Source organism: Patella vulgata, chromosome 5, assembly GCF_932274485.2.
Source record: "Patella vulgata chromosome 5, xgPatVulg1.2, whole genome shotgun sequence".
NCBI lineage: Eukaryota > Metazoa > Mollusca > Gastropoda > Patellidae > Patella > Patella vulgata.
The window spans coordinates 16,532,881-16,593,828 of record NC_065883.2 but is presented as its reverse complement, the minus strand read 5'-3'; the positions used below and the strand labels follow the sequence as shown (position 1 = coordinate 16,593,828).

Genomic DNA, 60,948 nt, shown 5'->3' with positions numbered 1-60,948 from the left:
CTTTAAAAAAAAGTAGGACTGTTTATAGATACCATCTATTTTAAGGCTTTATTTTAATAAATTTTAAAAATATAACTTAAAAATATGAAATTGCAACTTTAATTTCAAACAATAATGATAGGCTAATTGATGCTTTAGTCAATTTCGAAATGTCAGTGTTGAAATTTGTCTGCAAGTGCAACACCATAAAAACGGCCGGGTATCCTGAAACACAGGTATTTTTATTTGCCTAACGTATCGTTCTCTCACAAAGTATTGTGTAGTCTAATATTTTCAAAAAGTATCAATATCGTACGATCAATAAATACCCGGAATGAAATTAAATTGAACATATTGTTTTTTTATACTGACTGATATAATACAAATGTGCACATCTCAATTATTCATCCTATAATGGCCTTTCGTCGTGCATCATTGAAAAATTCCCGAGATATTTTCACGGCCAACACCGGGAACGGGACCCGGATCTCCTGGTTAGTGAATCAGCATATATAGACAGCATCTGGTTCACTCCTTTCGACTACGTCCTATTACTATAAACACCCCATTTCGACTACAAATTGTATTACCCTCAAAATCCTGACCCCCAACTAATCAACTGGAGAGGGTAAGTAGGGATAATAAAACCACCAAAACATATAAACAACACTTAACTGTGGTGTGTGCAGCACCGTCGTTGAGAGCTCACTAATAGCATATAACGGTAGTACATAGTAATCACGTTTAGCACTAGCAGAGCTACGGTATAATGTCGGGTTATAACCATTAAATAATAGGCCACTGTGGTTTTGTTTTCGTTTTGCAAAATGTCACGTAAAGATAACGTTCATTTGAAACAGTGGTGGTCACATTATCAGTATTTTTGAGTGACGACAATGGGATTACGCATTCTGTTATTTACAAAAACAACCACTATCTGTGAACATGTATTATCAATACCATTGATACAATCAACTTTCTTTATATGTCCGTGTTTCCCATATATGGTATCCCCGTACGTACAGCAGCATCCAATCAAACATCTCGCACTTACCGTTAGTAGATAGTGATTGGTTGTAATCGGGATCAAGTCCACGACATACCTCTTACCAAAATATCACACAAATGTGTATCACTCCACATTTGTTTGGCGAACTGCATAAGAATTTTTTTTATATTTTTGAGAATCCTTGTAGCATTAAATTAAATAAATAGTCAAATACTTTGAGGATTAAACCCTTATAGCAGCAATTTTAGGACTTTACCCATACGGACTATTTTCTGCGTGCTGCCTAATATGGGATGTGGTTAGGTGATCATTGCCGTTTATGGCGACTGTGAGAATAAGGTAGTGAGTGTTGTGTAAATTATTCCTTAGGCGAAACACGATGCAGAATTCGTCAATTATCGATATAACATCTAACAACAATGGCAGTCAGCTCATTGGAACTGAAAATCTGAATGGCAACCGACTGAATGACCGCAGTGGCTTTATTTCATCAAGCGGACCAAATGGAAATAAATTTATTTTGGAACATTTTGATGAATCTCAACTTGCAGATGAAGATTCCGATTCAGACGATGGAGTACAGGGAATGGGCATGGGAATGCCTTACGGAAAACTGCCCGGTGCCGGTAGTGCAAATTGTGCGAAGCCTGGAAAAAAGACCAAAGGACGAGTTAAAATAAAAATGGAATTTATAGAAAATAAGTTGAGAAGATACACAACTTTCAGCAAGAGAAAAACAGGAATCATGAAAAAGGTAGACTAATAAACCTCTTTAAAAACATGATCAGGTGCCAATAGGTTTCATGACGAGTGAGAATTATCTTGCAATCAAAATAGACTAATGCCATCCTTGACATTGTAGAGCTAGCATTAGCATTAATAAATCTACTGAAAGTGAAAAGTTATTCAATGCAATTAGATCTATGCCTACCCATTGGCATTGCAAGTTCAATATGAAACTATACCAGCTAGTCTTATTGCCCACTGCCCAGGCCTATTTTATTTGATAAATATGGTTTATTAAATTCTGGACTGTAAGATTATGAGTGACTAATGATCAAGGCCTAGTGTCACGGTCTGTATGACTTGTAAACATTTAGCCTTTTTTAGTGTAGAAATCCAATACAGACTTTAAAAATGGGGCAACATACTCTGGTATTTTGTCATGGATCAACATTGCATGACTGTCATAATACATTTTGAGAAAAGCTACATGTACATTTTCCTGTATAATGCTCTAAATAACTTTATAATTTCAGGCTTATGAATTGTCCACATTGACTGGGACCCAAGTTATGTTATTGGTAGCAAGCGAAACTGGACATGTGTACACTTTTGCAACAAGAAAATTACAGCCTATGATTACATCAGAGAGTGGAAAAGCATTAATTCAAACCTGTTTAAATTCTCCAGAAGCACCCCCTGGCTCTCAAATGTCAATGGAACAACGAATGAACCCATCTGGTTTTGAAGAGACAGAATTAACATATGCTGCTGGTGAAGAAGAAGGAAAGGTGAGTGCATGACCACATTTTTAAAGGTTATATGCATGTGTTTATTTAGAATTATCATTAAGCTTATTCAATAGTACACATCAATCTGATTAAACTACAGATTTATATTTCGTTTCGTGTCAGACATTTGATTAACAAATCAGCGTTGATGTTTCTAGTGGGATACCTACAGTTCCGTGCACCACAGGCCAAGAACTTGCCGCAACAAACTGTTTTATTGGCTAATCCCTCAAATCAACCAAAATGTGGGTTATACGTCAGCTCTTTCAGATCCTAGTGTAGTAAAGACCAGTAAAATGAAATTTTGAAGTATAAAAACCGAAACTAAATAGGATTTGTGTTTTAATCAGATTGTAGTATTCATGTAGTACAAATACCTACTACTAGTTGCCCTAGACTACATGTACTAGCCTACCAAGTCTAAGATGTACAGAGAAATGTCCTACTTTTCACTCTGAAAAATAAGTGGTTCAAACTTTTCCACATTTTATTGGTATTTTTTTTAACGTAGCCTTGTTAGTGATTGCGCTGATGATTCAAGCAGCAAAAGCTTTGGAAATTAATTTGCAGTATCTGTAAAAACAGTGAAGTGGATCACTTATGCTAGAAACTTCTCGGAACGTTTAGATTGTAGGGCTTACTCTAGTGTTACATGTATTTGAATAATTCACAATTTGCCACTTTTGTTTAGACAGTTTCCCCATTCATGCCATTGCAGCCACATGATACATGTAAGTCATTCTGCCATAAGATTCTTAATTTGTCAACAACATGTTTTGTTAAGTGAAAATAAAATGGTAATAATCAATTTATGACTTTGCAATTGAAATATTTTGTAATTGGATACATGATGCATCCATTCAACAAATAATTCATTACTTTACAGGGCACATCTTTTATTACAGTGCAATCTATGTACGGTGTAGTAATTGGTAATGTCCATGAATCTTTAATCTTTATTAATTGATAATTACATGTATGACAGTTAAACTTTATAACTGATATGACAATGAAGCACTATAATACATGTAATTTGTTATGACAATGAAGCACTATAACTCTTAATGACATTGTCAAAACATTAAATTTTGCAATTTGGCACAATTCTGTTTGTTAAGAATACTTAAAAAAACAATTGTGATATTGCAAATGCAATGAGACAATATTGTATATTGATACATGTATTATTGGTATTGGTTATTCTAATAGATTCAGATAAACCAATACACAATGTGCATGTAATTTGTGATATTTTTGGTTTAATTACATAAACTCTACTGATATTTTTTGTATGAAATAAGTTAATCTTGCAAAGTTGAATTTGTTACATCTTTACTAGAAACACATCATGTAAGCATAATTGATATCTATGACAAAATTTAAGAAACAGGTATTTTCGTTATTGTAACATTGCATAGATCAAAGATTAGTGATATGGTCTGTTAGGGGGAGGGGGAGCAAATGGTTTGTAACATGTGCATTAGGTCTAAAAGTCTGTCATTGCGTCAAGTGGCTTGCTTTCGATTCCCTGCTTGTACATGGCAAGGACTCAGTGTCATCTGGCTAACCTTGTGGGTTTTCTCTGGTTTTCCCCACAGCTAAAGATCACTAATTAATATCTCTCTCTGTCTTCTGTCTCTCTCTAGATGTTGTCTGTTACAGTACTTAACCCTTTCTTGCATAGAACAATATTTTTGTTGCTAGAAATGTCAAATTCTAACCAGACATGTATTTTCACATTATTAGACATATCCAATACACTTTTTTCAATTATGGTTCCTAAATTGGGAGGTTAGGGGGTGTGACATATGTTGCCACCATGCAGCTCTGGGTGGCAGTAGGCACACACAATTGATGCCACTATGCACGAATAGAAGGAAATGAAGACAAAAGGAGATGTCTAAAAATGCAAAATACTTATCGTTTCCAGATGTAACATTGACATTCTGTCAACTCTATCAACAATTTTATCAACTTTCAATATTGTGTGGATATTTGGCCAATCCAAACAGAAGACGTTGCACTAACATAACCAATGACTGATTGTCTGAACTTGAAGAGAAACTACAACAAAGACATTTTCTCAGTCCCACAAGCAATGCATATACCAGGCCAGCAGTAGGCTCTACCTATCTTATCCCTATGCTTATGAAAGTCATAGTAGAGCAGCTGGATGTCCCATCGCAACAGAGGAAGACCTTGCATTTGACACATCTTGTTCTACAACACCTGGAAGAACATGTTTTGAGCTTGCATCTTGGTGCATTTTTTGACTGCATTACAGCAGGGAGATGCCCAACATTATCATACCTTATAGCATACCGGCAACATATGTCGCATGTATAAGGTCACTACTGTATCATAGTGGCCACTTACATGTATGTGGCCAGTCTATAAAATACCCCCTAGTTTATTTTTTATTCTTTGAAAAATACTAACTACTATTTCTACATGTTCTGAAACAAACATTTTACTAAACTGATATAGATTTTCACTTAATATCCTCTCCATGGGGACATTATTGCACTTTGCCAGTCGGAAAGTCAAACTCACCTACTTCCACTGGGGGCTGACATGTTGATTCTGCACCAGGCTATCACAGGGCCATCTATCCGCGATAAAATAAACTAAAGATGGCACCGTTTGTGGCCAGCATGCAGTTAGAAGTGAAAGTGTATGTTTTCCCCCCACTTAACACCCCTAAACACTGGCCACATATGTGACCGGGATGCAGGAAAGGGTTAACTGATTTTTGTCAAATTATTAGGAATATTTGGTATTGGATTTAGTTAAGATACATGTAGTTACAAAGTTATTTGTCCCTGACTGGATCGACTGGGGGAATCACGATGGCTAAGTGGGTAAGACGCTGGCTCGCTAGCCTGGAGGTCGAGTGTTCGATCCCTGCATTTGCCAAGACCGTTCATCCTGATTTTCCTCCGTGGTTTCCCCTTGTCAGTGATGCAGGACGGAGGGTCTGACAAGGACAGCTGTCTAGTTGTTTGGATGGGACGAAAAACCGAGGTCCCGTGTACACATTGGCGTGCCCGGGCAAAATTTCCCTCATAGCACATTGTATGGTGTATGCCCGTCTTCATTAGCCCAGATCGGAGCAGAACAGTAGGACGTTAAACCCCCATTTCATTTCAGATCGACTGTTTGGTGATACATGTACATGTAAATGTGCATCACCAGATGTACATGCATCCCACTTGTATTAACTGTACAGAGTTGAATTGTTTCAAGTTCTTGACAAAAATTCATTAAAATTTAAGCAATTGTTAATATTAGCTGAAAAGTGGTCTTTATTTATTTTGAGCACTTTTGTAAATATAGTTCAGAGTTATGCCCCAGATATACGTTATTGTTTATTAAGGATACATTATGGGAGATTCGATAACGAGTTGGCAGTTCTCACTATAATTATAATAGTTAAAAACTAGATAATACATGTATAAAGGCAATTTGCTGAAAATTTCATTCAAATTGATCCACTATGAACCGAGAACTAAGCGATTGAAATTTCCGCCTAGCCTCGATCATCATTACTAAAGTCAGAACGATAAACAGCATAGTCTCGATTATCCATTTAATCTTTAAATCGTGAAGGAAAGTTATGCAGTAAATCTGCTCATTACCCACTAAAGATCGCAGGTCTGGATAGGTTAATTAATGACTAATTAATAATTTAGATAACATTTCAGGCCTATAGAAAGACCTGCAATAGACAAATTTAGCTCTTGCATAATGTATGTTTAATGTACTTTCATGTACATCTACTCAGGAGTAGTCAGTATTGAGTTGATGTTTCCTAGCAATTTTGTTGGTTTTTACAATAGAGTTATTGCTTATGAGCCATAATGGTTGATTAAAGGATAAGAGTTGTAAGACCCAACAGATTCGTTCTCAATCATTTTTCACTTGAAACTTGTAAATATATATATGTACACCACACCTCAGTCTTTTGTTCCTTAACCAGACCTCTGCCATATAGCATCACTGACCAGGAGAACCATGCTGGAAAATCCTGTGGAAGTTTCTTGGTCAATACCAGGACCGAACCTGTGATTTCTGGGTTAGTGGGTCAGCAGTTTACTCATTGAGCTACTGTGGCTCTGTATCTTTTATCATAATATGAACTGTTGGTAAAGTTACAAGTGTAAACAATTTAAAAAAAAAATTATAAAGAATTTAATATTAAAGATACATTATGGGAGATTAGATAAAGAGCTGGAAACTCTCACTATAATAGTTAAAAACTAGATAATGTAAAGGGAATTTGCTGAAAATTTCAGTTACATCTAAATTGAACAACTCTGAACCAAGATTATAGTGATTGAATTTTTGGCCTAGCCTCGATCATCATTACTAAAGTCGGTACGATAAAAAACATAGTCTCGATTATCCATTTCATGATTAAATCATGAAAATTGAGCAGAAAATCTGATCGTAATCCAGTAAATATCGCAGGCTAGTGTTGACATCGAGAGTTGATTATGGCCTAGATGAGTTACTTAATGTCTAATTAATAATTTAGATAACATTTCGGGCCTAAAGAAAGACCTGCAATGGGCAGATTTAGCTCTTGCATAATGTATGTTTAATCTTTGAGAGGAATTTTCTTTTAATATATAAGTTTATTTGTTGTGAATGTGGCTAGTTTATGAACATCTTAGTTTTCTTATTGGGCCTAAATCTAGTAGTAGTTCATTGTTTGTACACATGTAGAGTAAAAGTGTGTCAATGAAATGTTGGGATTTAAGCCAAGATCTACATCTACCATAGGATGAGTAAAGCAAACATTAAGGTTGCCAGCTAAGATACATATGGTCTTCTTCGCCTTATAAGGATTGGCTGTTAGCCCGACCTACAAAGTAATAAGATCCATATTTATCTGCCCCTTAATTGGTGCATCTGCTATATATGTTAGCTAGATGTATGTAGGTTATACCTGGATAAAGGATATAAATAGCTCACTAAGAACCTGGTCTAAAGCTGGATGTACACTACATCATAAGAAACACAGAAACATTTTCATACTGTAATAACAGGCGAATTTTGCTATTTGGTTTTGCTAGTGTAATCTTTGTAGAACAGTCTTCATAGGACCAGTATAGTTGCACTAAAGATTAAAACCACCCCAGTACATATAAACATGTTTATTTTATTTATTTACTTAGAAGCAGAATAAACTACATGTAGACCATTCACAAAAATCTCAATTGTGACTTACATTACGTAGTATACTAGTATTAAAAAGTAGTGTATTATTTTCCATGTAAAGTCAATGAAGACTGTTCTTAATATTTTTACATACATGTAGTTAAACATAACCAAGTACACGTATAACAGAATATTCATCAAGAATGTGCTGACTAACTAGTACAAAAGAAATAGAATTATAATTACTTTATTTGTTTAAGAGAGATAACATGTAAAGATAGTAGTGTGATATCAATAGAAACCAATGACTGTAAACTTGAATCAGCCACAATTTAAATTAGAATTAATCTATTTTAATGGTTTTTGGACCAGGATCTCTTGAAATAGAAGTAATTTTACATGTTTATCGTAAATTTTGTCTTTATTTAACTTTTAATTCTTGCATGATGTGATTTTCAGCTTAATCTTTTGTCATAAATTAATTAATGTATCCAAAAACGGTGCTCAGAGGCAGTTAAACAGTTTTTAAAAAATCTTTAAAAAGCTGTTTTGCGATTAGTTTTCAATATTAAACGTTGTCCGCTTTCATTTTATTTTTAAGCCTAGTACTAACATAGTCTTCAAGTATTGTGTAGGCGTTAAATGACTTGACAGGAATTTGCTATAATAAATTCCTTGAAATGCATAAATTTCGAAATAAAAGCATTTAAGACAAGTTGCTGCCAAGAATGTAATGGCAGAAAATAATTAGTAGCAGATTGTTTGCAATCATGTGCCATCTGTTTCCTCATGAGTTGGCTAGTTAAATGTTCAAGACAGCTAAGTTTGGTAGCTAAAGGTAGCAAGCTGTGAAGTGGCTTTATTTCCTTTTGGTACTTTGATGATGTGTTATAAATTAGTAGCATATGGAAGTCATCTAGATACTGTAAATCTCTATCTATACCCCCATGGGCCCATCTTCATTATTCATTATTTTTATGGTAATCTTACAATTTGAAAATTAATTTTCACTAACAGTTATATGTAGAAAAGAAATATGTTACAAAAATTAAACAGGGTGGATTCTCCATTAATATTGGTTTTATTGAAACAACAAAATCCTAAATACATGTACATGTAGGTTAAAAGGAGTGGATTTTCCATGAACACTGGTTTAGGTATTTAAGACCACAAGATCTTAAATTAAAAATCATATTTTTCCCCTATGTGGTAATAACTTACATGTTAACAAAAGGAGAATGGGAATTAAATAAACCAAATTTTTAAAGCATGTCTGATTTTGATGGGAATGTTCAATAGTTTTTGCTCCACCACTAATACAGTTTTCTATATTTTCAGCCAGTTGTCTTGGAGCAAAGTCCCAGCATGTTTCCTGGAATGTCACTACCTACAACAGAAAATAATCATGCAGCTTCCCAGAAAACCACTTCACCTTCCTCTCAATCATTACATATTACACAGAGTACAACATCAACTCCGGTAACATCATATACAAGTTTACCACAAGCCACATTAGGCAGTAGTTTTTCTGTCAGTTCGTCATCACCACCAAAATCAAGTATATCAATGCAGCTTCCAACCAATTTCATTCTCCCAGGTAGATTTCATGTCAGTATTTATCACATTGTTTACTACACTGATTTCAATAGTGCACAAAGCATAAAATTTGTGAAGTGATAGTTGTAGATTAAGTTTATAAACTAAAAACAGAGGCTTGTGGGGCAATTTTATTCCTCCAAACTCGAACATCACCCCATACCACAAATCCAAAGCATTTGTCACCAAAATCCACATATGTTTTCGTCAAAATCAAACATGTTTATCTTCAAAAACGGTTTCTTGTGACATTTGTAACCGGTACATGTAAATTTACATGATAATTGTCGTTTGATGCACTCACTGTATCAGCTATTCTTAGCATTCTTGAAAATAATTTGTAGCTCCCAGTATGGGTACCGACAACTGGAAAAATATCATGAGAAGACTGTACATAAGAAAACAAATATAGAGTGGGGAATCTTCGCGACTACATCTTATCGTTAACGCTATTTGAATTCATAGGCTTTCCTCGTGGCATCATTATTGCCATTATCTGGATCAGTCTTAAAGATACCTTCCTGCATACAAACTGGGTGATTTGGTGCTATATTTGGACTAAAAACTAATTAATCCATCAAAAATTTGCTACAAAACACTCTAAACCATATTATAACTTAATTGATGGAGGGCCCATTTTCAGAATGAATTTGTTGTTATTTAGTGTCCATTTGCCATATATATTGTAGCCTAAGTAAATTCTTGTATTATCTTCTGCCCACCTTTTTTCCCCCGCCGTTTAATTGCAGCGTATGTTGTACGCTTAAACCCCTCAATGTTCTCAAAACCGCCTAACCATTCAATCACGAAATAACAAGCGCTCCCTAAATCAAGCTGGCAGATAATAAGCCGTCAGGTTGGCAGTCAGTGATACCCTGGCATTTTTTCCCAGTGCTTGCCTTATGGGTGTTTTTCAGGGAATCAGGTATTTTTATAGTAGGATTGGGTGTCCATTTGTACCAAATTTGCCATACTTTTATTGGAAATAGCTACCCTATAAATACTTCCATGAGAATGTATCTTTAAAAACTCAATTATTTTGATCATAAGATTTCTACTGGTGTGTCCTCTTAGGTTAAAATGTAGATTGTACATGTACCTAGTTTTTGTGTTTTAGAGACTAAGCTCCCTCCCTAACCAAAACCTGACTATACCACTAATTGTTTCTTCTGATGAATATTGTTCCCCAAAAAATGTTTGTATTGTTGTTAAATATTTATTTATACTTTATAAAATATCACTTTATATTTCTGTAACTGCACAAACAAGAACAAAAGGTCTCTTCTAAAAAGTTTTAATAAAGGCTATGATAATAATAATTGATAAATATGATTTTTCAGGTACAAATATTACAATTCCTATACCTGGTGGGCAGCATGTGGGTACAACAACATCTTCTGCACCTCAAACATTATATAGGCTACCACAGTCAAATCAAGTTATATCACTCAATAGTAGTAAGTATATTTAACATACATGTATATTATGAAATGAGGTGTAACATTATGCAGTGTACTAAATAGTAAGTGCAGGGGGACTGCACCACACACAAACAATTACACAAAACAAATTTACGGACAGGACACAATATGCAGAAATCATAAACAAACGTACATATCGGATTAAGTGCATGGATCCGGGGCTACCCGTAAGCGTCCACTGCGCTGTACAATCCCAGATTTGTAGTGATACAGACTTTACCCAAAAATGAATATTTCCCCAAAATTTGATTAATACTAGAGAGAATTGAATTCCAGCTGCCAAGGGTTAGTTTAGGTGCATGCCAATGTGTACACATGACTGTATCACTGAAAAGAGGGAACCAGTCTGGAAAATCCTGAGGAATTTTCTGGACAAACACTGGGATTGAACCCAAGATGTCACGGTTCGTGGAGAGAGAGAAATGGGGTTTAACGTCCACTCGACACAAACTAGGTCATTTCGGGACTAACATATGGTTTAATTTTATTTCAATAATTCGCTTGCACTTCGGGGTATTTAGCAGTGGGAGGAAACGGGAGGACCCGGAGAAAACCCACGAGGCTGGACAGGCGACCCTACTCCTTGTCACGTACAACCGGGGATTCGAAACCACGCTGTTGACTCAATGACAGGTCTTATGATACAGCACGCACGTGCTAACCATTCGGCCATCCAACCCCCCTTCACGGTTCGTAAGTTGGCTTGTACTCAATGAGTCACTGTTGCTCACATTTACATTATGTGTGTATGATCGTTAAGTTTGCATTGGGGATCAGTGTATCTGTGGTATATGTAGTCATTCTCTAAGCGTTGGGTATAGATTTCTGAAAAAATGTTCACACCAGTATTATACTATAGAATTAATCTATGTTACAAGTTGCTAAACAGTTGGTGTATGTGAATGTAAATACTTCAGGTAAATATTAGGATTCTGAATCTGAGTTGTATGTACAACAAGTAAGAAAACAAAATTTTTGTGTTTATTACAGTGCATTCTTCAGCGTCAGAATCAAGTACAGCTACAGTTCAGTCAGTTTCTCTTGCCACACCTTCAGCCTTAGGTTTGTTATAGAATGTATTTATGAAAGCAGATATTATACTAAAATAAATTTATGAAAACCAATATACTAAAGAAATTACTCCTTATCCTACAATTCAAATTATTACATATTGTGCAGCTATATAAAAAAGGAATTGGGTGAAGCAAAATAGATATTCTCTATGATTGTATGGAAAAAATAAGGGGAGAATTTTACTCAATAGCAGCAGCATTTTTATACTCTTCAAATGTCAGTGTTGTTCTAGATATATTTTCTTTGTCAACCACACCCAAAAAAAGACTTGGGTGTTGGGTGGGGGGGGGGAATATCTTTGCCTCGCCCAGATTTAATTTTGAAACATTAATGTCCTAATCTCTCGACACCAGCAGCCCTTAGAGTTCAAATAAAGATATATTTTCTTTGTCAACCACACCCAAAAAAAGACTTGGGTGTTGGGTGGGGGGGGAATATCTTTGCCTAGCCCAGATTTAATTTTGAAACATTAATGTCCTAATCTCTCGACACCAGCAGCCCTTAGAGTTCAAATAAAGATAAAATATGAACCATATTTTGATATGTTTGTTTGTTTTTGTAGGTTCTAGTACAAACAGTGGAGGTACAGCTGCAACACCTAGTATATTGATGTATCAGACACCACAGGGTGTTGTATATGCTACCCCGACTGCTGCTCTTAATGATCGAACAATCTTTAACTTTCAACAACCTGCCACAGCTATATCCGTACCACAATCAGATCAAGCAGCAAGTTAGTATCTTTCATTGAAATGAAATCAAATGGGGTTTAATGTCCTACGGTTATGTAACGACTCCACTAATGAAGAAGGACACAGCACTATGGCCTAACCTTCTTTAGAATTCTAACAGCCAAGCGATTTCTAGTGATCTAATTCTGGCCTAAAAATATCTGTTGAGCAAAATTTGAAACACCATTCCCAGTTCCAACAAATATGCCAGTGCATTGCTTTTGATATAAAGGACATCAAAATTCAAATAATACAGTTAAAGATACATTGTGTTAGATTTAGATAAAGAGCTAGCTATTCTTGCTATAATAGTTCGAAAATAGATAATGTAAAATCAGTAATTTGAAAATTTCATTCAAATTACTCTATTGCGAGCAGAGATATTAGCCTTTGAAGGTTTGACAAGACATGTGCAATAATTTCAACCTCTGTACTGGTTGTTCGAAGCTAAGTCTCGCTCCTCCATTTTTTAGCTCAAATCAAAATATGGCTGAACTGTTCTAATCTATTAAATATCTGAGAAATTCGATGCCATCGAGAGTTGATTATGGCCAGGATAAGTTAATTAATATCTAATTAATAATTTAGAAAACATTTCAGGCCTAAAGAAAGACCTGAAATAGTTCTTGCATAATGTATGTTTAATATGACGAAGGAATATATATTTATAAAGAATGAATATTTATATTTCAGTGACTGGTGGTCAAATTATAACTATACCTGTTCCAGTTTCTTTAGCTAATTCAACACAGGTAAAAATATTTGGATTATCTCCCTTATATCACATACCGGTACTGTTTACAAAATCGTCTTGTTAGGCCACACAAAATAAATGTCTTGTTTCTCGGGCAACTGACAGCTGAAACTGTAGGGAGGGAGGGCGGTTTCTTTTTTTTTTTTACTCATTGATGGTGCAAAATAAAATTTGGCTATTGCTGAAAATTGTTGGGGCGGGAGGGCGGTCTTTCTTTTTTTTTTTTTTTAAATGAGAAAGTCATTAGTTGTTTACGTTTTTGCTTTCCGTTATATTCAACTTTATTGTACATACTTAAAACATAAACCCAAAATCAAGTCTACTAAAACACTGAGACTGAACACTGACTGAAAGGAAAATAATTTTCCATATTTAATTCACATAATTGAAATTGGTTTAAAATAAAATTCCATACGACTATGTAATAGCCCTCCATAAAGACAACAATATTTTTAAAAACTAAGCCTCTTTCACCAGGTGTATCAAAAATAATAATCATGGTAAACAGTATTTAAAACTAAATCTAGTATCGCCGGTTTATTTATAATTATTTACCGAATTCCAACCAATGCATGTCACACCGTGTCATCGGTATTGGAGATTGCCGGAAATACTGTTTCTTGGGATATTCGGTGTGTTTCTCAGGATATTCGGTGTTCTATCCGGTGTTTATATTGAATGACTATTTAAATCTAACTAACAACTGGTCAGTAAAACCATCAAATCGGTAATCCAATTATTATTTTCCGGATTATCGAAACTACCGTAAATGTGCTAATAGTGACCCAGATTCTAAGGTATGCATTATGACGACTATCGTCATCGTATCGTATTCTTAGCTATAATTAATTAACCTGTTCTACGGTTCATTATTTTATCAATAGGATTTTCCAAACAAGGACCGACTGAAGCCGGCAATAATGAGCCGATTACGATCGAATGATTGAAATATTGTCGCCAATGACTTTTAACACGAATCAAATTCTAGTTTATCAGGGGAGGTAATTAATATCACGTGATACAAAATGGAGGTTCTTTCGATATCAATAAAAAAGGCAAATCTGCCAAACTTCGCCATTGTTCGGATAAAAAAGACAGCATGTTCATCTGAATCAGTTTTAATACATTTGAATAGATATACATGTATGGCGGATGTAGGTACATGCGGGATATTTTTTTTACGACTTGCTTGTCGATGTGCGGGCGGGCGTTACATATTTATTTTTTTTCATCAAGACTAATAAATAGACTGCACGCGCAACCAATTTTGCGTGCGGGCGGTGCCCGAGAAACAAGTTATTTTATTTGTGTTGCCTTATAGGTGGTTTGACAGAGTTTTTTATGTCCAATATAAAGAGTTGGCCATATTATTATGAACTGATTTTAGTTAATTTCAATTTTTATTAACAACAGTAGTTAGAAGATAGATTTTATAACTATATGGCTAAATTGTGTATAGAATAGACTTAAGTCTATTCTATACACAATTCTCATTTGCCAAAAAAAAGTATTTGAAAATACTTTTTTTTAGGCAAATTAGGTTTCAGGTTTGCTCCCGTTGTTGGCCAAGGTAATCTGTGAAGATTTTCCCGGCACAGTATCCCCTTGTCAGTTGTGCAGGACTGAGCGTCTGGAAACACAGTTTCTAGTCGTTATGATGGTGTGAAAAACTGAAGCCTGATGTACACATTAGTGTGCACATAAAAAAAACCCTTGACAGTTGGAATTCAAAATAAGAGTAGGCTGTAGAGCAGTTGTCCAGGCAAAGTGTCCCCCATAGCATACTGTATGGCGTTAACCTGTATTCATTAGCCCAGTTAGTGCAGAAAAGTAGAACGTTAAACTCGATTTCATTTCCTTTTGCTAATGATTAAATTGTATTTAATTTTAGATGATTCAGTTATCCGCTCCCCCACAAGCAACACAGCAGACACATCCCATGGAAGCTGGTGAAATACCACATCAACCACCAAGTAAAAAATCCAGAAAATAGCATAAGCTGAATACTTTCACCAATGAGATAGATTAGAGCTTTGAACAGCTAGTTCAAATTTTATAAAAAATGGACCAGTTCGAAGAAACAATTCTTGTTATATTATTGAGAACAGTCAATTTTGTGAAGCCATCAAGTAAAAGACAACAGAGAGTCATCATTGGAAATTATATTGACAGATTTTAGAAAACACACCTGAGTATTTTAGCATTTTATGTTACAATATAAACCAATGTATGAAATTTTCATGAGAATACTGGTACAGTCTTTATTACATTCTTTAAAAGGAATTGTTTAATCGATTATATCTGAGAGTTATTTTACCTGTCTGGTATAATGTTTTGTTTCATATTAGAATGATTTAATAAATGCTTCAATTTTATTTTACAAAAATGTGTAAACATGTGGTTGTGACCAGTTTAAATTGCCTTTTATTTGTTGTTAACATGGTAACTGTTTTTAAAGCATAATGCTATATAATATTGTTTTGTACAAAGAAAATACATGCGCTTTATTATTGTGTTTGCTTGTTAGAAATTTAAGAATTGACTTATTGTACATTGTAATTCATAGATATTCAAATATACTATGAAATATGGTTTAAACTGCCACTCTTACCTGTCGTAAATTTCATTGATAGTGATCATGCTTTTAGTGCCTATAAAATTCTATTAAATATTTTATTATAAGAACAGTATAATATTTGTATATATTTTGTAAATATGTATATGATAAATTGTAATATATTGTAAATAGTTAATTTAATTCTGTTGCCAAATAAATGTTGTTAGTGATGGATTTTCTTTTTGTTTTAAAATCTTAATCATTCTGTCCTTATGTGTTCTTTTTATTTATTGCCTTGATTTTTTATTTGCATCTTGTCGAAATTTTTGAGACTTGAATTGTGTACAAAATGATATAGATTATTACACAAAATTTAACAAATCTTTGTTTTAACCAGATGATTTTGTTCATTGATACAAATTTGAAATGTATCAAAATGTAATCTTAAGAGTGTCTGATCATCATTTGAGGGCTTTGTAATCATTGTTACCATTCTGTATCCTTTACAGGCGATATAAATGAAATATTGTCAAAACAAACCAACTTGCCTACATTGTTCTCTCAAATCTTTTTGATGGGCCTCTTTTTTAAAAATACCATTGATGTCAACTGTTGACAGGTTTTCAATTCATGATATATTTGTAAATATTCTTTGGGCTGATATTCATTAAGGTGATCAACTTCACAGTATTGTAGTTTGCAATGAATTCCTCAAACCCTCAAATGACATCAAAAAATCAGATATTGTGAAAAATGCAAATGACCATCAGTGGTTTTAAGTTTCGTTATTAATTATTAATCCATTTAGCACAATTCAAAAAAGAAACATTTGTTGAAACCTACTTTCTTGATTGACCATAAATGAAATTTCACTTCATGATTTAATTTGAATAGATACTTAGTTCTTCTCATTTATTCCATGCCGTTATTGGAAATTGCATGGTCTTTGTAAACAAATAGTTTTATGTTATACAAATTACAGAAAATGTTAATAGTGCTAGATAAATCTTCCTGTTAATGTAGATTTGTTCCATCATGCTCATAGCTATAATTCTATTAATTATCTTAGGTGATTAGAACTTAAATTGTCTCTTATTCTTTTGTCAATGAGCTCATATTACAAGTTTACTGGTAGTTGTTATGCTCAGATGTTTTTAATTTTATAATTTGTCTCTCAAATAGTTGTTTATGTTAAGCACTCTCAATAATATACACATATAGTTATGGTTCATATTTATTTTATATTCAACTGAGACGTAGAATTTATACATATACTCACCCTTGTTACTTTATTAGAATTATTTGTTTTGACATTAAAGCTAACCAATTTTATTTAACAAATATTAATTCTTGTAAATAAATATTTTTCTACAAGTTATTTGCAAACCAATATACCAGCCTAATGCAGACTCAAAGAGAACCAATGTTCGGACACAACCACAAGAAAAAGTTATTCACAAACCTATGAAATAGACTGTAATACCAGTCTAATGAAGGAACTAAGAGAACTAAATTTAATGTTCGGAAAAAACCACAAGAAAAAAGAAATGTCATAAGTTCATATTACATTATATTGTACATATCAATTTCACCATGGTGCTTTATAAACAATGTGTGTTATAAAACAACTGATACCAGTGAGTTTAATGGTACTCTAACGGTAGTAAATGCCTATTTTTTTACATTAAGTTAATTGGCAATAAACAACATGAAATTCATACTGTTTTTTTTATTTTAACTTGTTTATCTTTTATTTGAAGACGTGGTGGTTCTGTGCGTAAGCCACCCATTCTGTGTTTTAATCCAATTGCTGGCTAAGAAAGTTCCACAGGATTTTGCAGCATGGTGGCCCCTTTCCAGTGATGCCAGACAGATAGATGAACTGTGTAGTCATTTGGATAGGACATAAACCTTGCCAGATGCAATTCGATATAAGAGGAGGCTGCTGTCCAGGAAAAAGTTTCCTCATAGTGTATGCTCGTCTTCATTAGCCCAGTTGATGCAGACAAGTAGGATGTTACACCCTATTTCATTTCTCATTTTTGGAGGCCATGGTGGCTCAGGAAGATCCAGGGTTTTGATCAAGAAAAGCTGAGAAAGGTCCCCCCCCCCCCCTGTGTACCTTGCAGTGTATTTTACCCTCGAGATTAAAATGTTAGGGACTTAAAGGGAGGCTGTGAGCTGTTTGATCTAAGATGTTGACGTGCAGGGCACACATTTGTCTTACGAATATTTTGACTATAATCCTGTGATTGTACAAGGGGTGGCAGGGCTTCTTCAAATAATTCACCAAGTTTCACCACCCGTGCACTAGCTCAATTAGGATCAAAACTATGGACCATTTGTGTTCCAAAGTATCGATCCATCAAATTGCTGATCACTCTTGACCTTCGAAAGGTTGGTTACAATAAACAAAGAAATCCCATCATGTCAAGATGACCCCGTTTTAATGTTTAAAAACATTAACCAAAATGTCAGTACATTCTGATAACCATTGATGGCATATCTCAATGGAGCACAGCACACACAAAATCTCTCTTCATATTCTGGGGGTCACGGTGGCTAAGTGGGTAAGACTCTGGCTCGCTAGCCTGAAGTTCGGGTGTTCGATACCTGCATTGGCTGAGAAAGTTCATCCAGATTTTCCGGCATGTTTCCCCTTGTCAAGGACAGATGTCTAGTCATTCGGATGGTACAAAAAACTGAGGTCCCGTGTACTCATTGGCGTGCGCGTTAAAGATCCCTTGGCAGTTAGAATTCGATATAAGACTGTATGGCGTATGCCGTCTTCATTAGCCCAGTTCGGAGCAGAACAGTAGGAAGTTAAACCCCATTTCATTTCATTTCTCTCTTTATATTCTCAACTAAAATATAAAATACACAATTTTTAGAAAAAATAGTAACAACTTTATTTTATATAATCTCTCTTCCATATATTTATGCATGATATATTTCGAATGTACAACAATACTTGCAATGAACAGTGCTCTATCAGATTCAAATATAATCCATTTAATTTTGATTGACATAAACATTTCTTTTGATATGTACATTTGATTGACATAAACATTTCTTTTGATATGTACATTGGCAATAATAAGTATCTATTTCTATTATTTGATATGCAGGTGTATATATTCAGTTGGTACGGTAAGTATCTTTATCTGGTTTCCGGCTGTAAGTACATTACATATAATATAATACTATCTTTTGAACTGGTTGCAACAAAAAGTTTTTTACCCAAATATTTGCACTGTTACTAACAACAATGAAATACAAAATAAATAAGCTGAGAAAAAAAAATGCAACCATGCTTCTTAATTACTAATATTAAAAATAAAAACATTAAATTGAATAAGGGCTATTTCATTCAAAGGGTGGAAGTGTTACTTTTTAAAATGATCTGGTGGTTAAGGTGATCTTTTTAACTGGATTCAATTAGTAGAAGGGAGTCTTGGAAAAAAAGCTTTGCATGCAATTTCTTCTTTTTTTTTTACTGGTTGAGGGCTTACCAAATATACACATATATTCTATTCTCTCCCGTCCAGATAATTTTAAATGAAAGAGCCCCAATTCTTGGATCATGCAATAATTGGTAGTTTTTTTAAATCCATAGCCATTACAGAAAGACCTTATCCACTGAGTAATTTATAATATTAAATATGATGATCATTTCATATTTCAAATAATTAATACTAAAAACATATAACAATGTCACCAAAAACATTAAAATATCCCAATCAAATGCTTTCATCATAATATATAATCACCATAACCATCTCCTAATACTTTTTTTCATCAGATTTCATTTAGTGTGATAAAAGAAACATGCTTGGGGGTCCAAATGGAAAGGATTTACGGTAGAAGCCATTCAATGATGAAACCATTGCATGATATAGTAGTTATCAGCAGGACTCCCAACAGCATTATTGTGGCAGCCTTGTGAAGAGATCTCACTATAAAGCAGTTGTACTCAATAGCAGACTCCAGCCTTGCTATAAAAATAATTTGTCTGTCGTACCTTATGGATACGGACGATGAAAATAATGATATTCAGACACAGGATCCCAATAAGGTGGTTCAGTGAACTCCTAGTATCCACAGGAATTAGAAGGAAAAGTGATTGGAATGAATGTAATCCATCATGAATAACAATCTGGATTAAAAGTTGCCTTTAACCTTCTGTGATCCTTTTAATAAGGGCCAATAAAATGTGACAAAACAAATAAAAGAATATATATTTTAACCAAAACCAAAGAATATTGCAGATTGAATGGATTTGTTAGCTTACCAAAAGCTGTATTACTAAACATTTTTATAATTCCTCATTTCTGAAGTTAAATTGAAATAAAGATTAAAAATACAGGCAAGAATACCATATCAACAGGTACATTATTTACATTTGAAGAAATATTTTAATCTATGATACAAAATCTTACATGCATAGCACTATTAAGTAATAATATTTTGGCCCACAATTTGAATTCTGGAAGAATAGCAAATTCATAAAAAATAGCTTATATATGGAAATTTAATGAAACGTAAGATTCTGTTAATATCTTGTTTTGTTGTCAAGCAGAACCAGTCACAAACAATAAACCAAGTGTATTGGTCCCAAATAGATATTTACATTTATACATACAATGATTATTTATATAATACATGTAGTAGTACAATGCTGATATATGATAAACATTTAATGTGAGATTCAAAATAATGATTTGATAAGATTAACCCCTTACCATTATGTATATAGAATAATAGCATACACATAAATATCCTATTTATGGGGAATTAATAGACCCAGGGTCCTACTAGCAAATTTAAACCAATAAATGATTTAAAAAAGCAAAATTGATTTCATCTGGAAATTAAATTGAATAGTTTTTTCTATCGTTTTTCAAATTTTAAATGTAGCACATTTCTCTTAATCAACCACCTGGCAGGTTTCAAATATAACGATAGATTGTAAAAGAAATGGACTTTATTGCATTTAATTTAACATGATAATGTCCTATGTAATACACCATCACCAAGTTAGAACATGTTAGCTCAATTAGAAACAGAGTTATTGTGTCCCAAAAAATGTGACAGACAGATCCATTTTGATTTCCTCCTGGGTTCTTTGAAAGGTGGTGGGATAAATTATAAGCACATAATATAATAATATATATCTATATATACATGTATAGGAAAGAAACACAGTATTATGGAGAGCTAGCACTTTCAGTTCCATCACATTCTCCATTAATCATTACACAATAATGATTAATGGAGAATGTTAACAGTCTGACGATGTTTCGATGGAATTAAAAGCTCTAACCGCATAATACTGTGTTTCTTTATTCAACATTTTAATTTTTACATATACAAGCTAAGAGGAGACCATTAATTAGAATTTGTATATATACATGTATATACACACTATCCCCAAGGTATACACAGGGAGGGTTTGGGGATAAATTACCATCAATTACATACCTGAAACCCCATAAACAAAGGTAAACTTCTCAAAAAGAACCAAATTTTAAAATTAAAAATATTCTTATCAGGTGCTACATGGCCTCTTTTAAAGAGTTTATCTCCGCTTTAGATGGGTCACTCAAAGATGCATTATGTGAGATTTAGATAAAGAGCTGGCCGACCTTGCTATAATTCATATATTGAAAAATTTTCATTCAAATTACTTTAATCTGAGCGACATTACCACTGTTTGAAGTTTAGACTTTGATTGTTGATTATCACTTCTCCATTTTAAAATTAAATTATTAAATGGTGATTGTATTTTAATCCGTTTACACGTGTGCCATCTGTGAGTTGATTATAGGCTTGTCGTGTGAATAAATGTCTAAATAATAATCTATATTTCATTTGAAGCCAAAATAAAACTATGTAATAGGCAGATTTTGCTCTAACATAATGCATCTTCAGGCAATAAAGACATAAATTTGGATTTCAATCTTACAGTTCCGTACAAGACCAAACAAGCCAACAGTGAGGCTGATGTCCCCCGCCGAAATTCCAAAATAAAAAGATGACACATATTAATTAATCGCACATTTATTTTTTTCAAAAGTATCGAGCAATCAAACCATACACTCAGTTTCACCAATCTCTATCAGATAGAATCAAGATTATCTTGTCCCAAACCATCGACAAATGAAATCGATTAGCTCTGCTTATCGTCAGCTCGAAATGTTAATCATTGAACTCTGTCAAGACATTCACCTAATGAACATCTACATCAAGTTTAAACATTCACCTAATGAACATCTACATGAAGTTTAAACATTCACCTAATAGACACCTACACCAAGTTTGAACATTCTACCTCAATTAGAAGGAGAGTTATTGTGTTCCAAAGTCTCAACCAATCAAATTGCTTATCACTCTGATTACCCTCAGCAAAAAATTCTCATTATCGAACTTAGTCAAGGTATTGATGTAATAAAACTATACACCAAGTTTCATCACTCTCACTTAATTAGAACTAAAGTTATCATGTCCCAAAGCATCAACCAATCAAACTACTTATCTCTGCTTACCATAAGCAGAAAATTCTCATCTTCGAACTCCATCAACGCATTCACCTAATAGACACCTACGCCAAGTGTGAACATTCTAACTCGATTAGAATGAGACTTATTGTGTTCCAAAGTCTCGACCAATCAAATTGCTTATCGCTCAAATTGATGTAATGAAACTATACACCAAGTTTCATCACACTCACTTAATTAGAACTAAAGTTATCGTGTCCCAAAGCATTAACAGACACACGGACGAACCCATTTTAATAGTCCCCTGCTTTCTTCGAAAGGCGGGGGACAAAAAATAATCAAATAAAACAATTAAAATCTTATTTCATAAGTAACAAACAAATTATTCTAATTGTAGGTCAGAATGTTTGACCTACTTTCTTCGACAGGCATTCTTGGTGGCATCAAGGCGTAAGTATGTGGCAACGAAAACACGAAATATTCTGTTAAAATTGTCAATAGATGTAAAATCAAGGGCAGCTTTGTTGTCACTTTCTTTATGCCAGACGCTGGGAAAAGGCACAGAGATGAGATGAAGTATATTAACTCCTGAAATAAGAAACCAAGATAATTTTAGAATTTCTCACTGAGTCGAATGTCGTGGTATAGATTACCCGCTTGTATGTAGGGCCATATGTCTAATCTCTGGGTCCTCCGGTTCCCTCCCAAGACCCCTACACACAAGCTAATTATTGAAATAAAATTGAATCATATTTTAATCCTGAAATGAACTAAACCCCACTTCTCTCTCAATATTACAACTAAGTTTTCTTTTTCTAGCCTGTTACATTGTTGTCACATAAAAACATTTTTATATTACCAAATGCCATCATTGGTTATCAGATCTGCTGTTTAGAGAGAGAGAGAAATGGGGTTTAACGTCCACTCGACACAAACTAGGTCATTTCGGGACCAACATATGGTTTAATTTTGTTTCAATAATTCACTTGCGCATAGGGGTCTTTAGCAGTGGGAGGAAACCGGGGGACCTGGAGAAAAAACACGAGGTTGGACAGGCGTCTTGTCACGTACCACCGGGGATTCGAAACCACGCCAATCGACTCAATGACAGACTTTATGATACAGCGCGCGCACGCTAACCATTTGGCCATAACACTCCCCCCCCCCCCCTGCTGTTTAGAGAATCCATCTAAAATCAAAACACATTATTTAGAAGTTCAGGTAAGTGTTACCTTTATTGAGAAATGGTATATGATCATCTTGGATTCCCATTTGTTGTGGTGGAAGGTTTGCAAAAAAAGGGCGATAATAACTATTGGCAGCAACTGATAAAAAACCATTATTCTGTAATTTTTGTTCTGTAAAAAAAAAAGTGTCACAAATAAAAAATATTTTCTGAGTGGCCTTACTACAAAATAAACTGTATATGTAATCTAATAAATACATTTAAAACACAAAAAAATATGCCGTCTATGGTACAACATTGAAGTGTTAACTCTGAACCTCTGCAAAAAACACATTTGATATTTGATAACAAATTCATAAAGAAGGCAATGATTTACATCTGTCACAGTTTGTCAGCTATTTTACTATGTATTATATATAGGTATATGATAAACAATGACTTGCATTCTGTTCGTCAGATGTATGTTTTTCATGTAATATACTTCTCCATTGATGACTATGTTTGTTTGTCCCAAAACATAATTTATAAAGCACCTTGGTATAAAAGCACTGAACCGATTTATTTTATTTAAATTTTAAACAAAGTTTGACAGGTAATGAAACATGCCCACCAGCAACTACCTCATTCATACAGATATGAGCTAAACAACTCAAAGAAATTTAAAAAAAGATCAGATCATAATTCAATCATAATGTCTGAGGGGCTAACAAGATTTTTCAAAAAAGGTGAATAACTCTGGAATTATTATCAATAACCAATAACATTTTTACTTTCAATAGGACAGACGACCAATAAAAATTTCATAATTGTCGACCATAAAGCAGTAACATGATCTATTTCAATTTACTTGTCTGCGATATCACCTCGTGGAAGCAGACGTAAAATACAACTAACAAACATATTTCAATTTAGAAAAAGATATATTGGTAACTGTAGCATTTATTGTGCTAATTAGAAATGTGATATACAGACGAACAAACTGATAAGAGAGGGGTAATGACAATATATCTAACCACATTTTAAAAGGCTTCTTCATATCGACGAGATACACAACCCATATTGATTTCCCAAAGACAGACAGGGGTGATGGCAACATACATGTACAAACTACATTAAAATGTGGATGTATAAAATTATTAGAAAAAGAGCGTAATTAATTTGAGCAAATATTGAAAGAAATAATTAAATAATTTAAATGGCTAAACATTATATTTACCTATACTATATAATTTTTCATATAATTGGGAAGTTTCACTAAACATATTTTTAAAAGAGACATCACTTGTACCAATTAAATCCAATAAAACAAAATCAGTCTGAAAAAAAAAAGACAATTAATTAATTGTTACTGGTAAGCAGGTGCTGCCTAGTACCGTAATGAGGTCACAGTTAAATCAATAACTCCTAAGTTAATTTCGTCAAGCATGTACATTAACATAACTTTTTATAACACTGTTTAGCAAAAACGTTATCTTGTAAATGAACCAGAAGGAGTATAATCATAAAATCAATAAAAATAAAGAACATTGTCAATAACTTCAGAGGTAAATTTTTGAAGCACATTAATATGAATATTAAATTTATGAAATCATCAAAATGAGAGAGAGGAATGGGTATTAACGTCCAATCAACTCAAACTATGTCTAATTATGGTTAAATTTTATTTCAATAATTAGCTTGCGCCATGGACCTTATATGTATTATAAGGTTTGTGCTTGCACGTTAATGAAAATAAAGAATGCTGTTGTATACATAAGTGTATTTAACGTACGTTGATATTTTCCGGGATCCGATGACTCTGTTTGGTCATTCAGAGTTTGGAAATGCATTTTATGTTATTTATAGAAGGCAAAACAAATGATGAAATGGTTAAAAGTGGAAATAGAAATGTAAATGTTGGTTGTTAAAATAATTACATACATCTACTTTGGGAAAATGCTACATTATAAGTAAAAATTTATACCATTTTAATGCCCCAAGGACAATGTCTTTCAAATACTTAAATATTTGTGTTGTATGTCAGTGTAGTTTCTGGTTGATTCACATGGTACAATCTTTGTAAATCAAATTCATTAAAATTAATTCTGATCATTGACAAAAGTATATGAATTTTTCTTTATCATTAACTTACAATTGTCTGCAACATAGTTTTAGAATTATCATGGGGATCTGGAGTGGTATGCCATAATTGTGCAAGATGTCTAGCACCGTAAGTAGAGTCTCTATCTGACCAACTTACAAATGCTTCCTCTCCATCCAAAAATACAAGTTGTACAGTAGTTTGTGGTATTACCTAAAAAATAAAAAAAAAAATAAATAATAATCTGCACGTTATCCACTCATTCTTTACTTGATCGGCTAAATTAATTTGCTGTATGTGTGCATTAGGTTAGAATGTCCAACAACTTAAAAAAAAGGAGAGAAATGGCAATATACTTGTAAGATTGGGCAGCTGATTTTTCTTGTGATCAGCCGAAATCTATTGACAAATCGTCAATAGACAGTAAAACCAATCTGTTGAAGATTTGATACAATAATTCATGAAGAATGTGAGATGATTCAAGAACTACATATGTATATAATATGGTAATACAAATTTATCAATCATTTTTATACTTTTTATTAGTCCTTTGACTTAACTTGTGACTTCTGTCATACATATTCCTGAAGCAATGTTAACAAGCAATATCAGTATAGTAACCACTGATAAACTGAATAGAAATCAAAGACGACTGTTTTCATAGGCTTACCGAAGTATCAAAATAGTTTATGGATACAAGTACATGTAGTCCCTCCCAATCCCCCAACCTCTTGCAGCAAAGCTGGGGATGATGACGGATGTTAACGACTACTGTCTGTGTAAGCAAGGCTTATGACAGTGTCAAATATATTATACACCTTAGCTGGGAGGGGGGGGGGGGGGGGCTCCTACATGTAGATCTTGAGGCCCTAGGTTTCAGTCTGCCAATACCTATAGGTAAATACAGCACTGGTTATACTGTACATGTCAATCAATCAATGAAGACAGAATAATTTGTATAGCACAAACAATATTTCAGATAAAGTTCCCTATACCCTTTAATTATAAGTGGATTCTCGTTAAATAGATGTGTCTTCAAAGGTGACTTGAAGATGTCTCAAGTATCTTTATTCTAGATGTCTTAGGGTAGAGAATTCAAGAGATCTTAGCCATAGATCTGAATGTTAATAGAACCAGTCCCCTATGTATCAGTAATCTAAAGACATTAATTTGAAAATAAGAAATAAATAGTCTAGCTCGAACATTTGAAACTTACAGTTGCAGATGATTTTCGTAAAAGACAATTTAGATTAGTGGCTAAATCTATTAACATGGCACATGGTACAGCTGAATCTGTTGCTGCCACAAACGTCTTTCCATGCATTAATTTAGAATCAAAGTGACAAGCTAAAACCAGGCGATTTGGAGCTCTAGGATCAAAGGTTGCTATAATATTTGTAAATGGCTTCTGTCCTAATGGTGTAATGTCCATAAATCTATCTTTTGTAATATTCCATCCTAAAGCACTCATCCGAGCTTCAATAAACTACAAAATATAACAAAAATACATAAACATAGTACAAACTACAAAATAAATACATGTACATGTATCTTCTTTGATTGGCATGTACATGTACATGTAGTATAAACTGTAAAATATACATATACATGCAGTATAAATAACAAAGTATAAGTTTATATATAAATGTAATATAAACAAAGGTACCGGTAGTAATTGCAGAATATTATCGACAGGAAATTGAAGATTATATATGAATTCAATATGGAAAATAATGAGGTGCATCAGGAGAATTCTGATGAATTTGAAAAAAATAGGTTGCCAGGCAATTAAATCGTCTGAGCAGTCGACAAGGGTTGTCACATATTTATGCTTTTGTTGGTAACAATAGCATTTACAAGACAATGAAATCAATTTCATACAGATCGAATGTTCACAAGATTCAACAAAGTGAAACAAGGGTCATAACTGTAGAAGTTATTAATGTACGGAGGTGACGGCAGAATACGACTGCATTTCCATGTGGATGTATAAAAAAAAAAACTAGAGCAATTACAAGAAAATTGGACTGGCCAACATGCGACAATGTCAGCTACATGTACATGTATTCACAAACCATGTCATTCGGGACTAACACAGGGTACAACTTTATTTCAATAATTCACTTGAGAGTTGGGGTCTTTTGCATAGTAGGAAACCAGAAAAAAAAACCCCACAAGATTATTGTCTTGGCCACACAGAACCTCCTAGTCTTCAACATACGGAGGGTCTGAGACCGTTGCTAATATTTGACAAAAAGTTCCATTGCCCATGCGTAACTGGAAGTTTTTTTTTTTTATGTGGTTGATTATCCAGTATCTTTAGCCAAGTCAAGTAAGAGTTGCACCCCTTCCCGCAATAAATCCCATAATTCTTGCATTAGTATAAACAAATATGAACCGTGATGACGAATTAGGATTAATGAAAAAAAAAGATAGGTTGCCAGGCAACGAAACATACGCCCACAGCAGCTATATAGTCCGGGCAGTCAACAAGAGTTGTCGCATATTTTTACTTTTTTCGGTAATGAAACATTTATAATACATTAAAATCTGATTAAGAGTAACAACTCATTAAGTAATTATCAGAAAACCATTAGAATTTGTTCAGTTTTTATAAAGTTCTGCGCCATGCTAACGTTTACTGTAGCATACGAAACTTTTAACATCATGGATTTAGCTGTTCAAGTCATAAAGATTCATTGAAAATCAACATACTTGTTCGTCTCAAGACCTTAAACACTATGTATAAATTTAAAGTCAATCGGATATTAACTTTGACCTCTAGAGCTTCCACATAATTTTTTGAAATGATCAAGGGCCATAACTCTGGCAGTAACTATCGAAAATTGTTGAAGATCAATAGGCTTCTTCGTCTCATGGCCTTAAACACTGTGTATAAATTTAAAGTCGATCGGATATTAACTTTGACCTTTAGAGCGTCCACAAGATTTTTCAAAGTGATCAAGGGCCATAACTCTGGAAGTAATTATCGAAAAATCGCTGAAAATGATTAGACTTCTTCGTCTCATGACCTTAAAAACTGTGTATAAATTTAAAGTCAATCGGATATTAACTTTACCCTCTAGAGTGTCCACAAGATTTTTTGAAGTGATCAAGGGCCATAACTCTGGCAGTAATTATCAGAAATCGCTGAAAATCAATAGGCTTTTTCATCTCATGACCTTAAACACTGTGTATAAATTTAAAGTCAATTGGATATTAACTGTAGCCTCTAGAGCGTCCACAAGATTTTTTGAAGTGATCAAGGGCCATAACTCTCGAAGTTATTATCGGAAATCGCTGAAAATCAATAGGCTTCTTCGCCTCATGACCTTAAACACTGTGTATAAATTTAAAGTCAACTGGATATTAACTTTAGCCTCTAGAGCGTCCACAAGATTTTTTGAAGTGATCAAGGGCCATAACTCTGGCAGTAATTATCGAAAATCGCTGAAAATCAATAGGCTTCTTCGTCTCAAGGCCTTAAACACTGTATATAAATTTAAAGTCAATCGGATATTAACTTTAGCCTCTAGAGCGTCCACAAGCAATTGTGGATGCCGGACGGACGGACGGGGGCGACGACGACAATATACGACCACATTTCAACGTGGGCGTATAAAAACCATAGATATGGCCCATGATGAGAGAAATTTTACAATAAAAAAAATTAATAGTGTTGGATATTGAATTGGCAATGCAATCAAATGGTTTTTCTGAAATGGCCTTCTTAAATTAATTCCATAGGCATCAACATCTTGTTTTATGACTAGTCACATGTACCTTCCTTAGACTTTGTTTTTGATAATGTAAAAGACCGGATAATCTAGCCAATGCCCTTCTATTCTCATCCAGACTAATATGCAGAGAATAATTTTCTGGTTGATAGAGACTAACAAGATTATAAAGGTGACTTTACTTATTGTCACTTACAAGCTGTGAATCAAAAACCACACCATTTGACTCAATTACAGACCTTATGACAGGCCACCCAACCCACCTTTAACCCCGAGTGAACATATCTCTAAACATTAGACGTTAAATAACCCTGCAGTCACATACCTCTTGAACAGCTACATTGCCTGGGGTACCAGGTATTCTTTCAACAAGAAATGGATCCAATGATTCTTCAAATTGATTTCTGTTCGAGTAGTCCACAGACAAAACTTCCAGAACTTTCTTGGTGTAGCTAGCCATAGATCTTTTCCTTCTCTATAAAAAATAAAATAAAATACAAACATTAAAAATAAATATCAGTGCTGTAAGTTAAGTACAGGATATCTGGCTGGTATAATCCTTGAGTGGCATCTAGTGATTGTTAAACATACATTATGCAAGATCTAAATCTGGCAATTGCAGGTCTTTCTTTAGGCCTGAAATGTTATCTAAATTATTAATTAGACATTAACTAACTTATCCAGACCATAACCAACTCTCGATGGCATCGCTAGCCTGTGATATTTACTGGATAAGAACCTGGTCTGCTGCTTCTGATTAAATCAGAAAATGGATAATCGAGACTATGTCTTTTATCGTCACCGACTTTAGTAATTATGATCGAGGCTAGGCCCACGATTCAATCTCTAAATACTTGGTTCAGGGTGGATCAATTTGACTGAAATTTTCAGCAAATTCCCTCTACATCATCTAGTTATTAACTATTATGTGAGAACTACCAGCTCTTTATCTAATCTCCCATAATGTATCTTTAACGATAAGAGTATGTACTTGTCAAAATGTTGTATTACATGTATGTGTACAAACCAGTGATTGTTTTCCATATAAATTGTTTTGTGTTTTATCTATGCACCTAGATGTACAGCAAATTTGACTCCCTGACACTAAAATCAACAGAAAAACCTTAATTAAAGACAATTAATCATCCTAGAGTGTGTTGACAAAAATTTCCAGAATTTATCAAGGGTCACTGAATTAAATTATTGAAAGGGGAACCCAACTCTTGCCCCTCAGATAATATACCAACATTTCAGTGAGATTGAAAAATAAGGGTAGTCAACGGAGCTGTAAGAATTTTCAAGAAGTTATTGGGGAAATTAATAGGCCGGTATTTTTTACTACTACAGTTAACATTACAATAATGTAAATTTTATAAGAGCCTGAATAACAATTATGTAAATTTCATAAAGCCTGCATAACAAACATATAACATCACAAAAAGTCAATACTATCATCTAAACAAAAGACACATGGCGAATTATCAATTTTACAATAAATTACACTGTATGAACCAGAAGATCCTGGGATCGATACAGGTGTTGATACCGTATATAAAATTACTATATCTTGCAGCTATACAGGGTTAAAACTGGTTAGAAACACATTAAAATGTATGTAATATTAAATTACAAAGATAAAGCTTTATATTATATACTAGATGTACAGTACAAACGTTGCGAAGGTTTGACGAAACACGATTATCGTGTTGTTTTTTGTTGAAAATTGCCACGACAACGCCATGATAAAAAACTCGGTGTAGCTGTCGCTATCGTATGCCACAACAGCTCAGTGAGCAAGACACTTGTACTGGATTCAATCAGGGGTTGGCCGGCATGAAGTATGCATGGAGTATGCCCTTCTTCATTAGGCTGAATGGTACAGAAAACGTTAAATTCCACTTCATTTCATGAAATTACACTATGTACAATTGCAATGTATGAAAGCTACATGTACAAACTTGTTGTTACATGATATTGTCAGACACTCACTAATTAAGGGCGATGTCACCTTTAGGTTCTTGAAAATGCTGACTGGATATTGTGACAGGTTACAGCTACATGTACCACCACCCTTACATCAGCTTTTGCTCAGTAGGACTGGCGTGGAACGTCTGAACGTCAAATATTGTTCTACACTCAGAAAGCAGGCATACATTTACATGTAGATTCACCAGTATTTTCAATGTATTCATTCATTTAAATTTTTTTAACAATATTCAAACGGAATTGAAACCAGTCGAATAGCAACAATTTATTTCAATCAAGAATCAACTCATGGTATTTTTTCATAGCTGATAATTTTAAACCTGACATTTAATAAACTATGACTATCAATTTTTTTTTATGGCCTTAAAACAGGCCAGTTTTCTATCTCTTCTTATCTCATTTAAAAGGTCAAGACAATGTTCTTTCTAATTTCATGTTTCAATGAAAAACCACCCGGGAGCTTTATCTATTGTACATTAAAGTTCAGATATCTTATAGGCGCCAATCATCTTTAATACAAAGCCTTGTAATCTTAATGATGCATTAATTCTAAGAGCTAAATCTCCATATTGTAGGTCTTCATGTTGGCTTCAAACGTTTTATATATTACTAGCAGGATACCCGGCTTCGCTCGGGGGTCATAACTCCAAAACCGGAAGTGGTAGACTAACGCCACCTGGCCTATGTTACTCCCCGGTCCGAGCTACCCCTATACCCCAAATTTCAGACTCGGGGCAGATGTAGCCGCCAACCCGAACAGACTTCGCTCGGGGGTCATAACTCTGAAACCGGAAGTGGTAGACTAACGCCACCTGGACTATGTTACTCCCCGGTCGGAGCTACCCCTATACCCCAAATTTCAGACTCGGGGCAGACCTAGTGTAGCCGCCAACCCCGAACAGACAGACTTCGCTCGGGGGTCATAACTCCGAAACCAGAAGTGGTAGACTAACGCCACCTGGCCTATGTTACTCCGCAGTCCGAGCTACCCCTATACCCCAAATTTGAGAGTCGGGGCAGACCTAGTGTAGTTGCCAACCCCGAACAGACAGACAGACAGACAGAAAGACAGACAAACGACAGTCACAAATATATATATAGATTATATTATTAATTATTCACATGACAAGCTCATAATCTACTCTCTTGACCATAGGATTGAAATTCGCCATTTAATAAATTCAACCAGCGGCTGCAAGGCAGGATACGCCCACATTTTGCAAGAGATGGATAGAGAACAAGCTAAACAAAAAGAGATATTTTGTAAAATCAAGGGCCATAATTCAGGAAGTAACAATCCGATATGCACGAATAAAGGCAGGAACCAAGATCTTTGAGTTATAAACCTATATTTGAAGTTTCATCCAAATCGGATCAACATTGTGACTTCTAGAGGGTCCACAACATTGATATACATGTACTATATATTTACACTATTTGCGTACGAGGGGTGGCCATTTTGTCCAGCAGTTTTGGTTTAATATCCGATTTCCACGAAATTCTAACTCAAGACGTCATCAGGGTGTAACTGTCAAATATTCAAACGTTTATTTCAATCTGATAAAAATTGTGACCTCTAGAGGGACCACAGGCTAAACCGCGATTTTTACCTGGGTAAAACATTGAATAATAAGAATCATACACGAAAGACATAATATTTGACACCTTTTAAAGATGCATTATTCAGGAACTAAATCTGCCTATTGCAGTTTTTTATTTTGGCTTCAAATGATATCTCAATTATTATTTAGACATTTATTCACAGGACAAGCCTATGATTAACTCTCTAGATCATCGGATGGCAGAGATTTAAACCGGTTGAAATGCGATTGTCATTCAATAATTTAATTTTAAAATTTAGAAGCGAGACTTGAGTCTCGAATAACAAATAACATTTGTAAAGTAATAAACAATATTTGCCACACCTTGTCAAAACTTCAAACAGTGATAATTAGACTTTGAATAAAGTAATTTGAATGAAATTTTCAATATACATGTATTAATTTTGAATTATCTATTTTGCAAACAATATAGCAAAAAAGGGATCATCTCTTCAACCCAATATGGGTAATGGCCACTGTGTTCTAATCTACTTAAAATTGGAGCCACCCAATGACCAAGAGAGCTGATTATGAGCTTGTCATGTTAATAAATGTTGAAATAATAAATCATATAATTTTTGAAGACAGAAAAAGGACCTGAAATAAGTAGATTTAACGCTTACTTACATAATGCATCTCTAACTAAATTACTCACAGTAATATTTACATCTGTACTATCTGTACAATACAAACCTGATTTCTCTGACCTTATTCTAAATCTGTCACATAGTTCATAGGAAATAGTAGAAAATATAATAAGCTTAGAATCCATAATGAATGAGCTATATGGCTGGTAATTACATGGTGGGAATGTTTAATGTGTTCACTTCTGGTCAGGCTAATTTTGATGGTCCGAAAAGACTAAAATCCACATTTTTAACCTCACCTTATATTCAAGCTATTTTCTTAATAACTATTTTACTACAATAAATCAATACTAACTGTAGTAGCTGACAAAATATATCATGTATTTCTCTTAACAAGTGTGAGGAGGACAACTGTGAATGCAGACAAATCATCAGGAATAAAAAAAATAGATGAAATGAGGTTTAATGTCCCACTGTTCAGCTCCGGCTGGGCTAATCAAAACATACAAGAATATGCCATACAGTGTGCCAGAAAGGAAATTTTGCTTGGACAGCAACGCTATGGCCTACTCTTATATCAAATTCCAACATCCAAGGGATCTTTTACGTGCATGCCAATGTGTACACAGGTCCTCAGTTTACATACCATCCGAATGACTATAAGTTGTCCCTTGCCAGGCCCTTGGTCCTGGCACCACTTACAAGGAGGAACGAGGCCGGAAAATCCCAATGAACTTTCTCGGCCAAAGCAGGGATTGAACACTGTCCTTCAGGGTAGCGAGGTAACATCTTACTCACTTTGCCACCCTAAGTATCAAATGTTTTGTAGTTTAGTTTGTCTCATTGACATCCCTGCATTCCTCATGAACTGTCTGCTTTCACTTTCACTTACATTTATTTACGTAATAAATGTCTCTTGAGCGTAGAAACATTCAGATGTTGTGATCCTTTCTTCTCTGTGTATATAACTAGGACTGCTCCTTTAGCTGATTATTAAGGTCCATAAAAAAAACAACCCCGAAGCAACACACTTTAACAAGACTGTTAAGAAAGGGCTACTTCCCAGTTTTGTTAAGTTTGTAGCTTGGGAACCATTCTTGAAGTATTTTTGGAGGACTGCTTCCATCCTGTCCCAATGAACGGTATCACTGAGTCCCACACTTCCACGTACTTCACTTGTTTTTATTATGGTGTTAACAGGTGGGGTACAGCATGCTTCCCAACTCAAGCCCTTGTCATTCACTTTTTTTTTTGAATTGTTTGTTTATTTGTGGTTTCTTAGTATGATGTCTTGTCCATGTATTTGTTTTTATGTAAATTATGTGTGGTGCAGTCCCCCTGCACTTACTAATAGAGTAATTACTACAGAAAAGGATGTAAGTTGTGATTTTCTCAACTGAAGGCAAGGGCCCCATTAAAATGAACACTGAACCAACATATTCCCAACTCAAGCCCTTGTCATTCACTTTTTTTTTTAAATTGTTTGTTTATTTGTGGTTTCTTAGTATGATGTCTTGTCCATGTATTTATTTTTATGTAAATTATGTGTGGTGCAGTCCCCCTGCACTTATTAATAGAGTAATTACTATAGAAAAGGATGTAAGTTGTGATTTTCTCATTTGAAGGCAAGGGCCCCATTAAAATGAACACTGAACCAACATATTATTAGCGCCATTGCGGGGGATAATACAATTTATTAATAACCTAATAATATTGCCTCTACTCTATTCACACTACAAGTACTTGAACAATAAGGATTCCTGTAAGTCTACATTTGATGCAGACAGATCCTGATTGTGAAATGTGTCTGGTCTATTGTCACACTAGCCTTCATGTGTGTGACTTAGAGTGATTTTATCTATTAATCGAGACTTAGTAATAGTCATTTAATGATGTCAGGTTGTCTTCAGCTCATGTCTTGTAGAGAACTAAATAGAATATCACAGCTGGTACCATGGTAGATTATTGAAATAATTGTTATTCCTTTTCTTATGATAAACAAGTACCACCATGCTATGGACCAGGAACTGACTATGATGTCATCACAGTCATCTGGGAATAGTGACATCATGTAAAAAATCGAAGTCTATGAATAGATGCGAAATTGTTCAAGGAACCTAAAAAAAGGGGGACTTTTAACTTAAAAATAAATACTAGGCAGGTTTCTAACTTATGCTATAACAATAAGCTTTAAATTACATTATATCGTACATGTATGTTGATTCAAAATAAATCTAATCTGAGCTAATTATTTTACAGGAACATTTATGTAATCATAAAGCATCTACCTCAGTAGGCCTACCCTGTAAAGTAGGATACAATCTAATTTGAATTGAAATGGAACATCCCCTAAAGATACATTAGTTAAGAGTTACATCTGGTAATTGCAAGTCTTTCTTTAGGCTTCAGATGTTATAGAAATTATTAATTAGACATTTATTTACATGACAAGCTCAAAATCAACTTTGTAGACCCTTAGATGGCTTGGATATAGCTTGGATTTAAACAGTCGTCCATTTAATAATTAAATCAATATATGGCTGACCAAGCTAACGTTTACCGTTAGTCACTGACGTCACTACTACAGACTGACAATGAAAGACCTGCCAATCGAGGGTACCGTAGCCACTGAGAATGTTACTTGATAATCGAGAATATGTGTGTGGAGTTATCATCTGTCAATCAAAACATCAGCAATTATCGGAGACGATGCGGAGGCAGTTAAGGCCTATTTCTAGTCCTAACTTCCAACAGTAGGGGTGATGATTTTCCGTTTCAGAAAATAGCAAATTCCGTTTTAAGTATTTTTAATTCCGTTATTTTCCGTTTCAGAGCTGACCATATTCCGTTTTTTCGAGATAAAATGTTATTTTATGAATAAATGAATAAAACATCTTAAAATGCCTTTTATTACAAAACGGATCATTTTAAACCAATGATAACAAATGTTGAATTGTGAATGACTTGTAATGTTCAATGACTACATGTATGTACATGTATACAGTGCGTTGGGGAAAAAAATCCTAACCTATACAGAATGCCGGTAAATGTCTCCCCGAGATTACCTAACTCATTTGTTATTCAAATCGGCCTGTACTTTAAACATATTCCCGGGAGCATTACTATATTACAACCCCTTCAATTTACAAATGTATTATAGACAATATTAGTTCGACCCTAGCTTAAGGTAGGCTCGCAAATTCCTTGCGGGAAGCACGGCAAAGCACGATGTACTTTTACCGAAACACGGTGAATTCCTAGAGAAACACGGTGAATTCCTAGAGAAACACGGTGAATTCCTAGAGAAACACGGCGAATTCCTAGAGAAACACGGCGAATCTTAGAGAAAAATCGCCGCGGAATTAAGCGAAATTTCACCGTGAAATCTAAGAGAATTCGGAGTGTTTTTTTTCGCCGCGTCGGCGCGATTCTGGTCTCAAAAATTTGGTAGGAACTGTAGTTATTCTTTAAACCTGTTTCCCGAATTAAATAACAAAATTACATCTTGTGAGCTCGTTTCATCTTTTTAGCAGACGAAGCCATTTTTCTCAGCTGCTAGGTGTAGTCGCGATTTATCCAGACATCTTCGTAGTTACTACCGTTTCTTCGAGAATAAGGGCTGGATTCACAAGGCTACGGTATATTTCTGATGTCACGTGGTTAATGCGGATAAACACGAGTCACGAGCCCGGCAGTAAAATAAGAAGTAAATGAAAGGATTTTTACTTTTATGAAGTGACAGAAGATTTTTTAAAGACATATATATACATTACAATGTTTAATTCAAGTTAAACTACAGAGTAATTTTATAATGGGATACATGAAAGACGGGTTTTCGTTTCGATTAAAATTATGATTCCTAAATGATGAAATGAAAGTAGCGAAATACTAAAATAGACAGTAACAAAACCACACGATATCATTCAATATTTCCGATTTTTATGAATAAAAAGATGAAATACTTGGATAACTGCAAAATTATTTTGAGTTTGTGTTTAGTATCAGCAAATATCGGCTTTTCCGTCTTTTTCCGTGTGAGATTTCAAATTCCGTTTTGAGTGGACAATTCCGCGATTTCCGCGTTTTTTCCGCGATCACGGAAAATCATCACCCCTACAACAGTGACAACTTCGTTCAGAACAAAGTAATTTGACTGGAATTTTCAATATTTTCTTTTTTTTATCATCTATTATTTAATTATTATAGCAAGAATGGCCACCTCTTTATTAAAATCTTAACTAATATAAGGGCCTAGTTAAATCATGACAAATATAAACACCATTGCCATTATTACCAAACATGTGAAAACAGTCTGCTAAAACTAAAATACTATGTATAATTAATAGAGCAATGTGGCCTGAAAATAGGTAATTCAATAAATAAACTACCTGAAATATACACACCAATAGTACGCTAGTGCTAGTGCTAGTGGCAGTAGCGATAAACAGCCTGGGCACCTGCTGTTATGAACAGTCACACCAAGCGGACAATCTACCACTGGCCCCTCAACAACACCATCAATCAAACCCTAATAAACTCAATGCAAAACGGAAAACCCCCCCATTAATAACAGGCCAAAATTTCAAATCCATTGTACCAATTAACAGAACAAAATTTCCAAAGAAAGTCAGAATAAACGGTAGTCTATATTATTCACTTCGAGTTCAACATTATCGTCACGTAGCCAAAACTTTTTGACATTTTGTTACGACTCGTTACTTACCGCAGCTTGAAGCAAAGGTAGAATCCAACAAATAAGTAGGACATAATATGTCCATAGTAATTTCTGCCCCTTCATGATGTTTCCCTCCACACGACAACCATCAACAAACTTATTCAGAAGTATAAAAATTACGTTAACCTAACCGTCTTCTGATGTCAACATACGTTTGACGACTGTGGCATGTCTTTTCATCGAGGAATAACTTCTTGGTTGTAATTCACCGACGCGCATACTGATTGGAGAAATTTGACCAATGAAATAACACGTAACAACAGCGATGCTCGTAATCCCGTTATAGTTACTGTCATTTACTTTCATCGACCCTTCCTCCGTTATATCCACTAACTGCACAGTTCTAAGCGGGGGAGTGATTCTTCCATTCTTTCATTTACTAGATGTCTTTTAAGAACCGATCTGTTTCATCATAATTTTAATATCAAACATTTTATTGATCAATGTATTATGTTTTTTTCGCTTCGCAAAACACATCGTCGTTCCGACGAGGATTGTGTGGGACCTTATAACTGTATTCCTAGACTTTGAATGCCAGTACGTAGCATGCACGCCCGTAATAATCGAAATTCATATTGGGGCCGGGAGGCGGACGGGGGACGGCGGTCGGTCAATATTGAGAGCCAATCGGTGTCAGTTTTAAAAGCAAATGAATACACAAGCCCCATCATACGGGAAATTATCATTATGATTTAACGTATTTTTTTTGTATTTTTTTTTTTGCGGGGGGTGGAGGGGGGTATTATAGCCCAATAGCCTAGTATAATTTCATCTTTAAAAAGGCGTGAAATATCGTCACCAAAATATTATCGCAAGGAAAAAAGACCCCTAGTTTTGTGATTGGACCTACGCGATGACCTGATTATCGAAGGTGTGTTATTATGATCGGGTTTGCCAGTACATTGTGAAATTTGTCTTAAGGCAGATCTCGTTTATCGTGATCATTTTACTAAGACCATAAATAGTAGGCCTAAGCGTTTGATCAATTTTACAAGATAACGAACGGTACGTCACAGTGGGTTACTATCTCACAGGCTAACAACTATAATTTTTGTTTAAACGAACCGAACAGAATATGATTACGTATCCTACAGTTTCTTACCATTTCCCCTGATCAAGTTAATTTGTCCATAATGAGAAACTTTAAGACGGATTGCGTTGGCTAAATTAAAGAGGAATCGATAGAAAACGTTCAATAATTGACATTGATATTTTTTGAGAAGTTGATCTCTGCGAATGTGTACATTGAATTTCAGTCCACCATTACGCATGTTTGTGGATAAAGCTTATTAATGTCACGATGTTGATAATAGGAAAAGGTCTAGATCCTTTATTATTTTATAGCGACTTTCATACAATATAAGGACGGAGGGGCTGACAAGGAAAGCTGTCTAGTCGTTCGGATGGGACGAAAACCGAAGTCCCGCGTACATATTGGAGTGCACGTAAAAGATCCCTTGGCAGTTTAAATTCGATATAAGAGTAGGCCGTATAGCGCCGCTGCCCGGGCAAAATTTCCCTCATAGCACACTGTATGGCGTATGCCCGTCTTCTAAAACCCAGTTTAGGAGCAGAACAGTAGGACGTTGAACCCCATTTCATTTCATTTCATTTTCATACAATATAGAGATATTCTCGTGTATGTATATGGAAGGTGAAAACTGTCATATTTCTGAACGTCCACAAAACAACACCAAAAAACAAATAAAAAAAGTAAGCACAACCATAAACTAATTATTTATTTTTACAACCATACAAAGTATATATATGTGATTAACACAAGGTACAATTTTATGGATACGTTTCGACTAAATGCCAATGAAAGAATGTGATAAGATTTCCGAATCTGTCCGTCCGCCACAAGATTAAACATGGTTTAGAACTTGGTTACAGTTCCAACATAGCCTACCATGCCAGAACCAAAATACTCTTATTAGGAAAAGGGGGTTGCATGGCCGAATGGTTAGCGGGTGCGCGTTGTATCACAAGGTCTGTCATTGAGTCAACTGTCGTCATGGTTTCGATTCCCCGGTTGTACGCGACAAGAGGAGTAGTATCGCCTGTCCAACCTCCTGGGTTTTCTAATGGGTCCTCTGGTTTCCTCCCCTTGCTAAAGACCCCTACTTGGAAGCGAAATTACCTAGTTTGTGTCGAGTGACGTAAAACCCCATTTCTTTCCCTCTCTTATTAAGAAAACTTTACAATTTAATGCAATGGGCATTACGACACACCAAAGCCCTGTATTTACAGGCGCCATTTTGGGCCCCAGCTATGACGCCATAAAAACTAAGACGTCATGGCGTCATATAGCTTTAATAATATTTTGGAGAATAAAACTGGTTAATTTTGTGTTAAAATCCCTTAAAATACTCTACCTTAGGGTCGAGCAACTAACTCAATATATTTGAAAAGTTTTCAAACAACTTAAACCTGGAAGCCTTCATTTGGAATTGGGGACTCGTGCCCCAAGCTGTATTATGCGGTGTCTGGATAAAACCAGACTTTTATTTTATAAAAATAATGTGTAGGTGAAATTTACCTTTCGTTATCAAGTACAGCACATGGGTCATTCACTGTTTAAACCTCTAAAGGAACAGGAATCGATTATCAGGTCATCCAACGAAAGAATTGACCCAAAATCTTAAAAGGGTTACGTGTCCGGATAGGCAGTGTTGACGTTCACGTCCAAATGACTCAATATTTTGAGCTGAAATTTTGAGACAGGGTAAATACAACATTCCTCTTTATTTCGGCGCTTAAATTTGATAAATGTTGAGATGTGTGGAAATGTTCGAGACGATTTGTAACAAACCCCCGGCACGATATATATTTGATACTAGTTGAGCATCAGAATAACATGATTATTTCATTGGAAACGATTTTAAATGTTTTATCCATAAGTCAATTTAAAGAAATTTCGATTTTCGAAAAATTGATGATATACAATTAATGATCGATGACCGAAAACTGACACACAATCCGGAATGGCTCCAGAACAAAAAATTATGGAATTTCAGGCATTTATTTTGCAGGCAAGTCCAAATGGTTTTATCTCCCAAAGTACTATTTAAATTTTCATTTTTCACTTTACCCGTCTGCACAAAAAATCTGATTTTTAAAAGCGTATGCAAGTTAAATATATTTAATAGCGCTTTTATCTGGTGCATCTTACATTTCATTTTCTTATGAATTAGACTACATTGTATATTATTATAACAATAATGTGCGCTTTTTTGTTGTATAATAATAATAATAGTTTGTTCAGCTATACTTTTCGTTTAAAATATGTATGTTTTATCTCTTTTTCAAGGAATTCTATGACATATCTATCTACATCCCTGTCGGGGGCAGCCAACTTCGACACCACAGTATGATAGTATGGAAGTATAACGTTGCCAAAAGTCTGAAGAAAGACAACGTTTCAAAATACATCTTTCAATGTTTCAAAATACTAATGTCCTAGCGTAAAAATGCAAAGTATACTTTTTAAAATACAAAGTACATTTGTTAAGCTCTTACATTCTGAAGAATGAAACAACTTTGAATTAGCTACTTTACATTTTACACGTTGCATTATGCACTTTGCATTGTCGACCTACGTATCTTTAGACTTTTGGCAATGTTATACTTCCATATTTAAGAGGTTTACGAATATGAAAATAATACTGTTGTTATTGCTTCAAGGTATATAATTTATTAAAACGTGATCTGTTCTCATTAATCATGTGGTTCCACTTTTATTATGGTTGTACGAAATGAAGTGAGGTTTAACGTCCTACTGTTCTGCTCCTAAACTGGGCTAATGAAGACGGGCATACGCCATACAGTGTGCTATGAGGGAAATTTTGCCCGGGCAGCGGCGCTACGGCCTACTCTTATATCGAATTCCAACTGCCAAGGGATCTATTACGTGCACGCCAATATGTACACGAGACCTCGGTTTTTCTTCCCATCCGAACGACTAGACAGCTGTCCTTGTCAGGCCCTCCATCCTGCATAACTGACAAGGGGGAACCACGCCGGAAAATCTGGATGAACTTTCTCGGCCAATGCAGGGATCGAACACCCGACCTCCAGGCTAGCGAGCCAGCGTCTTACCCACGTAGCCACGTGATCCCCCTTATGGTTGTACACAATAGAATATATTTCTTTCTTTTTGACTGTATTAGTATTGTGCTTAACAACGAATCATTGACGAAACGTATAGCTCGATTAAAATACAGTAATTGTTTTCCATAAAACACAAGAACTATAAAGCATAAGAACCCTTGACGGTAGGAATTCGAAATAAGAGCAGACAAAATGCCACTGCCCGAGTAACATTTCACCCATAGTACACTCAGGCCAGCCCCCATTATAAATGGGCCCCTTCTGAGTCCATATATAAACTTTCTATATATAACCCTTAAACGGGATGACGACTATTATTCGAATATTGCAATTTTTAATGAAAATATTGACGAATCCATTAGTTTAGATTTGAAAGCCTGCAATGTTTTATTTTTACACCCACTGTATTTGAAACTTATCGCTATTTTTGATCTATATTATGCACAAGACTGATATACTAGTTACAACAGTTCTTTTGTATTATTAATCGAGTATCAAGGAAATCAATAATCATGGGATATTTGGAGCATTTTATCATGACAGAAGCATTTGAGAAATTAATAGCGCACTTTATTACATGCAGTAGGGGCTACCGACAGAGGCGTAGCCAGTGAAATATATATTGGGGGGGGGGGGCAAATGAAATTATATAAAATGTTGACAATCTGTGCGCGATAGGAAGAGTGTGGGAGGGTCACCCTAACCTCCGACCGTTTTGGCATATTTTACGGGGTTAAACTAAAACATCACACCAATACAATGTTTATCATGTTTAAGTCAGGGGGTGCCGTATTCATATTTTTTTCATGACTGTTACATATTGAATGTTATGCTTGAGTTATGAACAACACGACAAAGAGAGTTTAGTAGGGGAATTTTTATGAGGAGGATCCAAATGAAACAAAACTTGATATAGGTTTATCTCCAAAAGATCTCGGCTGCTTTCGATATTGGCATGTATCGGATCGAAACTTCATGGATTATGGCCCCTGTTTGAACGAAAAATCACGTTTTTAGCTTGTGGACCATATAGAGGTCACAAATGTAGGTTTATAACCCAAAGATCTCAGTTCCTTTCGATATTCACGCATATCGGACCGTAACTTCCAGAATTATGGCCCCTGATTGTACAAAAAATCGCGTTTTCTTAGCTTGTGGACCCTATAGAGGTCATAATTTTTATCCGATTTAAAAAAACGTATTATGATATCACCGTTGCACCCTAAGGACGACTGAGTTCGAATTTCGTGAAAATCGGCCCAAAATTGACAGACAAAATGGCCGCCGTTCGTTCTCAAATAGCGTAAAAATATGGTATATCAAGGTTGTGGACCCTATAGAGGTCACAATTTTTATCCGATTTTGTTGAAACTTGAAATGTAAGTTTATAACCCAAAGATCTCGGTTCCTTTCGATATTCGCGCATATCGGATTGTAACTTTCTGAATTATGGCCCCTGATTGTACGAAAAGTCACGTTTTTAGCTTGTGGACCCTATAGAGGTCATAATTTTTATCCGATTTAAAAAAACGTATTATTATATCACCGTTGCACCCTAAGGACGACTGGGTTCGAATTTCGTGAAAATCGACCCAAAACTGACAGACAAAATGGCGCCCTTCGTTCTCAAATAGCGTGAAAATATGGTATATCAAGGTTGTGGACCCTATAGAGGTCACAATTTTTATTCGATTTTGTTGAAACTTGAAATGTAAGTTTATAACACAAAGATCTCGGATCCTTTCGATATTCGCGCATATCGGACCGTAACGTCCTGAATTATGGCCTCTGATTTTACGAAAAATCGCGTTTTTAGCTTGTGGACCCTATAGAGGTGATAATATTTGTACCGTGCGGTAAGGACGGACAGCCCTCGATAAACTACTAGAAAGTTTTATTCCTCAACAAATACCTTCTCGAAGTATGTAATAAAATCTAATCGGGTGGATATACAATCTAAGTGTCCGCTTCCGCCTATGGTGATATCGCAGACAAGAACATGAACATGATTTTGTAGCTTTAATAAAATAATTACGTGTTAAGATTACACCATGACGTTTTGTAGGATGTCAAGTTTTATGTTTTCATAGCAAATATAAACCAAAATGTAAACATGGTCTGGTGGCAACTCCCACTTCAACGGAAATGTTACGAAGAGCCCGAAGCTGCAAAGTAATACGAAATCCAGACATAACACTGCTAAATAGCCCAATAAACAAAATGTCTCGCTTGTATCATGTACTATGTTTACCAATTGTTAGTTAGCTTTAGGTATCGAGTTTATCATTTTGGTAATTTGGTTTAGCGGCAAGGTGATTCCAAATGTAATTCGTCGCCTTCGGAAAGGTTCTTGTAAATGTTGAAGGGCAATTAATGGCAAAAGTACAAAATCTGTCCAATTAAAAAGTCTTAACAGCGGCGTGAATGAAACACGTCACGGGTCTCATATTTGACAGAATACGTCGTAAAAATAAAAATAATATCTGGAAATTCCAGCATATTTGTGTTTAAAAAACAGTAAAACATTAATTTTTAGATCGCCAAGGTTCATGGGTAACAAAAATGCACAAAATTAGCTGTTTTTGGTTGCTATGGATTCTTGCTGTGTTTGTTAATAATTATTACCAATCGCCCTTTTCAGAAAATGAATTAGGATCCTATAATTTCATGGCAAGATAACAACAATATTGATTGAAATTGATCAATATTTAATTTTAATTCAGTTTGTTTAATTTCGAATATAATGCGGAAAATACTGAGTTAGAGACTTAGCTCCTTTTAAACAAAATTAGTCACATCCGGTCGCAAGTAAGTATTGTCAGAAGGTCCGTGGGGAAAACGTGGAACTATATAATCGAGGTTGTCAGGCGAAAAATACCTTGATGATGGGTGTGGCTCAGAGGGACATTATGAGAGATGGCACTAAGATCATTGATCGATTCTCCAAAATAAAAGCTAATACGATGCCCAATTGACCGAAAAGCCGGTCACTCAACAATGCGACAACAGTACTTATCCAAGACATCCGGCTTCGCCCGGTGCCAAAATTCGCACGGCGCCCCAATTCGCCCAGGGCTGAAAATTCGACAGGGGCCTTTTTCGCCCGGGCCCACATTCGTCCGGGACCCAAATTAGATGGCCTAAACATTCACAGGGTCATCCTGCATGGTAAATTTTATACCACATAATATGCGGGAGTGGAGCGCGGCGACGATGTGTGATTCGCCCGGGGCCCAAATTCGATGGCCTAAATCATTCACGGGTTCATGCTGGTTATAATAGTAGGAATGCCGCGCGATATACATACGAACGTACATACACACTTTGATTTTATTTTTATAGGAGATAAGGCTTATACAAGGAACGGCTCAAGCCGCTTACACCAGGCCCCGAGTTCACAAAACATTCTCAGACTTAAGTTAAGAATTTACTCAAAACTGTTCGCCTTATTATAACTAAAATATAACCCTTTATAAAACTGCTGTTGTTTAAATGTATCAAATACGACAATAAGAAACTATTTGCAAAGGTTTGTGTTTCTGGATCAAAGATATTTTTCATAAACAGTGATTGAAAGTTGAGTGAATTCTTAACTTAAGTCTGAGAATGCTTTGTGAACTTGGGACCAGCTTTCAGATAGGACAAGAATGAATGTAACAGGTTTTTCTAAACTAGTTAAAATGTGTCTATCTCGATCATTTGAGGTTATCGAACGATATTTCGTATTCCGGCTTCCGAAACGTTCTTTATAGAATCATGGTGGGTGGTGTGGTATTGATTTAGCAACACACGTGTAATTCTTGTAGATACTATAACCGAAGACAGGACACGGCATCTGGAACTAGTATCAACCAGTCACGTTTTTGAGTGGGAACTACAACCACTATACGTCTTCCCTCCCCCACCATGCCCACACAAAAGCTAGTTGGTTTAAGTGAATCTATAGCTTATGCACCCCATTATCTTTCAAAAATCCTGCATATTGGGTTTTGCCCTCAGGTCAAATCCGGATTCTGAAATCTATGTTCAAAGATCAACTTTCGGTAGTGGTGACAAGTGTCGGATACGAGGCAAAATGGGCTTTGCCTTTAACATATTCCCATTTAGTTAGATATTATTCTATTGTCGCTGTAAGCCTAATGTCATGTAAAAGGTATTAGAATGGCCTTTTGGCTAACGCCATTTGCTACAGGAGTTTCGAATCACTATCGATTTGATTATTCGCTTATTAATGTAGATTCGCTTCGTGTCCATTGCAAGACAGTCATCCCATGATACTGTTCTAAATTTGACCGGTTTTGTCTGGACCATAGGGAGCCGACATCAAGTCTTCGATTGACACCTGAAACGTGTCACTTATGTATTGACGTGATATGTCGACTCCGTCAGTGAAAATATACTATCCGTTGGCAGCTACTTAACAATAGAAGCGGGGGCTGCATTCTGTAAATACAAAATTAACTTATAACAGTATATTTTCGACCAGATCTTGGGTAGAGACTTTTTACAAATTGTTCACCAGATATAGAGGGCAAGTTGCACCACATATACATACTAACAGACGCGTAAATGTTGGTATGTGGGCATTCGGTCTCAAAATTATGCATCGGCAACTAACGAATTAATGAGGCAAACAAACACTGGCGGTCGATCCCAAAATTATGCATCGGGGATTATTAATGGGGTTAACAAACAATGTCAAAATACAAGGGGAAATCCAAAATATTCACGGTTCACGTAGTTTTGGCACCTACGATAAATTTAGTAAAAACTGTTTGCGTTCTGTGATGAAACAGGAACGTCTCAATGAACTATTGACGCTTGCGTCTGAGCGTGACCCGAGGGATACGATCGATCTTGACAAAATCGCCGATCGGTGGTCAAACTTGACTTATGATAGGTTCCCACTATCACGATTCGTACTGCGACTGAAATCGTGGTTTTTATTTGCGGAGTAATCGTGGTGATCCTATTAGACCTTAGCATATATTGAAGTCAGTCGTAACAATCGTGTTGATCGTATCGAAACGTATCCGAACGTATCTGCACGTACCAGATCGTGGAACCAATTGCGACAATCCTATCGTAACGCATCGCACGACAGTGGGGACGCTTGATGAAAATAGGATGACACAGAGTCATGTCTTTGCTAATTTATTATATCTATATTCAGTACAACAATATATTGAAGATATAGGTCAATGTAATGATGTAATTATTATCACTTTCATGAGTTGTCACAGATTCACAGTACTTATTAGACATAATAACATGAATTACCATGCGTACTACTCAATTATATTCATGTTATAAATGTTTTCTGACCATCAGAATTCTGCCAAATTTTCCCCCAAAGGGACTCAAGCGTCAAACATTTCTCCGGGGCAGCTGGCCAGGGGAACCTATCCACGGTTTCCCCTAAGCTCGCACTTGCGGTGCCTGTGGATCAGTAGGTCGTAGTTTTGCTACCCCCGCCCCAAAACACCCCGGCATACTAAAAGGGAGTGGAAATATTACGAAACAAAACATTATTAGAAATCCGAGAACGTAGCTAAAAACGTTGAGATATATTGATGTTTTTTTTTTACTGCGATTGGATGCCCTTTACGGTGGCTGATTTAGGACACGCAAAAAAATAATATCTCGCGCGCTTGAGATACTAAGTCGAGCGCTTGAGATACTATGTCGAGCGCTCGAGATAGTTAAGTCGAGCGCTCGAGATAATTAACTCGAGCGCTCGAAATACTAAGTCCAGCGCTCGAGATACAAGTCCAGCGTTCGAGATAATACAATCGAACACGTCTCGTCCGATGTTTTTAAGCTGTATAATTTTGTGCATAATTTGATGATAAACTTGCCGAATAAAGATATCCATTTGTTCGTTTTTACAGCCCAACATATAACTATATTAGTATTGGCAAACACTGTATAACGGCTTTTCATGATATACTATTACACACTGTTCGGATATTGTTAATAACAGATATTAATCGATATTAATTTTACACCAGTAAATGAATAAACGAAAGGAAATAATATCAAGTTACAATAATAAATATATGTATGTATACGATGTACCTGAAGCTTGTAGATCGATTATCAAAAATATATTATTATCACTCCTTTGTCGAAAACCTTGTGAACGCGATACAGGATATAGATTTTAACCAATTTGGTTTAAATAATTGGGGTCGTGACAGGACGAACTCTATCGATATTCAGTATTTCGGAACCTTCTCAATCTGATTAAAACACAGATCCTATTTCGTTTCGTTTTTTATAATTCAAAATTTCGTTTTACTTGTCTTTACTACACTAGGATCTGGAAGAGTTGTTATATTACAGTCGTTTTGGTTGAAGTGAGGATAAGCCAATGAAACGGTCTGTTACGACGACTTCTTTTCGTGCCATGTACGGAACTGTGGGTAAACCACTAGAGACGTCAACGCTGATTGATTAATCAATGTATGACTTCATACGTCAAAAGCCGTTCGTACGACCCCCGACACGACCTTCCAGTAAAACTTGTCAGATCTTCATGTAGTGTAGTCCATCAAAAGTATAAAAAAACGAAACGAAATATAAAGATCTGTATTTTAATCAGATTGGAACCTTCTTTTCCGAAAAATATTTGAACTCGATAGCGTCTAACGTTTTAAAAATAGATTTATGTGAAACAATGAGGTCATGAGAGGACAAACCCTATCGATATTCAGCATTCAGTGACCTGAAGTTCCAGAGTTACCAACTTTTCCCCAAAACCATGTGAACAGTCGAGAAGTCAACGGCAAGATGTTCAGAAGGCGAGGGAACGATCAGGACACGAGAGTGCGATGACTTGGGGACGCAGGGCGAGATCTCGAGCATCTTGTACCGAGAATACTAGATTATCACGGATATTCCATATGTGCGCATCAAATTTAATCAAATCGACTTTTTTTAAAAAAAAAATGGCCCAGGCATGTGTATAATTGTACATGTTAAATGTAAATCCTAATATCTTTTTAAAGTCAACAAATTGGCCTTTTGTATGTTGAGCAGTTTTTATGAATCAACAATCTGTATTGAGAATACCGTGTTATTCTGATCGAACGGGGTTACAAATTGATGTTGACAATTGATCTGAGGACCAGTGGTATTGCTTTGATTAACCCAGTGGGAATGATTAGTCTTGTTGATGAATATTGATCATGTAATTTAAAAGGTGTAAATGTGTCTAGATATAATCAATTTTGACAGGAATAGTTCTATGATAACAACATTACTGCCAAATAATGGTGATCCGATGACAGTATATTCCTGGATGTCTAAACAAGTCGTCAGAGCAAATCATCTAGAATATAACTTGTACAATGTATATTGATTATACATTCGAAATGAAAACATTGGCCCATCAGGACAAATTCTATATTTAAAGCACGTAATTCTCAATTAAGCTCCATTCATTGATTTTAACGTCATTCAAACAATACAAAGCATGTGATGTTGAGCTAACGTGCATGTTGAGCTAATTTGATAAGGATCTAGGAACCTTGAAGAAATCTAATCTCTAGGGTTCACCCTCTTATGACCCCCCTTGGTTCCAACCAAATTTGAAAACAAAATCTGTTAAAACTTATAGCCACAAGCAGCCTCGAACACAAGGTTTTCGACAAATGGGGTGGGGGAGAACCTAGGCATGGATGGCTGCAGATTATGCTTCAAGCCAAATACGAAAAAGAACCATAAAAAATATAGCCTTTATAGCGTAAATGAGGTTTTTCTGAAAAGAGGCAACAAAGACACTGGGTATCGATAGCGTTTATCCTCCTATGACCCCAATGCTTTACACTAGATTATCGTGTTCATCAAGGAAGGGGAGGGGGGGGGGTGTCTCCAGGACGGAAAGTCGCTGAATACTTAATAATATCGATAGTGTTTATTCTCACCAAATTTGAAAAAAATCCGTTAAAAGCTATTAACCTCTACAGCGTTCGTAATATTTTCGGAAAAAGGGGGATAACTCCATAACGAAGAGTGCAGAACGCTGTAAATCCATCGAGTTCACCCTCTCATGACCCCCATGCTTTCCACCAAATTTGAAAAACATCTGTTAAAAACTACAACCTCAATCGTGTTCACAAGGTTTTCGGCAGGGGGACGGAACGGAATGTCATGGTAGACTGAATCTGGATAGGGTTTTTCCTTTTTCCTCTCTTGACCACAATGCTTCACACCAAATTTAAAAAAAAAAAGTCCGTCAAAAACTGTACAGCCTCTGTCGCGATGACTAAACTAACTGGAAATCGGGCTTCTGAAATACAAATTCTTAATTTAGGACGCCTATTAGTTACGGTGGCATACACACTTAACCAGAAACCTTCTCCAACCTTACAGGTTTAATTTTTATGTGTGGCAAACGGAAGAAAAATGCGAAACATTATCGTTTTCAGAACGTCTTGAATAACAAAAGAACAATATTCGTGTAAACTAAAAAAGATTATATTTTCCACGAAAACACTCATTTTAAAGTTTTTCTTTTTCTTTTAAGGGTTTCAGTCGGTTCAAAATGATAGTCGGAAAAAAATCATGAATTTACTTTATGATGCTGTCTTTTATATTTGAATTAATATTATTATAGAATGTATGAATTATCATGATAATTATTCCTCCTCCGCATGTTTGGACTGCACTCTGACAACATTTATTTATTACAACTTTAGCGACCATATACGTAATGCTATATTCATAATTATAAGGGAAACTGCGCATTCTTTGGTAATGTAGATAACATTTGTTATATACATGTAGTTTGGTTCTGTCACAGCTGATATTGTAGTTTCATTCTTCATACACAGCTTCTCATGTAAGCAAAGTCAAATATCTTGTGGAACTCTTGTGGTAAAAAACAGGTTATGAAAATTATTCTAATTCGACAATCTTGTGAAATGTTGTATCACACGGGAAATGATTGTTTTTTTTCTATGTCCAATCTCTTGTGAAATTCGTGTGTTAAAAAGCACCAGAAAATAAAATCTGATGGGTTACACTTACAAGATGACAGGAGGAATTATTAATGTTCCAGCAAAATAAATAGAAAAATCCAAACGCCCCCAAATCTTGCCATGTCTACAGTATCATAGAAACAGTTTCTCATATATCAAAGTAACACATCTACAGCTTCTCGTGTAGCAAAGTACGCTAATCAGATTGATTATTAAAGAAAATCCAAATATCAACACTAGATAACCCCCCGGCTTGGATTCAATTCGATTTAAAATAGACCCCGTCAATAATTATTCACGGACAACAAAATAGCGACGGGCTTATTACATAGTGAGCAGCATAGATCAGTGAAATTTCAATTCAACATATCTTTGTAAATTCTGAACGGAGAATTGAACCATTATTAGATTGGTATTCCCATTATAATTAGAGATCCACCTTTCACATTATTGTATTTTGCAAGTTATTCGTATTGCGTTAAAATGACGCAATGTGACTTTAATAAGTAAAATTTCATTTAAAGTGTACGTTATTCAGCAGGGGTTTGTCTACCACTATCTTAATTATCTCGCAATAACTGAATCACGCCATTCTTAACGCACTAAATACCCAAAGCGATAATAACTTAATTGGGACTGGTTCTATTGAAGTAGTCTAGAGACATTGTCCCTAATGAATTCTTTAATTTACTAATGGATTTAACATGAGCGAATATAAACAAAAGGTGGAAGTTGAAAAACCAAATGAACTACTGTCAAATCACAATATTGATTTCCCAATTGTTAAATACATTCGTTTCGTATATAGACCGTAAAAATACCGATATCTGTATTTTATGGTTATGCATTGAAAGGATGACATCTCTAATCCTATGAAGTCTGCCAATATCACTCTTAAAGTCACTGACGGGGGATTGGATGGCCTAATGGTTAGCACGTGCGCGCTGTATCATAAGGTCTGTTATTGAGTCAACTGGCGTGGTTTCGATTCCCCGGTTGTACGTGGCAAGGAATAGGGTGGCCTGTCCAACCTCGTGGCTTTCCTCCGGGCCCTCCGGTTTCCTCCCACTGCTAAAGACCGCTACGCACAAGCGAATAGTTGAAATAGAATTGGACCATATGTTAGTACCGAAATGACCACCTGGTTTGTGTCGAATGGACGTTGAACCCAATCACTCTCTCTCTCTCTCTCTCTCTCACACTCTCTCTTAGAGTCACTGAGCGTGATTTGAGCAATAAACACTGTAAAAATGGATGTAATTAAAATCTATAAGCCGTGTTAATTAAGGGTAAACTTTACACCACAGCTAGTGTGTTTAACATGTAACACCGTCGCAAGGGTAACACACTAAAATAGCTACACCCTGTGTAACCGACATCAGGACCACTGAACACGGGAATAGGTGTAATTGTGGGGTGTTTTGGATGAGCTACACCACAGCCAATGTTAGACTGCATTTACATCAAAGGGTGTTACTATTATTGGTTAATAAATCCTACAACAGTGTTAATTTTACACCGTTATTGGGTCGCAAACGTGTAATCGATATTCATGAGTAGGCTACTCAACACCAGGATGGGTGTAATTGTAGCCGTGAAAGAGTGTTTGGGATGAGCTACACCTACAAGCGTTTTATTGCATTTACATCAACAGATGTAATTATCATTAGGGAAAATATTCCTTCGATTAAGGTTGGAATTTTACACCGTATCTTGTGTTGCAAAGTGTTTGTGTACTCCAATTTAAGTTTCTTGTAAAATATGACGTTAACTGCATTAGTAACACAGGAATAACTTATTTTAAAGTGTTCACTCATAACGAATATCGGTCTTCAGAATATTATCATGCATGATAATCTTAATACATTTTTCATAACGCCTCAAGTATAGATTATTTTATCAAGTACTATATCTTAATTAATTATCCTTAATTCAGATGAGGTGCATAAATCAATAAACCACATTATTTAACTAAGTTGTAAGGATATGTGTATTAAGTTTTAATTAATATTGAAGTGCAATTTATAAAAAACAATCCTTGAGGTGTAATGCTTAAAGATACATTATGGAAGATTCGATAACGAGTTGGCAGTTCTCGATATAATAGTTAAAAACTAGATAATGTAAAGGCAATTTGCTGAAAATTTCATTCAAATTGATCCACTATGAACCGCGAACAAAGCGATTGAATTTCTGTCTAGCCGTGATCATCAATAGGCCTACTAAAGTCAGTACGATAAACAGCATAGTCTCGATTATCTATTTAATCGTTAAATCGTGAAGGAAAGTTATGCAGTAAATCGGCTCACAATCCACAAAAGATCGCAGACTAGCGATGGCATCTAGATAGGTTAATTAATGTCTAATAAATAATTTAGATAAAATTTCAGGCCTAAAGAAAGACCTGCAATAGACAGATTTAGCTCTTGCATAATATATGTTTAATCTACACCTACGTGTAAATTATTTACATGTAACATTACACTGTCTGAGTGCAACACTTATCAGGCAGATTACATTACTGGAATTTGCAACTAGTTATACACTCTTTGCAGAGGCGTAGCCGTGAAATATATATTAGGGGGGGGGGGGCGCAACCCTAACCCCTAACCCTAACCCTAACTTATTTTTAAAACCCCTAAAAATATGGCCATGCTGTCTACCAAGACACCGCGTGCAAAAGCATTATGGTGACGTTGCTGGCTGAGCGGGCGATAAATATTTGGTTTAGGCGATAATATTTTTGGTGTTATCAGTCTACAGGTTAGGAGTTACCCTTATTGGTGCAAACTACCTTATTATCTTTATTAGTGTAGAAGTCACTTGTAAACTTTCTAATCAGTTCAAAAATGGTTGAATTTCGTTCTGTATTTACAAAGATATGATGAAGGGATATAATGATGATCTATGTTCCCTCTTATATAAATGGTACATTTTACTGGGGTTTGTTATTTTCCCTGTACTCGCTTCCTTCGCTTGAACATTTTCAACAGTTTTTCCAATTTGATCATTTCGCCATTTTGCAAGCTACTGACGGCTGATCGACAATTACAAGTCTGTTTATTGTCGGATGACGTCATGATATTATAACACGCCCGGCGTATTTTTAAACCAATTGAATCATAGCTGGGAGATTATCAAGCGTTTCCTTGATTAAATGGATCCATCAATGTAGATGATATAATATTTAGGGAGTCGGGGTGGCTCAGTGAGTAACACGTTAGCTAGTTAACCCAGAGATCCCGTGTTCGATCCTGGTGTTGGCCGAGAAAGTTAATCTGGATTTACCGGCATAGTGGAGGACCAAGGTTCTGGCAAGGGACAACGTATAGTCTTTCGGATGGGAATTCCGATATAAGATATAAGGTTGAGAGTGTTCGAAAACCCATCAGCATTCATTAAATAGTGACAGTACGTTTCTCCTAAAATTCTCAACTTGGGCTAGCTACCGTCCGTGACAACGAAAAGACACACACACACATACATATTTATCTCAAATATTAAAGATGCATTAAAGGGGAAGACCAACGATTTTCAACAAGGTTTCCATAAATCTTAAATATATATTGATACATAACCCCCTCTGTAACACAAGCAAAAAAGTTTTTATGAGCGAGAAATTAATTTTTATTAAACCGGAATTGACATAGTTGGTTCAAATGTTAGACATATTTACACAACAAACTAGACTATAAGATGGCTCAGATTTAAATGGACTAAAACACCCGCAAGATTTAAAAATTTAAGTATAAAATGGATAAACCAAACCTAGCCTGGATCATCATGTGCCATTGCTACGATAATGCACAATCTACGCTACTCCGCTCAGAATTAAGTAATTCGACTGGAATTTTCAGCATATTCTCTTTTAATTGCGGTGGATGGGCATATTCATGATTGTGTGTGTTTTGGTTCGCAACTTTTTATCGGTGTTTCGTGTATATGAATGATTCTGTGTGACTTGACATTAATGAAAGAGAATTTCACCATTTGAAATGTAAATTTCTAATACAAGATTACTCTTTCCGACAGAAGATCCTTATCAAAGAAAGCTGGTTAGATAAAAATGAGAAAAAATAGATGAAAATAAAAAGTGGAGCACTAAAGTGACATTAACCACTCTTTGTGAACTTGTGGATTTCAGGAAGGTTTGTGATATGGTGGCTAGACCAACAATTTGGATAGGCACTAGACTACCTAGTTTATTTGATGACGTATTCTGTTTACCAAAGACAATGTAGTCAGACAAAGATGTCTCAAGTCAACGCCAAACCCTTCAATGGTAATGGATTATATTATAAAAACAACAAAGGAACTTCCTTCTCCACGAATCCAGTGGTCATTGATACCAAATCTGATGTTCGAATTATGCCAAAGAGGAATGGTCTACAAGATGTTCTCTTAACCACTGGAACCCACAAAGCAATCGAAACCGATCCGGAGAAAGAACAACAAAATCCATTACGTATTCTTAAAAATCTATTATGACGGTGTGGTGTGTTCAACTTGGAGAGGAAAGAACAAGAGGAAGTATACAAAAGAGTGGCGGCTGTTAGCGCAACAGGTTGTTTCTATTAATATACTTTAACTGTGAAAATTAAATTCAATATTATTATGCGTTTTATTAAACAGCACTTTATCATGCAATCCCGTATTTCAGGCCAAGAAAACAAATGCCTTTGTTTAAAGTTACTTAATTCCCCGAAATAGCTTCTATCTGTCGGTCTGAAAATCTTTTTTTTATTATTTGATTTTGTGTAGTTTGTATTATCTATTTCCTAGGAATCCTAACTCAATTACTAAGTAAGCCTCTTTAAAATAATACCGAACTTTCAGTGTTGGAATTTTTCTTGGGAAAATCACGTCAAACCCGAGTTATTGGGCCTGCAAATGGTCGGCGATTTTGGCTCCAAAAATAGGGTCGATCCGGTAACCGTATAACCACAGGTATTTTTTTTTATTTTGGCCTAATACGCTTGTGGTTTTAACCCGGATTCTATGTATACGTTAATGTGTAACCTACAGGAAGATGTATACGTCTCAAGTCTAGACATAAATCCCAGTATCATTAGAATAAATCCACACATTAATGTAACCTACTCTCCATCTTAAGTCTTATTATATATAAAGCACTATTGTAGGAAATTAGTGTCAGAAATTGCTAAGGAAACAACTTATCAACAGAGACACATCCATTGAGATAATTCTTTTGTTTCAAAAATAAGTCGTGACATGTGCCAGGCACCAGCTATATATGTTATTTTTTCTCCCCCGTATTCAATTCTGCTTAATTCCTTGTTCATGGGACTCCAGAGAAGAAACATATTGCTTCCCTGTCATCATATACAAACTATGCAGGGGTGGGGTGGCCGAATGGTTAACGCGTGTACATTGCATTATAAGGTCTTCATTAAGTCAAATGGAGTGGTTTCGATTTCCCGCTTGTACGTGACAAATAGTAGGGTCGCCTTACCCAATCTCGTGGATCCTCCGGTTTCCTCCCTCTGCCAAAAACTCTACGCGCAAGCAAATTAATGAAAGAGAATTTAACCATATGTTAGTCCCGATTGAAGGTTGGTGCATTGCTGTTTATAGCCGATTCCTCAATTATTAATCAAATATTGATGGCCCTTTGTTTTCTGGAAAAGTTTTGAGTTAAATTTTGAAGTACCGGTATTTGAATGAGAGTTGGTTATATATAGAACAATTTAGTGATAAGTCAGTTTTACAGTATTTATTAGCCCAGTCGGAGAGGAACAGTAGGACGTTAAACCCCATTTCATTTCATTTCATTTCATTTACAAAATTTATTGCATATCTTAGTATACGTTAAACAAAAAAACCCCCAAAAATACGCAGAGTTAAAAAAATTCAACCACCTTTACTTCATTCTAATAAGCTAGATGTTTTGGATTATACGTTCACTAAAATATATTCACTATATCAGTTTCTTATCTATACATGCGCTGTTAAATTCGTTCGAGTCCATTAGTGGCATGTATTGCATCTAAAACAACATAGAGACGGCTAATCTTTCTGAAATTTACTTTGGTTGTCTATCCGGTTTAAAGTAAGAAGCCTTTTGATTTTCGATCATAATTTCCATAGTCATGCTACTTATTATGAAATCTTGTTAGTACTTTATAACTAGTCTGACTGTGTGTCAAATTGAAAAAAAGAACTCTATTGATTTTCAAATATAACTTCCAGAGATATTAACCTTTTTTACGGAATCGTGTTAGCACCTTAGATCCTTTTATTATGATTTAATTCATTGAAATTGTTATGAAGAATGCTGACAAATTTTCAATCCATCATACCTTTGAAAAAAAGCTGAAGGTAATCGAACCAATTTTTAGATTGATATTCCTATTAGAGATTCACGGCACGGTAATTTACAATCCCTCAAAAGACGACGAGAGACTTAAAGGAGCTCAACCTCTAAATTAATATTATCCATAATATTCGAAATAAAAGCACGAATTAGAATTCCATTTTAGTCTATTTCAATCAATAATTCAGACACAGTAAACATAAACCACTACACGAGTCGCTTATTCTATGTTATATTGGTTTCGAGCGCCATTTGTAATACTAAAAAAATGAAAACATATCCACGAAGACAACGCGAAAGTAATGAAACATGGTTGATTCACAAACGAAAAAATGATAATAATAATACCCCCCCCCCAAAAAAAAAACCCCAAACAAAAACGTGTAGAATAGACAAAGCAGGCCCAAACGAATGTCGTTAAATTTGGACAGTTCGCGTATTTCACCGAACGTATTTGGTTAGAGATTAAAAATAACAGTTTTAAAGGGACTATCCCGAATTGAATAGAGTCTCAAAAATAAAAGTCTGAGTACATATGATATTTCAGCGCCAAAATATAGAGGAATGGTGTAATTGCCTTGTCTAAAAGTTTCAACCCAAAATATTAAGTCGTTTGGGCGTGAAGGTCAAAACTGCTTAACCCTTTTAAGATTTCGGGTCAATTTTTTTGTTGGATGACCTGATAATTGATTCCCGTTCCTTTAGGGGTCTTTTCAATGAATGACCCATGTGCTGTACTTGATAACGAAAGGTAAATTTCACCTACACATAATTTTTTATAAAATTAAAGCCTGGTTTTATCCAGACACCGCATAATACAGCTTAGGACACCAGTCTCCATTTCCAGATGAAGACTGACAGGTTTAAGTTGTTTGAAAATATATCACAGATATTGAGTTAGTTGCGCGTCCTTAAGGTAGAGGATTTTAAGGGATTTTAACACAAAATTAAGAAGTTTTATTCTCCAAAATATTATCGGGATTGACCCTTTAAAGAAGGGCGTAAAAGACTTTATATATACACTTTTACACCCAATTTCGACTATTTTAAGATTCCGAGTAATAGAGCTCTACACACTGTAACTTTAATATATCTCTGTCTAAGAAATCGGTAGGATTTATTGTCTGAAAGTGCCGGTACCCTAGCATTGCAAATTTCATGGGTTTTCAATTTTGTCGTGATCAGAAAAATTATAACAATTACATGAAAGGGAATGACACAGAGTAACTACAGGACATTTGGATTGATATCGATATATAATAAAATATTTATATTCATCTCTCCCTTTTATGATATCATGGTCATGGCTTGGCTGTTGGTGGCCAGTGTAGGCGTTATAAGGTTTTAAGTAAATTGACAACTTGACTATAAATTGGGAAAAAGTGTCGGTTTATGGTACTACAGAGACTAGATGACCAATCAATAACTGTTGAAGCGTGTAATTTACGATAAAACGATTTGAAGTGACATTTCATCAAAGTTTTCGTCCCAGATCTATGAAAAATCTGCTTTTGACTATCACGAATGTGTACGTACACGTACGAAACTTACACTGAGAACAGACACTTAGACGATTTTAGTCGAAAACACTATGCTCGAGAATTGTGAGAATTATTTATTCCGCTTCCAATTTTATATTTTAGCTGGTGCGCGCGAAAGATGTAAAACGTGTTAGAACCGCATAATATAACAAAACCTACACCAATGTTTCAATATGGCGGCAGTTCAGGGCAGAGATCTATTATCAAAGTAGACAGTTCTCTGTGTACAGAATGGTGTGCACCTGAAATTAATTTCAGCCGATGTAAGAAGGGTGGGTGACATTTAACGTTTACCCAACACAAATTATATGATTTCGGAACTAAACCGGAATATTTTATCTTTATAATTCGCTTGTGGGCTGGGGTCTTCAATCGGCAGTGGGACGAAACTGGAGATGCCGGAAACCCCCCACAAAGTTAGACAGGCGACTCTACTCCTTTCTACTTACAAGCATGGACTCAAACACCACACACGTAGATCGATGACAGGTCAGGTTACCTAAAGCGTTTTTCGTTTTATTTCAAATCCCAAGAATGTCATAATACTGTAATGGTATCCCCCCCCCCCCACACACCCAAGTCGACACCAATATTTCGGGTCGCGTTGTAAAGCTGGAGAAGGTCTTCTTGGATCGCGAAAGTCACCGCCAGGTCTTGGTGAATCGGGAGCAGGTCTTGTTGAAAAGATATTAACCCGACCTCTAAAACTCCCATCATACCAAATCAAGACCTAACGCGACTCAAATATATTTTGAGTCGCTTTGTAAAGCTGGAGAAGGTCTTGGTGAATCGGGAGCAGGTCTTGTTGAAAAGGCCTCAACTCGACCTCTAAACCCTTACCACACCAAAGCTGGAAGAGATCTTATTGGATCGCGAAGATCGCCGCCAGTTCTTGGTGAATCGGGAGCAGGTCTTGCTGAAAAAGCATCAACTCGACCAACTCGCTCCATACCAGATTCAACAAGACCTATTCGACCTAATCACGACCCCAACACGACAAACTCGCTTCAGTGCACATACTGTCCAGATTCTGTCCAGATTAATCTCGACCTCTGCAGAATAATATAAAATGATCAGAAATAGTTGCATATCGTATCTGGGTATTCAAGAGTAAACATCTCTTTGTCTTGATGCATCGTGTTAAGGTCTTCTTGCATCCCGTTGTTTGTGTTGAGAGCGTTTTGAAGTCTTGTTTGATCTTATCGACATCGTGTAGCTACCGAGTCTGTGGGTCCCGGAGACTGGTTGAAGTAATTTCATCAAATTTATACCGCGATTATAGAAATTATGATTTCCCTTGGATCGCCAAACTTTTTTAGATCTGAACCACATGGAGCTTTGGTCTGACGGGGGCTTAACAGAATTTTATGACCTGATGCGCTTTATATCATAAGGTCTGTCAGAGTGTAGTGCATGGTTTCGATCCCAAGAATGTACAGTAGAACTTGCTCGGGCGTGCACTCCTAATCAGCGAACACTTGCTTCAACGAGCACTAAAAATCCCCCCGAGCGATTTTTAAGTAATTTAACCCCTACTAAACACGCACCTGTTCAACGCGTGCATCGGGCATCTATATTAGCACCAGATCATGCTATTTCATCCATTAAACGAGCACATCATAGTGAATCTCGGAGAATCACATAGAATCACGTTCTCGCTTGAGCGAACGAGACTGAACTGTCACAAATCTTGACACGATTTACTCGCTTGG

The 60,948-nt window shown here is 35.5% G+C and overlaps 2 protein-coding genes across 7 annotated transcripts; one reads left to right on the top strand and one right to left on the bottom strand.

Moving 5' to 3' along the window:
• The first annotated feature begins 1,278 nt into the window (after positions 1–1,278).
• On the top strand, positions 1,279–17,576 carry LOC126821276 (serum response factor). The gene is made up of 8 exons (XM_050549673.2): positions 1,279–1,742; positions 2,248–2,502; positions 9,004–9,262; positions 10,602–10,718; positions 11,733–11,804; positions 12,379–12,549; positions 13,241–13,299; positions 15,193–17,576. The coding sequence occupies exons 1-8, from the start codon at positions 1,368–1,370 to the stop codon at positions 15,292–15,294; spliced, it is 1,410 nt and encodes a 469-aa protein (XP_050405630.1). The 5' UTR covers positions 1,279–1,367; the 3' UTR covers positions 15,295–17,576.
• A 1,166-nt stretch (positions 17,577–18,742) lies between these two features.
• Positions 18,743–38,463, bottom strand: LOC126820899 (glutaminyl-peptide cyclotransferase). 6 transcript variants are annotated; one of them, XM_050549071.1, is made up of 10 exons: positions 38,256–38,463; positions 29,684–29,833; positions 26,838–27,107; positions 25,673–25,834; positions 24,758–24,857; positions 23,588–23,713; positions 22,772–22,943; positions 21,340–21,364; positions 20,150–20,189; positions 18,743–19,033 (listed from the first exon to the last, which is right to left on the bottom strand). In XM_050549071.1, the coding sequence occupies exons 1-9, from the start codon at positions 38,328–38,330 to the stop codon at positions 20,184–20,186; spliced, it is 1,086 nt and encodes a 361-aa protein (XP_050405028.1). In that variant the 5' UTR covers positions 38,331–38,463; the 3' UTR covers positions 18,743–19,033; positions 20,150–20,183. The 6 variants fall into 6 exon arrangements, 5 of the variants coding, with proteins under 5 accessions (XP_050405028.1, XP_050405027.1, XP_050405031.1 ...); XR_007680193.1 differs by having other exon boundaries at positions 20,150–21,364; XM_050549070.1 differs by having other exon boundaries at positions 18,743–20,189.
• Positions 38,464–60,948: the final 22,485 nt, after the last annotated feature.

Excerpts from the sequence above, each read along its gene's own strand:
- LOC126820899 (XM_050549069.1), bottom strand. The coding sequence starts at position 38,330 with ATGAAGGGGCAGAAATTACTATGGACATATTATGTCCTACTTATTTGT. Across the intron at positions 27,108-29,683 it reads GCAATGTAGCTGTTCAAGAG|TTTATTGAAGCTCGGATGAG; the intron begins GTATGTGACTGC and ends TATATTTTGTAG. Across the intron at positions 23,714-24,757 it reads TGAAAAATTATATAGTATAG|AACAAAAATTACAGAATAAT; the intron begins GTAAATATAATG and ends TTTTTTTTACAG.
- LOC126821276 (XM_050549673.2), top strand. The coding sequence starts at position 1,368 with ATGCAGAATTCGTCAATTATCGATATAACATCTAACAACAATGGCAGT. Across the intron at positions 1,743-2,247 it reads AAACAGGAATCATGAAAAAG|GCTTATGAATTGTCCACATT; the intron begins GTAGACTAATAA and ends TTATAATTTCAG. Across the intron at positions 12,550-13,240 it reads ACAATCAGATCAAGCAGCAA|TGACTGGTGGTCAAATTATA; the intron begins GTTAGTATCTTT and ends TTTATATTTCAG.